The sequence below is a fragment of the Salvelinus alpinus genome, chromosome 33, assembly GCF_045679555.1.
Source record: "Salvelinus alpinus chromosome 33, SLU_Salpinus.1, whole genome shotgun sequence".
Lineage (NCBI taxonomy): Eukaryota > Metazoa > Chordata > Actinopteri > Salmoniformes > Salmonidae > Salvelinus > Salvelinus alpinus.
In genome coordinates, this window is record NC_092118.1 from 4,816,162 (window position 1) to 4,870,383 (window position 54,222).

Genomic DNA, 54,222 nt, shown 5'->3' on the forward strand with positions numbered 1-54,222 from the left:
TTAGCTAATTGATGCTTAGTTACTAATGCCATGTTTATGAGCATTGTTTGAGTGAAACACATTTTGTTGACACCAGTTTCAATCTATCAACGTCACTGACTGGCTACCGCTTTGCTAGCTAGCTAACGTTAGCTATCATATTTTTTTACAATTCATGTGATAGCTAGCTAGCTAACGCATGGTTTGCCTACACACTATTTAGGTGAATACAGTATGCTGCTGTCTATTAATGTCAATATGCATGTAAATATGCTCGTGCCACTGTTCAGTAGCATGTTAGCTAGCACAACAGCTAAAGTTGCAATAATATAAGCTGACTTGACATCAAACCAAAACTTCACTTTTGCAGATGGATACCTTTCCCCTACCCATGGTGTTGGAAGAGGCTGTATTGGAAGGAGGATGCATCAACACCCTGGAAAGATGTTTGTGGTGCACTCACTCATAACCCCTTTCTTGAGTGACAAATGAGTGTATCATCTTGAAGCTTGATAAGATGCATGTATTATTCTCATAAATGTAGCCCATACAATCTTTCTTTGTAACAATTAGATCTTTCATTGCTTTAAACTAGCTCATCTTGATCATGTATAGTTCCTTCTCTCCTTCTAGAAGCAATCAGTTACGAGGCAAAAAGACAGATTGAGGCCTTCTGAGGACAGAGAAATATGTGCTCATCTGGTAAAGGATCTTGCATATATAGCTTTGACATGTAAATTAACAATAATTAATTTTGGAAAAATAATATGAATTGCCATATTAGGCATAACTCAATTTGATGTTGCTTTTCCTACACCCAAGCCTTACACACCTGAGTCAGGAAAAATAGACAACTAGTAGACATCTGTCTCTAATGATGAAGTCTCCAGTCTAGATTTAATATCATAATTTGTTGATTAGTTTGAATCAATTGTGCTGAGGCTTGGCTGGAGATAAATCTTGTATAATTTGGCTCTCTAGGAACAGTTGTCCACACATGTAAAGGTAGATTTAGTAGGGCTATGTCCCAGCTTATGCTAGCTACATTGTTTGTTTATATAGCATTTATACAAGGCAGAAACATTGTTTCCTTCATGAGAAATATATAGAATGCCAGTTTCCGTGAGAAGCATAGCAACATCAAGGCAACTTTGTAACAGCTGACTATTTAGTACGTTTAGTATGTTTAGTTTTATTTGTGAGAAGCAAGTGAATTTAAAGTTATATGTGATTTGGTTTATGTAGATACAACATTTAAATGTTGTTAACCCAAAGTAACCAAAAAATTGATGTAATTTGCATATTCAAACTTTGCAGCAAACAGTAGAATGTTCGCCACAAGTTTCACAGAATTGTTTGCCCGAAGTTCACAACTCGCCGTAACAGTTTGCCACAAAACGAATTTGCATGTATGAGCTTGCCGCAAATTTGCCAGAAGCCTGTTTTTTTGGTAAGGGCAAAATACCTGTGTACATCATGGGTGTGAAGAATATATGCTATGTGAAATATTTCTTATCACATAACATCAAGTTGTCTATAATGGCCCTCTCTTCCATTTTTTCCCCCCTCTTAAACAGGGGTACATTCTGTGTAATCTCTCGTGGACAGACTACGTAAACATACATGGTACAGTAGATCTGTCATGATACAATGGGATGCGTGAGATAATGAGCAGCATTAGTTCCGGAGCTTTGGACAAATCACAATTTTGCGGATGATAGCATCTTTTGAATTTCGTAAGGGGAGGGGATTTTGGCCTATAGACTTGCCTGTTACTTTCAAAGAGAGTGGGTGGAGCTCTTCATTCTGGTTCCGATCCTTTTTCTATCTCTTCTCTTAACACATATGGACCCAGAACTTAATTGAGCATCTGACAAAGTACGTAATACTTTAGTTATGGGTTAAGCAAGATTACATTCCGTGCAGACCCAAAAATACTCAATATTGAGAGAATTTCAAAAATGTCTCTTCCTCTCATTTGGGTTGCTGATCCCTCGTTTAGAAGATAAAACTGAGGGAACATAGAGCTGAGGGAACATAGAGCTGAGGGAACATAGGACTGAGAGGAACATTGGGCTGATGGAATATAGGGCTGAGGGAACATGGGGCTGAGGGAACATGGGGCTGAGGGGACATGGGGCTGAGGGAACATGGGGCTGAGGTAACATGGGGCTGAGGTAACATGGGGCTGAGGGAACATGGAGCTGAGGTAACATAGAGCTGAGGGAACATAGGACTGAGAGGAACATTGGGCTGATGGAATATAGGGCTGAGGGAACATGGGGCTGAGGGAACATAGACATGGTCCCAGTATGTATGCATTAACATTTAGCTCTAACCAGAAGAACTGCCAACCCATTGCTGCTCATCATGATCCCCTGCTTGCTTCATGTTCTATCCCAGGTCTGACCCACTGCTAGTTTCTCCTAGATGCAGATCTAGAATCTTCTTCCCTCAATCCTAACCCCAATCCTAACCATTAATGAGGAAAATGCAAAAATGACCCTAAGATTAGCGTCTAGGTGCAACCACCTCTTTCTTTGTCTGGATGACATCACCAACAGTTTTTTTTTAATATTCTCTTTATTTCTTTTAACCGTCCACCGGGGGCTCCTTGACCTCATCCACAGGTCCTGCGTTGCTAGGTTCCTCAGGGCTCCACCAGTGTTTGAGGTGGGTGTTGAGCCGCTCCAGGATTTCGCCGGTGTGGTTGATGACTAGGGCCAACCAGGCCAGGCCGAAGAAGATCCAGGACGCCATGAGGATGCTGTACCACTCTGGATAGTACTTGTCGGGGTTACTGTCTATAGAACCGAGCAGAAAATGTGAACAAAATATTCAGCAACACTTGGAAGACAATATAGATTGACTTGACAGACACTTTGGGTTTATTATTAAAAACAAAAGTGTTTCAGCCTATAGACTTCACCAGGGTATAAGGGGAGAAGCAGCACAAACATGGCCTGACCACCGTGATAAGATAGCAATCGTAACCTTATTTGTGTGGTATTTGATAACAACTCTACTGAAGTCATTATCAGATAGGTTCTCTCATGTGATTAACCTGTTATGGCTGCAAGGGAAATTATTGAGTAGCCAGAAAAAAGGTGCCCATTTCAAACGGCCTCGTACTCAATTCTTGCTCGTACAATATGCATATTATTTATTACCTTTGGATATAAAACACCTTCTAGTTTCTAAAACAGGTTTAATTATTTCTCTAAGTGAAACATAACTCTTTTTACAGCCCATTTTCTGGAAAAAGTGAATTTTCCAAGAAGCTATGTCTCTCTTCAAGATACTCTCTATAAAAGGCCTTGGCACTTGGGACTGTACAAACACGTCACACATCTTCCCCTGGTTGTCATGCGGAAGTGAGAGAAAAAAGGACTTGATTATCTCTGTCAGGGACTGAAAGGAACCTCTTTGAGTGATAAGTGCGCACTTTATAATTTTTTCTGGGCGCGAAGTAGGAACTGGACCGCGCTCCTGGAAAACACTCGTTATAGGTGAATATGACCTCCAGCTTCGATTTTCTTTGATACATGTCACAAAATCATCCTAAAGTATGTTTTTTCAATATACTTTAATTATATTATTGAAATTTATTCTGGACTTTAGACGTGATGCGACGCAAGAATTTTGTCAAGACGGAGAGGTTAGCATGGCATGGCCAGTGTGTCATGCTAATTCAACAGGGACATCGTTCGTTCTAGGTCCAAATGAACACGGTTCTGAACAAAGGACCCTTTGGAGAACATTCTGATGGAAAATCAACAAAGATAAGGACCCAATTTGGGATGCTTTTTCATATATCTGTCGAACTGTGCTATCGCTAGCGTTTGACTAGAATCAATGCTGCTGTGTGCTAGCTATTGTAGTAAGCTAATATAACGATATATTGTGTTTTCGCTGTAAAACACTTCAGAAATCGGAAATATTGTCTGTATTCACAAGATCTTTCTCTTTCATTAGCTATCCACCATATATTTTTCTGAAATCTTTTCTGATGTGAAATTAGAAGTAGACGTTGGTGTCTGTTTTCTCTGGCTACTGCCGTGCGATTTCTTACTGTAGCTATGATGGTAGCAGTAATGTAAAACTGATTTATAGCTAAAATATGCATTTTTTTTGAACAAAACATAGATTTATTGTGTAACATGTTATAGGACTGTCATCTGAGGGAGTTTTTTCTAGGTTATTTAGGTTAGTTCTAGGTTAGTTAGGTTGGCTTTGCATGCTAGCTGCATGCTAGCTGCATGCTACCGGTGCTGTGAAAAATATGTCTCTCTTTTTGTATTTGGTGGTGAGCTAACATGAATATATGTGGTGTTTTCGCTGTAAAACATTTAAGCAAGTTAAAGTAAAACATTTTTTTTTGCCTAAATGTATTTAGGAATTACATAATAAAATGCTAGTTAAATAATAAATACCACATGTTTGTCTTTCAATTTCTTTAGGATTCTTTGAAACGAGCGTTTGAGTAAACATGTGTCAAAAACATATCAAACACGTGAAGAACATCATGCATTTTCATGCTTTCCACACTGTTATGAATGTAACAGCATGGTGCTTGCAACACAAGAGTGATGGGTTTGATGGGCAGCTCTTTATGGGCAGCTCAACTCTATCTACCACTAATACATAGGCTGTTGCCTATTAGAGAAGATGGTGTTAATTAGGGATAGCCCCCTTTTAAATATTCACCTAAATTACATACCCAAATCTAACTGCCTGTAGCTCAGGCCCTGAAGCAAGGATATGCATCATCCTGGTACTATTTGAAAGTAAACACTTTGAAGTTTGTGGAAATGTGAATTGAATGGAGAATATAGGAGAATATAACACAATAGATCTGGTAGAAGAAAATACCCACAAAAAAACAACCAGTGTTTTTTTACCACCATCTTTAAAATGCAAGAGAACGGTCACAGTTATAGCCATCACTCTGGTTGTAATTCTGATAGTGTCCACAAGATGGCAACAGTGTATGTGCAAAGTTTCAGATGGATAACTTGAAGTATGACTGAACCTCAAGACTTTTAGTGTGAAGTCCCCAGGTACATTTGGGCAAATCGTGAAGGAGACATTCACATTCATATTCCATTGTTCTGCAAGAATATCGTCAAATCTGTATACTTGGACTTTGATTTAGCTTTCCAAGTATTAGTAGCCATATTATAAGTTCAACATTTGCAAAACAACCAGTTTTCATAACTTATCATTTTTGTCCAAAATGAAAAGATTGTTAATATTTCTCTATGTTTCTCTAAAGTCCTCGGCCACTAGGAGCACCGCTTCTGGATGAGCATTTTCTTGTTTGTTGTTGAGCGCGGTCTTAGTGCCAGCATCGGTCTGTGGTGGTAAATAGACGGCTACGAATAACATAGATGAGAACTCTCTTGGTAGATAGTGTGGTCTTCAGCTTATCATAAAGTACTCTACCTCAGGCAAGCAATACCACGAGACTTCTTTAATATTAGACATCACGCACCAACTGTTCTTGACAAATAGACAGACACCCCCACCTCTCGTCTTACCAGACGTAGCTTCTCTGTTCTGCCTGTGCATTGAAAATCCCTCCAGCTCTATATTATCCGTGTCGTCGATCAGCCACAACTCGGTGAATCATAAGATATTACAGTTTTAAGTGTTCTGTTGGTAGGATACTCTTGATCGTAGGTCATCAATTTTATTTTCCAATGATTGCACGTTAGACAATGGAACGGATGGCAGTGGGAGTTTACTTGCTCGCCTACGAATTCTCAGAAGGCAGCCCGACCTCAGCCCCCTTTTTCTCCGTCTTTGGGCCTGTTCCCGGGAAAGCAGTGTATCCTTCTCGTCGGACTCATTAAATGAAAAAGCTTCTTCCAGTTCGAGGTGAGTAATCGCTCTTCTGGTGTCCAGAAGTTATTTTTGGTCATAAGAGCCGGTATCAGCAACATTATGAACAAAATAAGTAAAATAATAAGTTACAAACAACACAAAAAACTAACACAATAGCACAGTTTGTAAGCAGCATGTAAAACGTAAGCCATCCTCTTCAGCACCATGTATGTGTGGGTTACAAAGATGAGGTAGTCATTCAAAAATCATGTCCATGCAATTTTTTAACTCCTGATTTTATTTAAGGCTTGCCATAAAAGTGGTTGAATAGTTATTGACAAGACATTTCAGCCTTTCATTTCTAATTAATTTGTAAACATTTTTCGAAAAACATAATTTTGACATTATGGGGTATTGTCTGTAGGCCAGTGACGACAAATCTCCATTTAATCTATTTTAAATTCAGGCTTTAACAAAGCAAAATGTGTAAAAGGTCAAGGGGTGTGAATACTTTCTGAAGACACTGTATGCTTTTCCACCTTGCTAACTAGCTAGCTAGCATCTGAATGCAGATAAAGTTACCCAAAGTATCTAATGTTAGCTAACATTAACGTGAGCTGCTAGAGATTTTTTGTTGTTGCTAACGTTACCTACACTACATGACCAAAAGTATGTGGACACCTGCACATCGAGTATCTCATTCCAAAATCATGGGCATTAATATGGAGTTGGTTTCCCCTTTGCTGCTATAACAGCATTCACTATTCTGGGAAGCTTTCCACTAGATGTTAGAACCATACTGCAAGGACTTGCCTCCAATCAGCCACAAGAGCATTAGTGAGGTTGGGTACTGATGCTAGGCGATTAGGACTGGCTCACAGTCAGCGTTCCAATTCATCACAAAGGTGTTCGAAGGGGTTGAGGTCAGGGCTCTGTGCAGGCCAGTCAAGTTCTTCCATACCGATCTCAATAAACCGTTTCTGTATGGACCTCGCTTTGTGCACAGGGGCATTGCCATGTTGAAACAGGAAAGGGCCTTACCCAAACTGTTGCCACAAAATTGGATGTACAGAATCGTCTAGAATGTCATCTATGCTGTAGCGTTAAGATTTCCCTTCACTGGAACTAAGGGTCCTAGACCAAACCAGGAAAAAGAGCCCAGACCAATTTTCCTCCTCCACCAACCTTTACAGTTGGCACTATGCATTGGGGCATGTAGCATTCTCCTGGCATCCGCCAAACCCATATTCATCCATCAGAATTCCAGATGGTAAAGTGTGATTCATGACTCCATCCGATGCTTGCCATTACACATGGTGATCTTAGGCTTGTGTGTGGCTGTTGGGCCTTAGAAATCCATTCCATGAAGCTTGACTGGGGCAGCTCTATCAGGGCAGAAATTTGACAAACTGACTTTTGGGAAAGGTGGCGACCTATGACGGAGCCACGTTGAAAGTTACTGAGCTCTTCAGTAAGGCCATTTTACTGCTGTTGTTTGTCTATGGAGATTGCATGGCTGTGTGCTCGATTTTATACACCTGTCAGCAATGGGTTTGGCTGAAATAGCAGAATCCACCAATTTGAAGGTTTGTCCACATACTTATGTATATATAGTGTATATGCACACACACCAATCACCAGCAGTAGCTAGGTACTTTAATGTTTAGAAAATTATTTGGAGAAAAATGTGTACTTACAGTCCCCACTCTTGCTTGTCCTCAACCTTTTCAAAGTCGTTGCTGTGTGGCTTTTGTGTGGTCATGAGAGGAGCAAATGGCGCGAATGACCTGCTCACGTCTTTTTTCTCCCTGCACTTGTATGTCACAGAAGCAAAGCAAATGGCTTTTTAAATACTGAATTCAAATTGTAACAAAATTCAGTTATTCAATTGTGCAGTCATAAGATTGATTACAGGCTGTTTTCAGTGCTATTCTGTGTATGTCAGAACATCTGACAACCTAAATTTGTCAACAAAAATAAATATTTTGTGAATATTTTATTGTGGATATTTCCATGAAGCCACCATCATTTAATTTAATTTAGGCTACGTAATATATGATTCTTTTCGTGGATCTTCTGTTTCAATGAGTACATCAAGCTAGCGGTCAGGCTGATCTTCGGCTAAATCTGGACCAAAACAGACGAACTAAACATAGTTTGGGATTAGTATTTTTGGGTGAAATAGAAAGCTGAGTGGGAGTTACTTGTATGGTACCACTGCATTGGATGACTCCATCCCATAAAGACAACAGCAAAACATGTCTGTGATCTTACCCTGTTGTTACATGGTACCACCTTCCCACTTACAGGGTAGGAGGTAAGCGGGGTATAAAATTAAGTGGTGTCTGTTTCCAAATAGATACTGTGAACTGATTCAGGAATCTAGGCGTATGTCGTAAGTCACAACTTCACAGGAGAGCTGTTTGAACATAAAAAATGTTTTTTTATCTAAATGTATTTTTTGGCAGAAATGCCTTCTCAAACATGTGAACTTTCATGTGCCTTAATATCAAACTTGTATGCCATCTGTAAGTACGAATAAAATTGTTAAATTACGAGCCTAGTTGGTTTAGCCACTGAAAAAGAGAGCAACCATGATTGGCTGAGATAATGAGTGGGCTGGACATGCCGAGAGATGAGTTTGGATTGGTCTACCATATAGCAGGCGTCTGTCTATTGGAACTGGTCCGTATGTTTAGGTCATCGTGTCGAATGCGGCTTTAAAAATGTTTTTTATTGCGTAGTAAAACTGCAAAAACCTAATGTCAAGTTAGAGTGTACTGCTAGCTAGCTAACGTTAGCTGGCTGGCTTGCTAGCTAACTTTATGTGTATGCTCTCCAGTTTCTGGAGGACCCGAGTTTTGAAATCAGTGGAATTCAAGTATGATTCAGTAGCTAAGGAGATGGATAAAACACCAGTCTGGATTACATCATCAAACTAAGGCAACCATGCATGGCATCAGACAGGACAGGAGAAACGTCCAACCATGATGTATACTGGTAAGATTTACAGATATTACACGTTTCTAATTTTGACAGAAAGTTGTGTCATTTCAAGTGTACTGGCTGGGTCGCTAGCTAACGTTATGTGTATGATCTTATTCTTCGTATCTCAGACACATTTGCATGACTAGTTATAGCCATATAACCTGGTTGGTTAGCTACCTGCAGATTCATGCAGGGTAGTAACGTCATGAGTTGTGATTATTGTCCATTGTTTAGCTAGCTAGCTACATGTCTTAACAAAAGACTTCACTCTAATTTATTCAAAGTATTTTCATTTCAAGTTAATGTGTACTGTTAGCTAGCTAGCTAACGTTAGCTGGCTGGCTCGCTAACTAACGTTACGTCATGCCTTGGGATTCATTGTTTACCTAGCTAGCTATCTAGCTACGTTTCTTAACAAAAGACTCTCGTCTTAGTGTGCCAGAGCGCAGAATAACTAATGCATTTTTGAACGCTCAACACCCGTTGAATATGTCCGGTGTCAGTAAACGTCGGCAACAAAGCAAAATTAAATTGTTGCCAGCAGCACAGTTACAGTCACCAACGCTCTGGATAACATGAAAAAAGCCTAACCAGCTCTGCTATGGCGAGTAAAGTGGTCAGAGTGGGGTGTTCTCTCATTAGGTGTCTGAAAGTAGCTAGTCAATGTTAGCCAGTTAGCTTGGGTGCTTGACTGTAGTTGTGAGGTCAGAGCTTTCGGAACAACCCTACTTCTTGGCCAGAGAGTCCAGTGTGCGCTCTGAACGCGAAACCACAGGTCGAGTAATGTTCAGTGAGCTGTTCTCTCGCTCTTAGATGTCTGGGAGTAGCTGGAAAGTTAGTACAGAACAGTTGGATCAACCCTTAAAGAGATGGGTGGGGCTAAGGCTTAAGAGGGTGTGAACAATGCTGGATGGGTGTAGACAAAGGGCTCTCCAATAGTAGTACCAAAACATCGAAAGACGGTTTTCTCAAAAGTGAATTTACAAGTTGATCAACGTTCAAAGCAGAATTGCTTTCCCATTGTTTCCTCAAATACAGTGTATGATATTCCATGTTGTAGTTCTGAGTCTTATTTTATCCAATGTAAAAAAAGAAATTCAATGTTGCTACATAAGACCGAATCCTGGTGGTGAGTCACCTATGTAGTTACTTATGAAGTATTACCACATTTTATGACTCCATTCCATGAAGACAACAGCAAATCTGTCAATCTTACCCTTTTGTTACATGGTACCACCTTCACAATTACAGGGTAGATATGAGGTAAGAGGGAAGTAAAATTAAGCTGTTTCTAATTCCATGTAAATACAAGATACTTTCAAGTTTACTCCAGTACAATATGACTAAGGGATCCAGTTTGTAGAAATGTGGACATTTTTCACAATAAAGACACACAATTCAGAGTGAAGTTTATTGAATTTAAATCAACCAAACAAGCTTAGCTAAGTAAAAACACATTTGTATTTACAATCAAATCAAAGAGCTAGCAAAACAACAAACGTGAATTGCATTAATTTCTACATGAAAATGTATTTTACTTTAGCTACACTACCGGTCAAAGGTTTTAGAACACCTACTCCTTCAAGGGTTTTTCTTCATTTCAATATTTTCAACATTGTAGAAAAAAAGTGAAGACATCAACACTATGAAATAACACATACGGAATCATGTAGTAACCAAAAAAGTGTATATCAAAATATATTTGAGATTTGAGATTATTCAAATAGCCACCCTTTGCCTCCTCTGAACAGTTGATGTTGAGATGTGTCTGTTACTTGAACTCTGTAAAGCATTTACTCGGCTGCAATTTCTGAGGCTGGTAACTCTGATGAACTTATCCTGTAGCAGAGGTAACTCTGGGTCTTCCATTCCTGTGGCGGTCATCATGAGTGCCAGTTTCATCGTAGCGCTTGGTTATTGCAACTGCACTTGAAGAAACATTCAAAGTTCTTGAAATGTTCCTTATTGACTGATCTTCATGTCTTAAAGAAATGATGGACTGTCGTTTCTCTTTGCTTCTTTGAGCTGTTCTTGCCGAAATATGGAAATGGTATTTTACCAAATAGGGCTATCTTCTGTATACCCCCCCCCCCCTTGTCACAACACAACTGATAGGCTCAAACGCATTAAAACCTCTCTAGGGTAACCTCTCTAGGGTAAATATTAACTTCTTGTTAATCCAGCTGCTGTGTCAGATTTCAAAAGGCTTTACGGCGAAAGCATACCATGCAATTATCTGAGGACAGAGCCCCGCGGAAAAAAGCATACAAACATTTACCAGCCAAGTAGAGGAGTCACTGAAGTCAGAAATAGCGATAAAATTAATCACTTACCTTTGATGATCTTCATAAGGTTGCACTCACAAGACTCCCAGTTACACAGTAAATGTTCGTTTTGTTCAATAATCCAATGGCTCCAAGGCAGTCACAACAGGCAGACGAATACATACTAAAAGTACCAGTAAAGTTTGTCGAAACATGGCAAACAATGTTTATAATTAATCCTCAGGTTGTTTATTGTCTTTATAATCAATATTTCAACCGGACATAACCGTTTTCAATAGAAAGGAAAAATAACAAACGGGAGCGAGCCCAAATCAGGTCTGCATACTTCCTCTGACCAAAATGGCTTTTTACTTGTTGTTTTTCAAAATAAAAGCCTGAAACCATGTCTAAAGACTTGACATCCAGTGGAAGCCATAGGAACTGCAATCTGATTCCTAACCCATTGGATTCTCTATGGGCATTGAGTTGAAAAACAGCCACATGAAAATAATTTTTCTCAGGTTTTTGCCTGCCATATCAGTTCTGTTACACTCAGACATTATTTTAACAGTTTTGGAAACTTTAGAGTGTTTTCTATCCAAATCTAACAATTATATGCATATACTAGCTTCTGGGCCTGAGTGACAGGCAGTTTACTTTGGGCACGTTCTTCCTCCGGAGGTGGAAACATTGCCCCCTACCCAAGAGAGTTAAAGAAGGAAATACATTACATAAACTAACAAGGCACACCTGTTAATTGAAATGCATTCAAGGTGACCACCTTATGAAGCTTGTTGAGAGAACGCCAAGAGTGTACAAAGCTGTCATTAAGCCAAAGGGTGGCTATTTGAATTATCTTATTTCTTTAACTTCTTATGGCTGGGGGCAGTATTGAGTAGCTTGGATGAATAAGGTGCCCAGAGTAAACTGCCTGCTACTCAGGCCCAGAAGCTAAGATATGCATATTATTAGTAGATTTGGATAGAAAACTCTCTGAAGTTTCTAAAACTGTTTGAATGATATCTGTGAGTATAACAGAACTCATATGGCAGGCAAAAACCTGAGAAAATATCCATCTAGGAAGTGGGAAATCTGAGGTTTGTAGGTTTTCAACTCATTGCCTATCAAATATACAGTGTCTATGGGGTCATATTGCACTTCCTAAGGCTTCCACTAGATGTCAACAGTCTTTAGAACCTTGTTTGATGCTTCTACTGTGAAGGAGGGGAAGATGAGAGCTGATTTGAGTCAGGGGTCTGGCAGAGTGCCACGAGCTCACTCAGGTGCGCCCCCGTGAGAGTTAGCTGCGTTCCATTGCATTTCTACAGACAAAGGAATTCTCCAGTTGAAACATTATTGAAGATTTATGTTAAAAACATCCTAAAGATTGATTCTATACATCGTTTGACATGTTTCTATGAACTGTAATGGAATGTTTTGACTTTTCGTCTAGCCTGCGCGTCATGAATTTGGATTTTGGAACTAAACGCGCAAACAAAAACGAGGTATTTGGACATAAATTATGGACTTTATCGAACAAAACAAACATTTATTGTGGAACTGGGATTCCTGGGAGTGCATTCTGATGAAGATCATCAAAGGTAAGTGAATATTTATAATTGTCTCGACTTCCACCGAAGGTGGTTCCTCTCCCTGTTCGAGCGGCGCTCGGCGGTCGTCGTTGCCGGTCTACTAGCTGCCACCAATCCCTTTTCCTTTTCGTTTGGTTTTGTCTTTCTTGTTGTTCACCTGTGTCGAGTTTAGGTTAATTGTGGGGTATTTAATCTCGCCCTACCCTCTAGGTTTTGTGCGGGATTGTTTGTGTATCTGTCATTTGTTTGGGTTGCGTTTGGTTTGTTCTGTTGAACAGGTGTTTTTTCTGGACTGCGTTCCTGTTTTTTTGTGGATGCTGTTGTGGTCCTGTGCCTGTTCTTTATTGGACTTTAAACGCCCTTCCTGCAATTCTCACTCTCCTGCGCCTGACTCCACACCCACCTCTCCTAGGGAGAACCTGACAGAATCCCGCACCGAAATCATGGAGTCAGCAGGAGCGGACGCGCCCTCCCCGTCCATGGAGGAGCGTGTACTCCAGCTTACAGCCGTGCTACACCGTCTGGGGACGGCCATGGATCAAGTGATGGCGAGAATTGAGAGATGGGAGAGGAGCTGCCTCCCTACCCCGTCTTCAGCCACTCTCCAGCCTGCACCACCACCTTCTCCGGCGGCGTCCAGCCCCAGCGGGATTCGGCTCGCGCTCCCGAGGGAGTACGATGGGACAGCTGCAAGTGGTTCCTGCTCCAGCTGGAGCTTTACCTGGCGACCGTTCACCCAACTCCCTCGGTATGTGTTGATTTACTTTCCTGAGTTTTCCCCTCATTCCCAGCATAACGCGCTAGTAGATTCAGGCGCAGCGGGGAGTTTTATGGACCGCGGGTTGGCGCTTAAGTTAGGGATTCCCTTGGTTCAGACGGACCAACCCTTCACCGTGCACGCCCTAGATAGTCAACCATTAGGGTCAGGGCTGGTCAGGGAGGCCACGGTTCCACTGGAAATGGTGAGGCAGGGGGGTCATGAGGAGCGGATTAGTCTCTTCCTCATTGATTCTCCTGCGTTTCCAGTGGTGCTGGGGATTCCCTGGTTGGCTTATCACAATCCCAACATTTTGTGGAAACAGGGGGTTCTGAAGGGGTGGTCAGAGGAGTGCTCCGGTAGGTGTGTGCGACGACGGTGGAGAGTCCGGACCAAGTCTCCATCGTGCGCATTCCCCCCGAATATGCAGATTTGGCTATTGCTTTCTGTAAAAAGAGGGCGACCCAATTACCACCTCATCGACGAGGGGATTGTGCGATAAACCTCGAGGTGAACACCGCACTTCCTAGGAGTCACGTGTATCCTCTGTCACAGGAGGAGACGGTGGCTATGGAGACATATGTCACCTAATCTCTGGGACAGGGGTACATTCGGCCCTCCACGTCACCCGCCTCCTCGAGTTTCTTTTTGTGAAGAAGGAAGGAGGTCTGCGTCCGTGCATTGACTATAGAGGTCTAAATTCCATCACAGTGGGGTTCAGTTACCCGCTACCTCTCATCGCCACGGTGGTGGAGTCATTTCACGGAGCACGCTTCTTCACAAAACTGGATCTCAGGAGCGCGTATAACTTGGTGCATATCCGGGAGGGAGATGAGTGGAAGATCGCGGTTAGTAACACATCTGGCCATTATGAGTACCTCGTCATGCCGTATGGGTTGAAAAATGCTCCAGACGTTTTCCAATCCTTTTGTAGACGAGATTCTCAGGGACCTGCACGGGCAGGGTGTGGTGGTTTACATCGATGATGTAACATCCTTCATTTACATCATTCTGATCTATTCCGCCACACGCGCCGCGCATGTGTCTCTGGTGCGCAGGGTACTTGGGCGACTGTTGGAGCATGACCTGTACGTCAAGGCCGAGAAATGTGTGTTCTCCAAACAAGCCGTCTCTTTCCTGGGGTATCGCATTTCCACATCTGGGGTGGTGATGGAGTGTGACCGCATTGCGTCCGTGCGTAATGTTCCGACTCCGACCACGGTAAAGGAGGTGCAGCGGTTTTTAGGGTTTGCCAATTACTACCGGACGTTTATCCGGGGGTTTTGGCCAGGTGGCTGCTCCCATTACCTCACTGCTGAATGGGGGGCCGGTGCGTTTGCGGTGGTCCGCGGAGGCGAACAGAGCTTTTGGTCATCTGAAGGCGTTGTTCACCGATGCTCCTGTATTGGCGCATCCGGACCCCTCTTTGGCATTCATAGTTGTGGTGGACGCGTCCGAGGCTGGTGTTGGAGCAGTGCTATCACAGCGCTCGGGCACGCCGTGAAGCTTCGCCACTGCGCTTTCTTTTCGAGGAAGCTCAGTCCGGCAGAGTGAAACTATGATGTGGGGGACCGGGAGTTGCTGGCTGTGGTAAAAGCTCTGAAGGTGTGGTGACATTGGCTTGGGGGGGGCGCAACACTCTTTTCTCATCTGGACTGACCACCGTAATCTGGAGTACATCTGGGCGGCGGGGAGACTGAATCCTCGTCAGGCAAGGTGGGCGATGTTTTTCCACTAGATTTTAGTTTCACCATCTCATATAGACCAAGTTCCCGTAACGCTAAGGCCGACGCACTGTCCCGTCTCTATCGATCCCACCCCCATACTTCCGGCCTCTTGTCTGGTGGCACCGGTGGTATGGGAGGTGGACTCGGACATCGAGCAGGCGTCACGGTTAGACCCTACTCCACCAGAGTGTCCAGCTGGTCGAAGGTACGTCCCACTTGGTGTTCGCGATAGATTGATCAGGTGGGCCCACACGCTACCCTCCTCTGGTCATCCGGGGATTGATAGGACGGTGCGGGGTCTTAGGGGGAAGTACTGGTGGCCCACCTTGGCCAAGGACTTGAGGGTTTATGTATCCTCCTGTTGGGTGTGCGACCAGTGTAAGGCTCCGAGACACCTGCCTAGAGGGAAGTTTACAGCCCCTCCCCGTTCCACAGCGGCCTTGGTCACACCTGTCGGTTGTAGCTGGTCCACTGCAGGACATTGAGGTGCGGGAGGACCCTCCGCCTCCCCTGGATATCACCGGGGGCCCCGGCGTACACTGTAGGTTCCATCCTGGACTCTAGGCGTCGGGTGAGGGGCCTGCAGTACCTCGTGGAATGGGAGGGGTATGGTCCGGAGGAGAGGTGCTGGGTGTTGGTGGGGGACATCTTGGACCTCGGTCCCACTGACCCACTCTCCATGTGAGAGACGTAAACTCGGTCTCGACCTTTAAGTCTTTATTGAAAATGAATTTCTTATGTAGGTCCTATGATTGAGTGTAGTCTGGCCCAGGGGTGTGAAGGTGAACTGAAAGGCACTGGAGCGACGAACCGCCCTTGCTGTCTCTACCTGGCCGGTTCCCCTCTCTCCACTGGTATTCTCTGCCTCTAACCCTATTACGGGGGCTGAGTCACTGGCTTACTGGTGCTCTTCCATGCCGTCCCTAGGAGGGGTGTGTCACTTGAGTGTGTTGAGTCACTGATGTGATCTTCCTGTCCGGGTTAGCGCCCCCCCTCGGGTTCGTGCCGTGGGGGAGATCTTTGTGGGTTATACTCGGCCGTGTCTCTGGGTAGTAAGTTGGTGGTTGAAGATATCCCTCTAGTGGTGTGGGGGCTGTGCTTTGGCAAAGAGGTGGGGTTATATCCTGCCTGGGTGGCCCTTTCCGGGGTATCGTCGGACAGGGCCACAGTGTCTCCCGACCCCTCCCTCCTCCAGTATTTATGCTGCAATAGTTTGTGTCTGAGTATTTCTCCTGTCTTATCCGTTGTCCTGTGTGAATTTAACCTTTACTTAATATCCATTCCGGATCCGGGATCCTCCTCATCAAAAAAGCTGACTAGCATAGCCTAGCCTAGCCTAACGGGACAGGGTTATCATATAATATAATTTTCATGAAATCACAAGTCCAATACAGCAAATGAAAGATAAACATCTTGTGAATCCAGCCATCATTTCCGATTTTTTAAAAATGTTTTACAGAGAAAACACAATATGTATTTCTATTAGCTAACCACAATAGCCAAACACACAACCGCATATTTTCACCATGTTTCCACCGCATAGGTAGCTTTCGCAAAACCGACAAAATAGAGATATAATTAGTCACTAACCAAGAAACAACTTCATCAGATGACAGTCTTATAACATGTTATACAATACATTTATGTTTTGTTCGAAAAATGTGCATATTTGAGGTATAAATCATAGTTTTACATTGCAGCTACCATCACAAATAGCACCGAAGCAGCCAGAATAATTACAGAGAGCAACGTGAAATACATAAATACTCATCATAAAACATCTATGAAAAATACATGGTGTACAGCAAATGAAAGATAAACATCTTGTGAATCCAGCCAATATTTCCGATTTTTTAAGTGTTTTACAGCGAAAACACAATGTAGCATTATATTAGCTTACTACAATAGCCAACCACACAGCAGCATTGATTCATGCACGTTAGCGATAGCGAATAAACCAGCAAAAGATATACATTTTTTCACTAACCTTCTCAAAACTTCATCAGATGACAGTCCTATAACATCATATTACACAATACATATATGGTTTGTTCGAAAATGTGCATATTTAGCGGCACAAATCGTGGTTATACAATGAGAATAGTAGCCAAACTGCAAACAAAATGTCGGGAGAAATCTTGGGAGAGGCACCTAATCTAATCAATAACTAATCATAAACTTGACAAAAAAATACAGGTTGGACAGCAAATGAAAGATACATTAGTTCTTAATGCAACCGCTGTGTTAGATTTTTACAATTAACGTTACTACGACATACAGCGTGCGTTAAAGCGAGACCGAAATTAATGGCGGAATAATAGTTTAACTTTTTGGACAGAAATTACGAATTAACATCATAAATAGTTCTTACTATTTGATGAGCTTCCATCAGAATCTTGTACAAGTTGTCATTTGTCCAGAATAATCGTTGCTCGGTTGTAGAAGGTCGTCTTCAACTGTGGAATTAGCAGCAAACGTTAGCCATGTGGTGCAAACGTGTCCAACTCAGCATAATGCAGAACAAAGAAAATCCCAAAAATCGCAATATACTGATATAAACTGATATAACTCGGTTTAAAATAACTACATTATGATGTTTTTAACACGTATATCGAATAAAATCAGAGCCGGATATATCTAGCGCCTATAACAACAGCTTTTCAGGACGCAATCCTGAGGTCTGTCTCGCGTCATGACGAACGTAGAAAAGACTGCACACCCGGTTCCAAGAGCTCTTGTTCGGCCTCAGATCTACCTAGACACCCCATTCCAATTCTCACTGCTTACTGACATCTAGGGGAAGGCGTATGCAGTGCATGTAGACCCATAGATTACATGCAAATTAATAAACTGACCCTGGAACAGAGCCCCCGATTTCAGATTTCTCACTTACATAAATACTTGTGGTATGGCAAATGAAAGATACACTGGTTCTTAATGCAACCGCTGTGTTAGATTTTTAAAAATAACTTTACCATAACATACAGCTTGCGTTATTGTGAGACAGCACTCACCAACACGGCGGAGAATAGGAGTCAATATTTTACACAGAAATACGAAATAACATCATACATTTTTTCTTACTTTTGCTGAGCTTCCATCAGAATGTTGTACAAGGAGTCCTTGGTCCAGAATAAATCGTTGTTTGGTTTTAGAATGTCCATTTCTTCTGTCGAATTCACGCCACAATGCTAGCCAAGGTTACTAACATTCCCATCCTCTCTTGGCGCAAAGAACGGAAAACTCCAAAAGTCCAATAAACTTTGAATAAACTGATAAAACCTACTTTATGATGTTATTATCAAATGTATCAAATAAAATCAGAGCCGGAGATATTCGCCGTGTATACCGACCGTTTTTCAGAAGACAATGTGGAGCTCCTTCGCGCGCCTTGGAAAACTGACAAAATGGCTGACCTGTCACTCCAAAAGCTCTTGTTCGACCTCAGATCAAGCTAGACACCCCATTCCACCTTCCACTGCCTGTTGACATCTAGTGGAAGGCGTATGAAGTGCATGCATATCGATAAATATAAGGCAATTGAATAGGCAGGCCCTGAAACAGAGCCTCGTTTTCAGATTTTTCACTTCCTGTATGGAAGTTTGCTGCAAAATGAGTTCTGTTTTACTCACAGATATAATTCAAACAGTTTTAGAAACTTGAGAGTGTTTTCTATCCAATAATAATAACATACAGTATGCAATAATAATATGCATACTGTATGATCTAGAATAGAGTACGAGGCCGTTTAAATTGGGCACGATTTTTCCCAAAGTGAAAACAGCGCCCCCCTATTGACAAGAACTTTTAAGTATGCTCCCTCTCACTCTCTCTCTTTTCTCATAGGATCTGAGCCCTAGGACCATGCCTCAGAACCACCTCAGAGGATCTGAGCCCTAGGACCTTGCCTCAGAACCACCTTCACACCCCAAGCCTGATGACTCCTGGCTGTCTCCAGTCCACCTAGTCATGCTGCTGCTCCAGTTTCAACTTTTCTGCCTGCGGCTATGGAACCCTGACCTGTTCACCAGACGTGCTACCTTGTCCCGGACCTGCTGTTTTCGACTCTATTGCTCTACTGCATCTGCTGTCTCTAACTCTGAATGATCGGCTATGAAAAGACAACTGACATTTACTCCTGAGGTGCTGACCTGTTGCATCCTCTACAACCACTTGTGATTATTATTATTTGACCCTGCTGGTCATCTATGAACGTTTGAACATGGCCATGTACTGTTATAATCTCCACTTGGCACAGCCAGAAGAGGACTGACCACCCCTCAGAGCCTGGTCCCTCTCTAGGTTTTTTCCTAAGTTTCTGCCTTTCTAGGGAGTTTTTCCTAGCCACTGTGCTTCTACATTTGCATTGCTTTTGGGGGTTTTAGCCTGGGTTTCTGTATAGCACTTTGTGACATCGGCTGATGTAAAAAGGGCTTCATAAATATATTCCATTGATTGATTGACTGGGTCACGATGGTGGGTTATCTGTCCTGAAAATCGACACAACCTGCTCCATTCTTCCAATCCATTCCACTTTGTTTGGGATATGATGAGAAAAAACAGTTTGAACAGGCTGTACCTTAAAGCAGTCTTAAAGGACTGTTTGACCTGTGATGCTCTGATAGATTCGGGTTTGACAATTTCCATCATATCTGAAACTTTGCTGGATGAACTCAAAGGGGCAGTGGACCCAGCAAAATGTTGGTTGAAAACGGAATGTTGCGATACGAAACTTGTAGGTTTCACTCAAGCTACCTCGCCTCTAACCAAGCGTCTTCTACTTAACTTCACTAGGGTAGGGGGCAGCATTGGGAATTGTGGATGAAAGCGTGCCCAAATATGGCTACTCAGCCATAAAAGCTAGAATATGCATATAATTAGTAGTTATCTTATTACCTTGCACTAAGTTTAGTTTGGTTTCATATTAGGGCATGGAAACTGTAGAGCCACACCAATAGTTCAAAAATACAGACATGTACTCGCCTTAAGACAGGTTCATGCATGTAGGACCATAGCAACAGTCCTTGGCACTTTACAGAAATAACCAGACATGTAATCCTGCTAACTCCTCTGATCTCCTCTGTTCTAGAATGACCCAAGAGGTGTAACCATAGCAACAGTACATATTAGGCCATAACACAGTTACAGGAATAACCAGTCGTGTCCACACCCCAGACAGGTGCATGTCTAATGGTGTCTAATGACCCAGAGCACATATAGAGTGCACCCATCTTTCTAGCTCTTCTGCAATTAATAATTCAAACATGGTCTGGAAAATTCTCAATAGTATCTGTTTACCTACAGTGGTTCCTCCTTTAACTTCTTTGGGGTAGGGGGCAGTATTTTCACGTCCAGATGAAAAGCATGCCCAGAGTAAACGGCCTGCTACAAAGCCATAATAGCTAGATTAGTAGATTTGGATATAAAACACTCTGAAGTCTCTAAAACTGTTTGAATGATGTCTGTGAGCAGAACTCATATGGCAAGCGAAAACCTGAGAAAAAATCCAACTAGGAAGTGGGAAATCTGAGGTTTGTAGTTTTTCAACTCTTGGCCTATCAAATACACAGTGTCTATGGGGTCAAATTGCACTTCCTAAGGCTTCCACTAGATGTCAACAGTCTTTAGAACCTTGTTTGATGCTTCTACTGTGAGGTGGGGGCGAATGAGTCAGAGTTCTGCCAGAGAGCCACGAGCCACTCAGTCTCGCGTGTTCACGTGAGAGCGAACGCTGTTCCATTGCAATTCTACAGACAAAGGAATTCTCCGGTTGGAACATTATTGAAGATTTATGTTAAAAACATCCTAAAGATTGATTCTATACATCGTTTGACATGTTTCTACGGACTGTAATATAACTTTTTGGACTTTTATTCTGTACTTTCCGCTGTACTTGCACGCGCGTCGTGAGTTTAGATTGTGTACTGAACGCGGGAACAACAAGGAGGAATTTGGACATAAATTATGGACATTATCGAACAAAACAAACATTTATTGTGGAACTGTCACGTCCTGACCATAGTTCTTATGTGTTTTGCTTGTTTAGTGTTGGTCAGGACGTGATCTGGGTGGGAATTCTATGTTGTGTGTCTAGTTTGTCTGTTTCTATGTTCAGCCTAATATGGTTCTCAATCAGAGGCAGCTGTCTATCGTTGTCCCTGATTGAGAATCATATATAGGTGGCTTGTTTTGTGTTGGGGATTTGTGGGTGGTTGTTTCCTGTGTCAGTGTTTGTGCCACACGGGACTGTGACGGTTAGTACGTTTGTTGTTTTGTATTTTGTCTAGTTTTCTTGTCATTAAATCATGGAAACTTACCACGCTGTACATTGGTCCTCTGATCCTTCTCGCCTCTCCTCGTCCGAGGAGGAGGAAAAGCTAGACTGCCGTTACAGGAACTGGGATTCCTGGGAGTGCATTTTGATGAAGATCATCAAAGGTAAGTGAATATTTTTAATGCAATTCTGATGTCTGTTGACTCCAACATGGCGGATATTTTTTTGGCGTGATCTGTCGTCTGAGCGCCGTACTCAGATTATTGCATGGTTTGCTTGTTCCGTAATTTTTTTTTGAAATCTGACACAGTGGTTGCATTAAGGAGAAGTGGATCTAAAATTCCATGCATAACAGTTGTATCTTTTAGCAATGTTTATTATGAGTATTTCTGTAAATTGATGTGGCTCTCTGCAAAATCACCGGATGTTTTGGAACGACTGAACATAACGCGCCAATGTAAACTCAGATTTTTGGATATAAATATGAACTTTACCAAACAAAACATACATGTATTGTGTAACATGAAGTCCTATGAGTGTCATCTGATGAAGATCATCAAAGGTTAGTGATTAATTTTATCTATATTTCTGCTTTTTGTGACTCCTCTCTTTGGCTGGAAAAATGGCTGTGTTTTTCTGTGACTTGGTTCTGACCTAACATAATCGTTTGTTTTGCTTTTGTCGTAAAGCCTTTTTGAAATCGGACACGGTGGCTGGATTTACAACAAGTGTATCTTTAAAATGGTGTAAAATACATGTATGTTTGAGGAATTTTTATTGTGGGATTTCTGTTTTGAATTTGGCACCCTGCAGTTTCACTGCCTGTTGACGAGGTGGGACGCTATCGTCCCACATACCCTAGTGAGGGTAAACTCAACTTCGAAAGCGTGTCACTGATCCACCCTGTGTACGTGACTAGCATTGACACCGAATGGATGATGATTGGGATAGATTTAACTTCTCATAGCTTAGGGGCAGTATTTCGACGTCTGGATGAGAAGCGTGCCCATCTGCATATAATTAGTAGATTTGGATAGAAAACACTCTAAAGTTTCCAAAACTGTTAAAATAATGTCTGTGAGTATAACATAACTGATATGGCAGGCAAAAACCTGAGGAAAATCCATCAGGAAGTGGGATTTTTTTATGTGGGTAGTTTTCAATTGAATGCCTATAGAGTGTCTAATGGGTTAGGACCTATATTTCAGTTCCTATGGCTTCCACTAGATGTCAACAGTCTTTAGACATTGTTTCAGGCTTGTTTTCTGAAAAATTAAGAGGAATGAGACCTTTTTGTCAGGGGACTGGGGAAGAATGCATAGCTGGTTTGCATGCGTGACCGAGTGCGCGCCCTTCGTTGTTTTTCCTTTCTATTGAATACGCTATTGTCCGGTTGAAATATTATCGATTATTCATACAAATGATTTGCACTTTTCCTACTAAAGTACGTTCATCACTAGGAGACAGAACGCGTCTCCTTCCTGAGCAGTATGACGGCTGTGTGGTCCCATGGTGTTTATACTTGCATACTATTGAACTTGGTACCTTCAGGCGTTTGGAAATTGCTCCGAAGGATGAACCAGACTTGTGGTGGTAATTTTTTTTTTTACTGAGGTCTTGGCTGATTTCCTTTTGATTTTCCCATGATGTCAAGCAAAGAGGTACTGCGTTTGAAGGTAGACCTTGAAATACATCTACAGGTACGACTCCAATTGACTCAAACGATGTCAATTAGCCTATCAGAAGCTTCTAAAGCCATGACATCATTTTAGGGAATTTTCCAAGCTGTTTATTAAAGACACAGTCAACTTAGTGTATGTAAACTTCTGACCCACTGGAATTGTGATACAGTGAAATAATCTGTCTGGAAACAATTGTTGGAAAAATTACTTGTGTCATGCACAAAATAGATGTCCTAACAGACTTGCCAAAACTATAGTTTGTGGAATGGTTGAAAAACAAGTTTTAATGACTCCAACCTAAGTGTATATAAACTTCCGACTTCAACTGTATGTTCATCATTCAGTTGATCATAACTAAGGTGAGTTTTCCTCTTTACTTTTTCAAGGCCAAATGGCTGTTTCCTTGTCTCCTCAGTCCTCTGGCGCCTGCCTCCGCTGTGTTGTTCTCAACACTAGTTTTAAATCAACATAGTCAACTGTTTTCTATATATCTGTATTTTTTTTTCAGGTTAGGGCTCATTTGATTTCTATGATGTCGGACCAGGCCTGGGCTCGGGCTTTAGCTCACAGGGGTCGGACAGGGTTAGAATTTTCAGTTCTGATGAGAACTCTAAATTGCATTCGGGTCTCCTGTGCAATCCGGCAGTGTCAATTATGTGTGTGCTTTGAATTTATGGTGACTTTGTGAGTAAATACGCTGTCTAAAGGCTTCCATGTGACAACCTGTTTGGATAATGTGCAATCAATAAAAAAAAATCCTATCTGCTGCTGCGCATATTGTGTATTTTGTGAAATTCCATTAGCCCAACATTGGAGGAAAATGTTGTAATTTCTCAGGTCTTGTCATCAATGTTTTTTGGGAAATGTGAAGAGTGGTCCTGGGACAGTCCCGGGATCCTGGTTACCGGTATTAATCCCTAATGGTGACAACCTGAAGTGTGATAAAAAAAAAACGACCTAGTGACCCCTCTCTCATTAAACCTTAAACAAGTAAGTATTCATACATTAACCAAAAGTTAAATGAAACTATTGTTGACTTTATTCTGCAATTATCAAGTGTAATAGAAATAAGATAAATGGTTTAGAGCAATAACGTTTCAATGACTTTGTTGTAAATACCCTTCTCAGTTCAATACAATAACCCCATGTTCAATTGGCTTTTCAAATGCAAGGAAATACCCTTATTTCCATTCTATCAAAACTCCAAAATCAGACCTTTTTAAAGTGGAATTCAGCAGTAGAGACAAAGCGTTTTCCCCACTCGTTTCAGTAAAAAGCTGAGGGATGAGTCTGGAGAAATGTAATCACTCTCAAATTCATAGACAGACCTATGGATGCAAGGACTGACCATCCATGATAAATAAATGATAATGTAGCCTGTGTTCCTTGGTGTTTCTTAGGTACTACTTTGAAAGAGACTGGTATGACTATGTATTTAGATAGTAGTAAGCTGTTTCTTACTTTTACTTACTTTTAGGACAAACATTTATTACTTTATGATTACATTTTGTGACTATGTTCCTTGGTGTTTCTTATATATTATATTAAAATAGTGACGTGAGTAGGTATTTACATAGTTATTCGCTGACACTTAGTTGGATTTACCGTCTTACATACCTATATAATAAAAAAATACTTTGTATTTACTAATTAAGTATGTAGTACTTACTTGCTTGGTACATTTAAGAATACATTTTTACTACAAATGTAGATTTTGTTGCTATGTATTTACCTAGTAAATACATAGTAATTAACGGCTGTAAAATGAAGGGTTACCCCGGAACTGCCCGTACGGCCAGTCTGTTTCTGGAGCTTCCATGTTCCTACATATTGAGTTGTGTACCTGCGACGTAGTCTCCAAAGCCAATGGTGCTGAGTGAAATGAAGCAATAGTAGATTGCCTGTGAGTAGCTCCAGCCCTCTTGCTGTTTGAACACCACCATGGGCATCACAAAGAAGAGTGCTGTTCCAGAGACGTAGGACAACAGGTGGATCATGAACCTGGTTAACTTCTAATGGAGACAGAAAGAAGGGAAGACAGAGTCAATATCTCAAATGGCCTATTCCCTATATACTGTAAGAAACTCCTTTTGGTCAATGTAGGGGAATTGGGTGCTATTTCAGATTCGCACATATTTTAGGAGAAACGGGTAACAAATGACAAGTTGGACGGTCTCTGGTACTTGCTAACTGATTTATGAATACTGCATACAGACAGAGTTAAAAGAATATGAAGTCATTATATTCTGGGGCCCCCCCAAAAAGTAATCAATTCAATTTGCTTTATTGGCATGACGTAACAATGTACATATTGCCAAAGCTTATTCTGGATATGTACAATATGGAAAAAATGAGAATCAAAATTGTCAACGGTACAACAGTAACAACAATAACCAAGGGTCAAAATAACCATACATTGAACAATAACAATAAGCATACAGTAGAGTACATGTGCAGGTTGATTGGTCTGTCAGACACTGTCCCTCAACTTAACAGGCAGCAATGAAGTGCGCTGCCAACCCACAGCTCTCTGCGTCCTCCCCCAACAGGACGGGTAGCCTACTCTCATCAGAGAGGTCTTTGAAACCTTTTAATAAGGGTTTCAAATTTGGGGAAATGACACTCTCTAATTGTTTTATATTTTTCACATTTTGTCAGAAAATGCAGCTCCGTCTCAGGTTCTGCTGTTGTGCAGCGGTTGCACAGCCTTTCCTCTACAGGGAGCCAGGTTTTCCTGTGTCTACCCTTCTCAATGGCAAGGCTGTACTCACTGAGCCTGTACTTTGTAGGTTTTTCGAAGGTTTTGATCAGTAACAATGGTCAAATAGTTAGCCATGGTGTACTGTCGATTTAGGGCCAGATAGCACTGCAATTTGCTTTGTGTTTATGTTTCCCAATAAGCAATGTCGTTTTGTTTTGACTGTGTTGTAATTTGGTTTATTCTGATTGATTGGATGTTCTGGTCCTGAGGCTTCAGTGTGTTAGTAGAACAGGTTTGTGAACTCAGCCCCAGGACCAGCTGGATGAGGGGACTCTTTTCTTTGCTCAGCTCTTGGCATTGCAGGGCTTGGTAATGATATGAGACGGGGTTACTATTTTAGATGTTTCCAAAACTTAATTGCTCTTTTTTTAGTTTTTATTATTAATGGATATTGGCCTAATTCTGCCCTGCATGCATTGTTTGTAGTTTCCCTCTGGACATGTAGGAGAATCTTACAGAACTCTGCATGCAGGGTTTCAATGGGGTGTTTGTCCCATTTGATGAAATCTTGTTTTGCAAATGGACCCCACACCTCGCTGCCATAAAGTGCAATTGGGTCAATGACATATTCAATTAGTTTTAGACAAATTTTAATAGGTATTAGGTATATTTAAATTTGAATTAGCTTTTTAATGGCGTAGAATGCCCTGCATGCTTTCTCTCTCAGTTCATTCACTGCCTCATTAAGGTGTCCAGTTGAGCTTATTTTTATACCTAAGTAATTGTATTGTGTGCAGTACTCTATATATTTTGTACCAATTGAGAACTTTAGTCTAATTCCCTGAGATCTGGATCTTCACTGGAAAATCATTATTTTAGTATTTTTGGGGTTTACTGCCAGGGCCCAGGTCTGGCAGTACTGCTCTAGCAGGTCCAGGCTCTGTTGTAGGCCATGTGCTGTGGGTGACAGCAGGCATTGGTCATCTGTGAAGAGTAGGCATTTCACTTCCGAATTGTAGAGACTAACACCAGGGGCTGAGGATATTTCTAGAATAGTGGCCAATTCGTTGATGTAAATATTGAAGAGTGCAGGGCTCAGATTGCAACCCTGACGAAGGCCCCGCCCCTGGTTAAAGAATTCTGTTATTTTCTTGCCAATTTTAATGCTGCACGTATTGCTAGTATACATTGATTTAAATATGTCAAATGTTTTAGCCCTTATACCAATTTCAATAACTTTTTGGAAGTCGATAAAGCAAGTGTATATGTTGGTATTATTTTGGTGGACATATTTATCTATCAGGGTGTGTAGGGTGTAAATATGATCAGTTGTGCGATGTTTTGGGATAAATCCAATTTGGCTTTTCCTCAAGACATTGTGCTTATTAAGGAAGTTTAGAACTCTTACATTTATAATAGTACAGAAAACTTTCCCCAGGTTACTGTTCACACAAATGCCTCTGTAATTGTTAGGGTCAAATTTGTCTCCGTTCTTAAAGATTGGGGTTATGAGTCCTTGATTCCAGATGTTAGGGAAATAACCTACACTTAGGATCAAATTAAACAGTTTTAATATAGCCAATTGAAATTTTGCACTAGTGAGTTTGAGCATCTCATTTAGGATGCCATCAGGTCCGCATGCTTTTTTAAATTTGAGAGCCTGAATTTTCTTATAGAGCTCCTGGTCAGTAATTGGGGAGTCCAATGGATTTTGATTGACCTTTATAGCTTTTTCTAATCCATTCAACTTCTCATGAATTTGGCGTTGTTCTGTATTTGTGTCAATTTGAACAGTGTTGTAGAGTGTTTTAAAATGGGTTGTCCATATGTCACCATTTTGTATCGCTAATTCCTCTTGTTTAGATTTTTTTAGTTTTTTCCAATTTTGCCAGAAGTTGTTTGTGTTTATGGACTCCTCAATTAGTGTCAGCTGCTTGCTGTTGTACTGTGCTTTTTTGGTTCTGAGTGTAAGTTTATAGAGTTTTAAAGTCTCACAGTAATGAAGGCGTAATTCACCATTATTTGGGTCTCTGTGCTTTTGGTTGGATAGTGTTCTAAGTTTTTTCCTTATAATTTTACAATCTGCATCAAACCAGGTGTCATCTGTAATCTTTTTCGTTTTTATCAATTTCAATTGTGCTTCTTTTGCCGTTTGCCTGAATATATAGTTGATGTTTTCTACTGCTAGATTGATGCCTTCTTTACTGTGAGTGAATGTGGTATCCAGAAAGTTATCTAAGAGTGTTTGGATATTTTGGTTCCAGGTTGCTTTCTGGTATTCTTCTGTGCTGTTTTGGGCACATCTGTATGAATTTCTGATGTTGTACAGCTTACTGGGCTGTGAATGTGTGGTTGTTTCCATGTCTGTTCTTTTGAGGAACAATGTAATTTGGATGTGATCAGACAGAGGTGTTAGTGGCTTGACAGTGAATGAGCTGAGAGAGAACGGGTCAATGTCTGTGATCATATAGTCTACTGTACTGTGGCCAAGAGGTGAGCAGTAGGTGAATCTCCCCAAAGAGTCCCCCCCGTAACCTACCATTGACAAAGTACAGACCCAGGCTTCTACAGAGCTGCAAAAGATCCCTTCCGTTTTTGTTGATTAAATTACGAGCCTAGTTGGTTTAGCCACAGAATAAACCAGCAGCCTTCCCACTAGCCATGATTGGCTGATATAATGAGTGGGCTGGACATGCCCGAAAGATGAGTTTGAATTGGTCTGCCACGTAGCACGCCTCTGTCTATTTGAGCTGGTCAGTATGTGTAGATAAAGTTGTCTTAACAAGGTTTAAAAAATATATATATATACAGTGGGGAGAACAACTATTTGATACACTGCCGATTTTGCAGGTTTTCCTACTTACAAATCATATAGAGGTCTGTAATTTTTATCATAGGTACACTTCAACTGTGAGAGACGGAATCTAAAACAAAAATCCAGAAAATCACATTTGGTCAGAATGAGCTGTTCTCTCATTTGTGTCTTGAAGTAGCTAGCAAGCTAGCTAACGTTACCCAGTTAGCTTGGGTGCTTGACTTCTGTTGTTAGGTCAGAATGCTCAGATCAACCCTTAAAGAGATGGGTGGGGCTAAAGCTTAAGAGGGTGTGAACAATTCTGAATGGGTCTAGACAAAGAAGAGCCTCTCCAGTAGGTACCCAAACATTCAAGGGCCATTTTATCAACTTTCAAAGCATAATTACTTTCCCATTGGATTACCCTTTTAGTGTCATATTTTGGTAGTTAACTATTTTCTGTGTTCTCATATACCCAATATGTAACCCCAAAATGGTAGAGGGAACACACTCCTTTTCAGTCTGTGGCTACCAGATGCACATTTTTATAATTTCTGTGAACGTTACTTAAACTGAGTTTACTTTGCAATTTAAATCCAGAACTCTGGTGGGTAATGCTTTATAATACAGCCTGGTTAAAGCTGACCTTACCTGATATTTACATGGTATTAACTAAGGCCTCAATTCAATCATTTCGAGCGTTAAACAGCATTGGTAGACATCTTCATAGCGAATGTTTTGGCATTGTTGGAAGTGTAACTGCGGTATGAGCTGACAAATAGGTGAGCGGCGGCTCTTGTGTGTCACAAACCACTCCCTTACTTTTTATCCGTACCGTGTTAGAAGCTCAAACAGCGATAGAAAGTTTAGGCTAAAGCATGTTTACTGCCTATCAGTCTAATTGAGGTGTTGCGACGATAGAACATCACACATTTGAGTGTTTGAACTTGTAAAGTGGCTGCATGAACTTCTGATGCAACTGGATGGAATTTGTCGGATTATAAAGTCAGGTGGTTTTGTTGCATCCAATGGCATGTTGGCGATAAGCTAACACAAGGAGCCGCTTGTGGATTTCATAGTTCTTACGCAGTTCCACTTCCGACACCGCCGAAACAACAGCATTGCGGGTGTCGGCTAGTGTACATCTGATAGAATCTAGCCCTAAGTAACACTGTCGTAAACAATTGATACTTCCTGGTACTTACCTCAAAGAATACAACACAGCTGGTAACCTGGTAAATACGAGGCTGTAAAATAAAGAGTTACCATCTCAGAGTCTATAGGTAGAGCACTTACCCTGTGATTGGTCTTTCCCTGGATGAAATCGCAGGCGTTCCTCTCTATGGCCAGCATGTACTTGCCTACTCTGTTCAGCACCACCATGTTCAGAGGGATCCCAAACAGAGCGAAGAACACACAGAAGATCTGACCCGCCGTTGTACTGGGGCTCATGTTGCCATAGCCTAGAACAGGGAGAACAAATGGGCTCAACCATTGGGAATTATTTGGTCTGTGTGTTTCTATGATGAACACACAATGAGAACAACAATTGTAATATTCAATTATAATACAGGCAGAAGCACATAGCACAGGAATATCCTGGCTATGATGAATGTGAGGCATAAATAAAGACAAGGCATGAAGAACTTGCAGACGCTACATGATGAGGTACATTTGTAATTTGGGGTCAACTATTTTTCTAATATTAGGTACATTTCTAACTGGGGTGAACTACTGCTTTAAAATTAGTTAGATTTGTAATTTGGGTGAACTTTCCCTTTAAAATGTATGTGATGTTGTCTCCGGCTAGAGCAGCCTACTACTTTTAATTATCTAATAAATTAAATCAATAATTTATCATTTGGGGTACTATCCCTTTAAGATGAGGTACATTAGTAATTTGGGTGAACTATCCATTTAAGATGTCAGATACATTTTTAATTTGGGTGAACTGTCCCTTTAAAACTCACCTATAGTGGTGACCACAGTGGCAGCAAACACAGCAGAGCTAGTGAACTTCCAGAAGCTGTCCATGGTCTGGTTCCCTTTCAGACTAAGCCCAACCTTGGAAGAATCTCGAATTACCTAGAACAATACATATGGACATACGAGAGAATTTCATAACCACTATGGGTGGGATTTAATTCCTAGTGCAGCTCACTGGACAGCTGACAACGTGACTTTTAAAGGCATCATCCCTGACGTTTGTGGAGATTGCATTCTCGGTAAACTCTGTAGAGCTCAATCGGAAATCACTTTTTAAATGTCAAGTATGCTATAATGTGATTCTAACGAGGATCGGATTGAATCCCAGCCTATATAAACAGTACCAGTCAAAAGTTTGGACACACCTACTCATTCAAGGGTTTTTCTTTATTTGTACTAGTTTTTACATTGTAGAATAATAGTGAGGACATCAAAACTATGAAATAACACATATGGAATCACGCAGTAACCAAAAAAGTATATTTGATGTTTTAGATTATTCAAAGTAGCCTGCCATTGCCTTGATGACAGCTTTGCAAAATCTTGGCATTCACTCAACCAGCTTCACCTGGAAGGCTTTCCAACAGTCTTGAAAGAGTTCTCACATATGCTGAGCACTTGTTGGCTGCTTTTCCTTCACTCTGCGGTCCAACTCATCCCAAACCATCTCAATTGGGTTGAGGTCAGGCTATTGTGGAGGCCAGATCATCTGCTGCAGCACTCCATAACTTACCTTCTTGGTCAAATAGCCCTTACACAGCCTTGAGGTGTGTTGGGTCATTGTCCTGTTGAAAAACAAATCATAGTCCCACTAAGCACAAACCAGATGGGATAGCGTATATTGCTGCAGAATGCGTTGGTAGCCATGCTGGTTAAGTGTGCCTTGAATTCTAAATAAATCCCTGACTGTCACCAGCAAAGCACACCCACACCATCACACCTCCTCCTCCATGCTTCACAATGGGAACCACACATACGGAGATTATCCGTTCACCTACTCTGCGTTTCACAAAGACACAGCGTTTGGAACCAAAAATCTCAAATTTGAACTCATCAGACCAAAGGACAGATTTCCACCGGTCTAATGTCCATTGCTCGTGTTTCTTGGCCCAAGCAAGTCTCTACTTATTATTTCTGTCCTTTAGTAGTGGTTTCTTTGCAGCAATTTGACCATGAAGGCCTGATTCAAGCAGTCTCCTGTGAACAGTTGATGTTGAAATGTCTGTTTTTTAATGTTTTTTATTTCACCTTTGTTTAACCAGGTAGGCCAGTTGAGAACAAGTTCTCATTTACAACTGCGACCTGGCCAAGATAAAGCAAAGCAGTGCGACACAAACAACAACACAGAATTACACATGGAATAAACAAACGTACAGTCAATAACACAATAGAAAACAAGTCTATATACAGTGTGTGCAAATGGCGTGAGGAGGTAAGGCAATAAATAGGCCATAGTAGCGAAGTAATTACAATTTAGCAAATTAACACTGGAGTGATAGATGTGCAGATGATGATGTGCAAGTAGAAATACAGGTGTGCAAAAGAGCAAAAAGTAAATAAAACAATATGGGGATGAGGTAGGTAGATTGGATGGGCTGTGTACAGCTGCAGCTATCGGTTAGCTGCTCAGATAGCTGATGTTTAAAGTTAGTGAGGGAGATATAAGTCTCCAATTTCAGCGATATTTACAATTCGTTCCAGTCATTGGCAGCAGAGAACTGGAAGGAAAGGCGGCCAAAGGAGGTGTTGGCTTTAGGGATGACCAGTGAGATATACCTGCTGGAGCGTGTGCTACAGGTGGGTGTTATTATCGTGACCAGTGAGCTGAGATAAGGCGGATCTTTACCTAGCAAAGACTTATAGATGACCTGGAGCCAATGGGTCTGGCGACGAATACTGTTACTTGAACTCTGAAGCATTTATTTGGGCTGCAATTTCTGAGGCTGGTAACTCTAATGAACTTATCCTTTGCAGCAGAGGTAACTCTGGGTGATCCTTTCCTGTGGCGGTCCTCATGTGAACCAGTTTCATCATAGCGCTTCATGGTTTTTGCGACTGCACTTGAAGACACTTTCAAAGTGTCTTAAAGTAATGATGGACTGTCATTTCGCTTTGCTTATTTGAGCTGTTCTTGCCATAATATGGACTTATTTGGTCTTTTACCAACTAACTTTTAACAAAGCACACCTGTTAATTAAATGCATTCCAGGTGACTACCTCATGAAGCTGGTTGAGAGAATGCCAATAGTGTGCAAAGCTGTCATCAAGGAAAATGGTGGCTACTTTCAAGAATCTCAAGTATAAAATATAATTGAATTTGTTTAACCCTTTTTTTGTTTACTAGATGATACCATATGTGTTATTCCATAGTTGTGATGTCTTCACTATTATTCCACATTGTAGAAAATAGTAAAAATAAAGAAAAAACATATTTCAGATATGTTCAAGTTCTATGCCTCCAGGGGCAAATGGAAGTAGGGGGAAAGTGGGAGTAAAGTATTTTGTCTACTTACCAAAGTCTAAGGCACTAGGTCAACTAGTGTAAACAGTCTCCCCTTTACAGAGCAAACACATCCTGCTTAGGTAAGAAAAGCTAGAATCTAACCCTGCAATCTAGTGGTCAACTTTCAAGGCCCATACTCGAGACTGCCACGCTAACCCCCGTTGTAAGTCAAGGTTGTATAACAGTTTGCTTACTTGGTGGACAGACTGTAACCACCGTTTCATCTCTTTACGGTCGCTTGTGCTCATTCTGGGCTTTTAGGTCAATGGACCACAGTTGTCAAGAAGATGATGTACATTAGACCTGAAAATCCCTTGCAGTGAGGTATGTCTCAGAGCTGTGTCAGAATGAAGATGTTGACACAGCCTATTACATAAACGTCTTCGCAGGGAGCATCACAAATTTGACAGTTACTCCACATATACCGTACACACATACAGTGGTGTATATTCATGGAGGCCAAGGAAAGCCAGGCTTACCCATAGATGTTACCAAGAAGAAAAAAAAATTCCTTCAATTTGCAAGAAGCTGAATGTATGACATTATTGCTGCCTGTAGCATTGAATTCAATAGTAAGGGAAGCCAGGGAGCATTTAGCCTCCCTTGATAATAGAAGCAATAAAATAAGAGCCAATCAGCTTTGAGCTAAACTGAGTGAGATCAACTGTGAATGGTCCTGACGCATCAAAATAAAGTGTCAAGAGAAGCCAGTTTGGATTTGTCTTCACATCAAAAGCAAAACGTCATTGACAAGAAAAACGTAAATTGTTGTGTTGTTGTCCTCTGGTGGCAAGCTAGGTAGCTAAAATTGTCCCTTCACTAAATTAGCCCTGGATGGAGATAGGGATTTGGACTTGTGGTTTACCTTAATTCAACATACTGGCCAATGATTATAACGGTGATTCTGATCCAACCATAAATTCATACATTGTGCCCCTGGCCTGAGAGGATGGATGTTCAATATGTACCTAGATGTAGTAGGCTAATGTTAACTAGCCGGCACATCGTTGCCCATGAAAGGAAGTTAGGCTAGCGAGCCATCATTTTAACCAGGTAACCTAGGACAACAAAACTAAAAGTGTGTACTGTATGACAGTCATAGACCGTTTTGGTCACATGAAAGAGAGGAGGATGGCATTAGTGTTCCTCTACAAGTAGGGTGAGTCAACATGTTTTTTTCTACCTGCACGCACACAAACACTCACATTTATATTTAGCTTACGTTGATTGGACGCAATTGTTTTTTGGTATTAGATTAAACGTAGGTGATGATGTTAAAGTTGAAATAGTGCTGGAATAGTGGAAGCAGCTCCTGTTTTCTTTGAGACTTGCGGTAACTCTTCATGGTTCTAAATCAACAGTTATTTAGTAGTCTGAACATTTCGGAAACATGAACTTGTTTGACCATGCTGTAGGTTATGTTTGTACAGTTTGTTACATACAATATGCTTTGTGGATATTACTGGACAGATGATGCCCTCCTGTTTTGTGATGAAACAAGCATTTTTATTCTGCCACTGTGTGACTGTTGTCTTCTTGTTGTCTAGACCTTCGGCCTATACAGTGCCTTCGGGAAGTATTCAGACCTTGACTTTTTACACATTTTGTTACGTTACAGCCTTATTCTAAAATAGATTAAATATAAAAATGTTAGAGCAAAAACCAAGCCATGAGGTCGAAAGAATTGTTCGTAGAGCGCCGAGACAGGATTGTGTTAAGGGACAGATCTGGGGAAGGGTACCAAAAAATGTCTGCAGCATTGTAGGTCCCCAAAAACACAGTGGCCTCCATCATTCTTAAGTGGAAGAAGTTTGGAACCACCAAGACTCTTCCTAGAGCTGGCCTCCTGGTCAGACTGAGCAATCGGGGGAGAAGGGCCTTGGTCAAGGAGGTGACTAAGAACCCGATGGTCACTCTGACAGAGCTCTAGAGTTCCTCTGTGGAGATGGGAGAACCTTCCAGAAAGACAACCATCTCTGCAGCACTCCATCAATCAGGCCTTTATGGTAGGGTGGCCAGACAGAAGCCACTCCTCACTAAAATAATCTCAGACCATGAAAAACAAGTTTCTCTGGTCTGATTAAAACAAGATTGAACTCTTTGGCCTGAATGCCAAGCGTCAAATCTGGAGGAAACCTAGCACCATCCCTACGGTGAAGCATGATGGTGTAAGAATCATGCTGTGGGGATGTTTTTCATCAGCAGGGACTGAGAGACTATCAGGTTTAATGCAAAGATGAATAGAGCAAAGTACAAAGAGATCCTTGATGAAAACCTGCTCCAGACCTCTCAGGACCTCATACTAGGGCGAAGGTTCACCTTCCAACAGGACAACGACCCTAAGCACACAGCCAAGACAACACAGGAAAGGCTTCGGGACAAGTCTCTGAATGTCCTTGAGTGGCCCAGCCAGAGCCCAGACTTAAACCTGATCGAACATCTGGAGAGACCTGAAAATATCTGTGCAGCAACGCTCTCCATCCAACCTGAAAGAGCTTGAGACTATCTGCAGAGACGAACGGGAGAAACTCCCCAAATACAGGTATGCCAGCTTGTAGCGTCCTACCCAAAAAGAATGTAGGCTATAATCGCTACCAAAGGTGCTTCAGCAAAGTACTGAGTAAAGGGTCTGAATACTTATGTAAATGTAATATCTTTTTTTTTATTTTTTATAAATTAGCAAAATGTCTAAGAACCTGTTTTTGCTTCGTCATTATGGGGTATTGTGGGTAGATTGATGAGGAAATAAAAAATATATATCATTTAGTTTAAGTCTGTAACCTAACAAAATGTGGAAAAAGTCAAGGGGTCTGAATACTTTCCGAAGGCACTGTATATCACGGTGGCATATGAACTAACAGGTTATCGAGCAAACAATGCAATTATCACAACACATAGGTTGTAATATGACTTCCCTATTGATTTTACCTACGCACCGCTACTGCACACATATCTGCCACTGCTTGAACCCGCTGCCAGAGGACTGCAGACTGACATACCTGTCCACAGATGCCCAACATCAATCCCCTTAAAACTACCCGCCACTTTACATAAATGCACAAAAGTTGAATAAAAAATGATAATTCAAGAACATTTTGTAACCTTCTATAAAGTTTGAGAGAGTTCTTCCATCACAAAATGGATTACTTGGGAACACCCAGGCGAACTTTGGAACAACTTAAATAAATCTTAACACGGACCATGTAGGTCAAGGGATGACACTCAGGCAAAGCAGTGCATTGTTAAAAGTACCTCAATTTGCATGGGAAAGGATTGCCTCCTTGCCTTTTAAACATCAGTCAACAATCCAGCAGTGAGTCAGCACCTCTTGACAGACTAGTATTATCCTCAATTTAACTTGTAAATGGCCCAGTAGCTAGGTTTCCATCCAATTGGCAACAGATTCTCATGTGAATATTGAATATTCTAAAATCTGCACAAAAACACTATGCACATTTTTCCACCAGAGATTCAGATTCAATTTTGACTTGTTGCGGATAAAAGGCTGTGCGTGATGACGTAGTGCACATAAAAATATTTTCAACTCTATTGATGGTTTTCTCACAGACAAAAAGTTGTGATGTATAGCGAGTGTGCCCACTCTGGCATTAGCAAGTATCTTCCAGCCAACAGCTTGCAGACACAGTGCGGATAGGATAGCCAATATGATGCGATTACGATGGACAAAATAGCAAGATTATTTTTATTTGTCAAACGGCAGCCAAGCATCGGTCATCATGTCACCAGAATAAGACCTTCGATATTTATTGGAAAGGAGCATCAATCAATCTCATCACATTTCACTTTCACCACCCTGTAAAGTTCATCATAAGTTACTTAATTTGTAGTCTAATAAACACCAAGTTCAATACGATGGTTATTTATATCAATATTGCAATTTCCACCGACATTTCTCACATCATTAATTTTACTGACACAAAAAGATCCCATCTTGTCTATCGTAATTTGTTTTGTCGACATTTGGCAGTATGTAGAAATGTAAATAAGGTGTCTTAGTGTGGCTGACTGGGTAACACTGCCACAACTCTACTCTGCTTTCATTAGTCATTTATTATCTGCCTCTCATAATGTGCCTAGTCTGTCTCCCCTTTATGTCTGTCTCCCCTTTATGTCTATAAATAAATAAATAATAATATTAACAAAAGGAATAATTTAAAAAGAAATGCAATATGGAAAAAGGCTACATCAAAAAAATCTTAATTGGAGGTTGAATATTCTCCCAAACACATCTGCCATTAACTCTAAAGTCGTGTTTACACCTTATGCTAACATATGGTTTTTGTGATCTGATCAAGGTGATCCAATTACTATGTGATCAAGTTTTGTCACATTTGCACATGGTACTAAAATGTCTCTCTTATCCGTCCACTCTGTCAAATAAAATTGTATTTGTCACATACTTCGTAGACAACAGTTGTATACTCTGGTCCACATTGTGACCAGATTTTCTGGTCCCTTCCTGCATTCAAATTTCTTGACAGATATTCTTTCAAATGAATATGTATTTATTTATTTTAAGACATATTGATGCCATACATCAATTTTGCCCCCTGTCAATGATTTTAGAGGTCAAGATAATTATGCTTTAAATGGTCTCAATCTCAATCAGATCACAATACGTTTTTTAACTGTCTAAAAACTTGTGCACAATCAGAATGTGGAGAAGATCAGGACAAAGGACACATGTTAGCACCAACTCGCTCTCACACTGACTCACCTGAGCCATAGCATCCAGGGCCTCTTGGTTCAGACAGGGGTATGTGTCTAGTAGTGATCTCTTCACCTCAAGTAAACGGGCTATATCCTGCCGGACCAGACCTCCTTCCAGCTTCCAGAAGATCAGTCCTCCGATCAACACATAGGCCACGTACAGTACCGCCAACATCAGGATAGAGGGGATGCGAGACAGGCTAAACCCACTGAGACAAGCCATGTTGACACCAAGGGCTTGGGGCTGCCTCAGACTTTTGACAGGATTCTTCTACCTCAGCGAACAAACTTAAAAGACAAGTGGTGAGAATCAAGGCTCTCCCTTCCCCTTCCATGCGTTGCAGGCAAATTAATCCCCACCCGCACGCACTCACTCCTGTTTCAACCTCCCAAGGTTTAGCATGCAAATCTGACCAGGTAGACAGACGCAGAGTGAGGGAAATAGAGAGAGAAGAGATGTAGGGATATACAGGGGAATGTGTTGCAGGTTAGGGGAAAGGAGGCTCAATAGTAAAAAGGTCAAGACACGGATCCCAGAAAAATGACCCTATTGGCTCCACGTGGTTGGCACACAGTTATTTTTGTGCAACCAATACTGAGAGTGTCGTTCCAGTTGAAGTGTTCTGTTGTGTGATGCTCACATATAAAATTTAAAAAAACACCTACTCATTCAAGGGTATTTCTTTATTTTTACTATTTTCTACATTGTAGAATAATAATGAGGACATCAAAACTATGAAATAAAACATATGTAATCATGTAGTAACCTAAAAAAGTGTGAAACAACTAATATAAATGTTATATTTGAGATTCTTCAAAGTAGCCAACCTTTGACTTGATGACAGACAACTTTGCACACTCTTGGCATTCTCTCAACCAGCTTCAACTGGAAGGCTTTTCCAACAGTCTTGAAGGAGTTCCCACATATGCTGAGCACTTGTTGGCTGCTTTTCCTTCACTCTACGGTCCAACCCATCCCAAACCATCTCAATTGGGTTGAGGTCAGGTGATTGTGGAGGCCAGGTCATCTAATGCAGCCCTCCATCACTCTCCTTCTTGGTCAAATATCATTTACACAGCCTGGAGGTGTGTTGGGTCATTGACCTGTTGAAAAACAAATGGTAGACCCACTAAGCGCAAACCAGATGGGTTGGCGTACAGCTGCAGAACGCTGTGGTAGCCATGCTGGTTAAGTGTGTCTTGAATTCTAAATAAGTCACTGACAGTGTCACCAGCAAAGCACCTCCACACATTCACACTTCCTTCATGCATCACGGTGGGGACCACACATGCGGAGATCATCCGTTCACCTACTCTGCATCTCACAAAGACAATTTCATATTTGGACTCATCAGACCAAAGGACAGATTTCCACCGGTCTAATGTCCATTCCTTGTGTTTCTTGACCCAAGCAAGTCTCTACTTATTATTATTAGTGTCCTTTAGTTGTGGTTTCTTTGCAGCAATTCAACCATGAAGGCCTGATTCACGTAGTTTCCTCTGAACAGTTGATGATGAGATGTGCCTGTTACTTGAACTCTGAAGCATTTATTTGGGCAGCAATTTGTGAGGCTGGTAACTCTAATTAACTTACCCTCTGCAGCAGAGGTAACTCTGGGTGATCCTTTCCTGTGGCGGTCCTCATGAGAGCCAGTTTCATCATAGCGCTTGATGGTTTTTGCGACTACACTTGAAAAAACTTTCAAAGTTTTCAAATGTTCTGGATTGACTGACCTTCTTGTCTTAAAGTAATGATGGACTGTCATTTCTCTTTGCTTATTTGAGCTGTTCTTGCCATAATAAGGACTTGGTCTTTTACTAAATAGGGCCATCTTCTGTATACCACCCCTACCATGTCACAACACACCCGATTGACTCAAACTCATTAAGAAGGAAAGAAATTCAACAAATTAACTTTGAACAAGGCACACGTGTTAATTGAAATGCATTCCAGGTGACTACCTCATGAAGCTGGTTGAGAGAATGTCAAGTGTTTGCAACGCTGACATCAAGGCAAAGGGTGGCTAATTTGAAGAATCTCAAATATAAAATATATTTTGATTTGTTTAACACTTTTCTGGTTACTGCGTGATTCCATAAGTGCTATTTCATAGTTTTGATGTCTTCACTATTATTCTACAATGTAGAAAGAACAAAGAAAAACCCTGGAATAAGTAGGTGTGTTCAAACTTTTTAATGGTACTGGCAGTTAACCCACTGTTCCTAGGCCGTCATTGAAAATAAGAATTTGTTCTTAACTGACTTGCCTAGTTAAATAAAGGTAATATATATACTGTATATATATATATATATGTTTTCTGTTCTTGGGAATATGACTCACACAATTGATTAGACCAGTCACATATTTATTATGCATTTTATTTACATTTTTTATTAATCAGTTACCCAATCAAGGCAGGGCCCCACTTTTACCTACGTGTGCCCCCTAACTCCTCTCCTCCTCCCATCTGATGATTAGCAGAGCATCACCAGCACAATCTTAGAACAAAGGGTTCCAAATGGGTTATTTTGGGGGGAATAGGGTTCTACCAAGAACTGTTTCGATCAGAATAACCTTTTTTGGAAATCAAGGGTTCTTTGTAAGGCAAAGGGTTCTACCTAGAACATTTATCATCTTAAGAATAGTTTTTTGAAGAAAGGTTTCTTTGAGGATTCTTTGGAAGACAAGAAGTATTCATTGGAAGTCAAGAAGGTGTTCTACACCAGAACAATATATAATATTTCCCAGCATGCTCTGTTGCAGGGCGAATCTCAGAATTGTTTGTTTTATTGTAATATATGTGTTTTTGCATGAACATTGCTTGGTTGATACGTCTTCTAAACTAATCCAATCTGTTAGTAATTGGATTTATTGCAACCGTTACTGAGATGGTTGTTCCAGTTTAGATGATTGAGGTAGTCTCAGTATTCAATCTTTCCTACACTGGCATTTATTCTGAATGCAGGTTGCAGGCGATTAACAATTCCACTTGTTGGATATCCTAACTCTGGCTGAGTTCCAATAGAAATTAGTTCTAGGATTCTAGGAAGAACCCTCCAAGGATAAAAGGGTTATTGGTAGAACTGTTCAGATGGTTCTAGGAAGAACCTTTAGATGATACAATGGTTCTTGGTTGAACCATATACAGGAGGTTCTTTGAAAAACCCTACATAGATGGTTCTGGATCGAACACTCTGCAAAGGGTTCTACACAGCACCAAAAAGGGTTCACCTATGGGGACAAACCAAAGAACCCTGTATGTTTCTACTTAGCACCTTTTTTTCTAAGTGTGACATGGTAAAATTGGACCCAGGTGCAGAGAAGAGACCAGACGAGGAATCAGTGGTTAAGGATAAACATAATACTTTACTGAGAAACGGTAGCCGCAGGATCACAGTACACTTGAAAAAACAACAAACACTATGTCATGCCTGCTCCCGCTCCCCCTCTCTGGTGCTCGAGGGCGCCAGGCGGCCCATCATTAAGCACACCTGTCACCATCGTTACGTGCATCAGCGCTTATTTGGGCTCACCTGGACTCCATCACTTATTGATTGTCTCCCCTATATCTGTCTATTCCTCAGTTTCATCCCCGTGTCAGCATTAATGTTGTTTTGTTTCCCCTGTCCAGACGCTGTCCTTGTTTTGTTTCATGTCGGTTATTTAGTAAATATTCACTCCTTATACTTGCTTCTTGTCTCTCAGCGTCTGTCCTTACACACTAAATCTCGACAACTCACTCAGGAAATGAACGCACACAGTAAACAATGTAAGCTTCTGCAAAGGACAACAGAAAACACACCTCTTAACAGGGAAATCATAATTTGTAAATAGGACACACCTGAGTGCCATTCATGTCTCTAGGACAGTCTCTGCCGCCCTCTGGTGACAGGTGGAACCATGGCAGTACCCCCCCTCTTCTTGGAGCGGCTCCAGCTGCGGAGCCAGGGCAACCACCATATAGTTGGTTGAAGTCCCGAACAGGTCCCGGATCCAGGATGTCCCGGGCTGGTACCGACGCCCGCTCCTCGGGGCCATAGCCCTCCCAGTCTACTAGGTACTGCAGGGTGCCTCGGACCTGATGATCCTCCAACAGACGCCGGACAGTGTAGGCTGGACAACCATCAACAAGTCGAGGGGGAGGAGGGGCAGGTGTGGGGGGAGAGAAGGGACTGGTCCTTCCCAGCTTGAGACGGGAGACATGGAAGGATGGACAGACCATCATAGACCTGGGAAGCTGGAGACGATAGGTGACCGGGTTGATGCGACTCAGGATTTTGAATGGTCCTATGTAACATGGAGCGAGCTTCCGTGAGTCCACCTTCAAGGGAAGGTGGGGGGGCGAACCCGAACTGACACTCAAATGGCAACAGTCCAGTGCACGAGTTCGGCAGTTGTTGTGAGTATACTCTGCCCAGACGAGGAACTTGCTTCAGTTGGAGCTTGCTCCAACTCTCCCAAATATCATAATGAGTAAATATAACACACCTGAGTGTCGTTAATGTCTCTAGGACGGTCTCTGCCGCCCTCTGGTGACAGGTGAAACCATGACAAAGAGTGCAGGCTGTCTACACTCATTGAGAGCGAAATCCTGAATCATCCTGTCATTGTCAGTTGCAGAAAAAAAAAATATATATTTCCTTGTTTATTTATTTGTATATTTCAGCCCCAGTAAGCCCTTGCATTAACCTTCCTGTTCAAGTGAGCACAGCACAACAAGGTGAGTCCAAACATTTATTGTATGCTGCTGCATAAATTATGTAATATGCCAGGGAGATATGTATACTGTAGCTAAGAAAATAATACTAAGTGTAGTAAACTGTTAGTAGCCCATGTGCCCCACCCTAATAATTTGGTTCCTTTCCCCCTCATAACTTAGCCTACTGTTTTGACTTGGTAGTGCACATGTAGCCTAGCCTTTGCACATGTAGCCTAGAGAAATGTCATCATTGAATATTGTAAGAACTCTCATTTCTGCTTACAGTATAAGCCCCCTTTATTTATCCTACAGTTCTGACTTGGTGTACAGAAAGAATACCGTAAGAACGGCCCATATTCTGAATTCTGTCATTGTACATTTCAAAAGTGCTGAACAAAGTTACATTTATTACGTCCATCTTAACTCGCTCATTATCGTCTTAATCAAAATTATGGATTGCCTCTTATCCGCTCATCGTTCCCTTATGCCATAGTTTTACATCTCAAATGTCAGTAGAAACCACATTTGTTTAAGCAATTCAGCCATATCAGCTATGTTTTTAAATAAGGCAGTAAATGAGGCTGAATGAACTGTTTCGCTGACATACAAGGTTCCGCTGATAGCCAGGTGTAGCGGTAGTAAGGATTCACTCCATGGTGCTGAAAAGAAAGCTCTGCTGTTGAGAAAGCTTTATCCTCTCTAGAGTGTGTGGGATGCTAGCGTCCCACCTGGCCAACATCCGGTGAAATTGCAGAGCGCTAAATTCAAAATACAGAAATACACATAATAAGCATTCATAAAATGTACAAGTGTTATACATCGGCTTAAATATGAACTTCTTGTTAATCCAGACGCCGTGTCAGATTTCAAATGCTTTCGCTTTATGGCGAAAGCAAACCATGCGATTATCTGAGGACAGCGCCCCGCGGAAAAAAGCATAAAAACATTTATCAGCCAAGTAGAGGAGTCACTAAAGTCAGAAATAGTGATAAAATTAATCACTTACCTTTGATGATCTTCATATGGTTGCACTCACAAGACTCCCAGTTACACAGTAAATGTTTGTTTTGTTCAATAAAGTCCCTCTTTATGTCCCAAAAACTCAGTTTTGTTGGCGCGTTTTGTTCAGTAATCCAATGGCTCCAAGGCAGTCACAACAGGCAGACGAATACATACTAAAAGTACCAGTAAAGTTCGTCGAAACATGTCGAACAATGTTTATAATTAATCCTCAGGATGTTTATTGTCTTTATAATCAATAATATTTCAACCGGACAATACCGTTTTCAATAGAATGGAAAAATAACAAACAGTGTGCTCCCATGGGAGCGTGCCCAAATCAGGTCTGCATACTTCCTCTGTCCTTTGACCAAAATGGCTTTTTACTCGTCGTTTTTCAAAATAAAAGCCTGAAACCATGTCTAAAGACTGCTGACATCTAGTGGAAGCCATAGGAACTGCAATCTGATTCCTAACCCATTGGATTCTCTATAGGCATTGAGTTGGAAAACAGCCACATGAAAATAATTCCACTTCCTGGATGGATTATTCTCAGGTTTTCGCCTGCCATATCAGTTCTGTTTTACTCAGACATTATTTTAACAGTTTTGGAAACTTTAGAGTGTTTTTTATCTGAATCTACCAATTATATGCATATCCTAGCTTCTGGGCCTGAGTAACATGCAGTTTACTTTGGGCACGCTTTTCATCCGGAGGTGAAAATACTGCCCCCTACCCAAGAGAGGTTATGTAGGTCCTAACAGTTTGTGGGCACCATTTGTCACCGTTATAGTGCAATTAATATATTGTTTAGTGTTGTGTAGTGGCTTTGACTCACCAAGATTGACATGCTAAAATCCACCACTGAGTAGGCCTATTACTTGTGTGTTATAAACAATTTATACATTTTAAAAAGCATTGATTAAACCACAATTACTGATAATCATATTTGCCATTGAATGTACTTGCTACTGGCCTGTCTAAGAAACAGATTAATGCTTTGGATCTAAAGCAACCAGGGCTATTAGCTACACATGAGGACACCGAGGTCCGAACCGCTGTAATTTTATCAAATGTAAAGCATTTTTGGGGGGGGGAGTCAGTCGGAGGGTCAACTTACTGTTGAGAGTTAGAATAGTAGAATACACAAGGTGCAATTTCAAAACTTGGTTGCAGCGGTTTTAATATTTTTATATGTCACTTACTGACAGTCACTCAATTAGCCCCAGTAAAAAAAATGGTATTGTTAATAAGGCTAGGTGTCCTGCTAGCGGGACAATTTCCGGTGAAACTGGAGGGCGCGCAATTCAAATAATCATAAACATTTAGGTACATACAAGTGTCTTATATAGGTTAAAAGATTACATTCTTGTTAATCTAACTGCACTGTCCGATTTACAGTAGGCATTACAGCGAAAGCATGCCATTCGAGTGTTTGAGGACGGTGCACCACATCAACAAAAAAAGATCCGCCGGCACAGGTTTCATAAATTCACAAATAGCGATTAAATATTCACTTACTTTTTGAAAATCTTCCTCTGATTTGTCATCCAAAGCGTCCCAGCTACAACATGTAGTGTCGTTTTGTTAGATAAAATCCTTCTTTATATCCCAAAAAGTCTGTTTAGTTGGCGCCATCAATTTGAGTAATCCACTCATTCAACATGCAGAAAAAGGAATCCAAAAAGCTACCTTTAAACTTTGTTAAAACAAGTCAAAATACGTTTCTATTTAATCTTCAGATGCCCTAAAATGTAATTAAACTATAACATTTAATACGGAAAGAAGTATGTTCAATAGGAAAACGATATTAGCAGGTGCGTGTCCTCTTCCTCGCGTGCGCATACATGCATTTCCAAGTCTGTGTCCCTGTATCAAAACTCATTATTCTTCCTCGTTTTGGAAGAAACAAGCCTGAAACCTTGAACAAAGACTACTGACACCCAGTGGAAGCCATAGGAATTGCATTTTTCTAAATCATTTCCATTGGAAGAGCAACAAAAAAAAATCCAGTTGGTTTTTCTTTGGATTTTCTCCTACCATATCTATTGTGTTATAGTCTCCTACATTATTTTAACATTTCTACAAACGTCAGGGTGTTTTATGTCCAATGGTACAAATGTTATGCATATCCTGGCTTCAGGGCCTGAGCAACAGGCACTTTACTTTGGGAACGTCAGTCAGGCGGAAATTGAGAAAAATAGACCTTCGCCTGAAGAAGTTTTAAAGTATTCTAGCAAGCGATCTAAACTTGGCTGAATTAACGACCGGGCACATGCCTATGGGCCCTGACCTCCGGGAGCCCCATTGATTTTGTTAGTCACTCTCACTCAGGTATCATATTAACCTGGCATAAGGCATGCCTACTTACAAGGCCTTAACCAGCAATGCAGTTATAATAAAATAGAGTTAAGAAAATATTTACTAAATAAACTAAAGTAAAAAATACAATATCGAGGCTATATATCCCATGATGTTTTAACCTTGAAAATAAACAGAAATAGAAATATAACAGAAAGTACGTGGAAATCGAAAGAAAATAAAAGAAGTGGAAATAGTCAAGGAGAACACAATTATACATTTTTTCATCTGATTGAGACCTGCACAAATCTCTCCATGTGCAGTCCATCCAAACAGGTGCAGTTTGCCAAGAAGTGCAGCTTCTCTAGCTGGAAGTGGTTGTGGCCCTCTGCTTCTTTCTCCAGCATCTGGAAAATGGTGGCTCCCACCATCTGGTACATGAAGTGGGCCAGAGCCAGGAGTGCCATCCAACTCAACTGGAACCTCACCATGAACACCCAAGCTTGGCTGGACAGATATCAAATCAAATTTTATCTGTCACATGTGCCGAATACAACACGTGTAGACCTTACAGTGAAATGCTTACTAACAAGCCCTTAAACAACAATGCAGTTTTAAGAAAATACAAAAACAGTAAGAGATAAGAATAACAAATAATTAAAGAGCAGCAGTAAATAAGAAAAGCAGGGCTATATACAGTGGGTACCGGTACAGAGTCAACGTGCGGGGGCATCGGTGTTGAGGTAATGGAGGTAATATGTACATGTAGGTAGAGTTATTAAAATGTCTATTAATAGATAATAACAGAGAGTAGCGGCAGCGTAGAAGGGGGGGGGCAATGCAAATAGTCTGGGTAGCCATTTGATTAGCTATTCAGGAGTCTTATGGCTTGGGGGTAGAATCTGTTTAGAAGCCTCTTGGACCTAGACTTAGTGCTCCGGTACCGCTTGCCGTACGGTAGCAGAGAGAACAGGCTATGACTAGGGTAGCTGGAGTCTTTGACAATTTTTAGGGCTTTCCTTTGACACCGCCTGGTATAGAGGTCCTTGATGGCAGGAAGCTTGGCCCCGGTGATGTATTGGGCTGTACGCACTACCCTCTGTAGTGCCTTGCGGTCAGAGGCCGAGCAGTTGCCATACCAGGCAGGATGCTCTCGATGGTGCAGCTGTAAAACCTTTTGAGGATCTGAGGACCCATGCCAAATCTTTTCAGTCACCTGAGGGGGAATAGGCTTTGTCGTGCCCTCTTCGCAACTGTCTTGGTGTGCTTGGACCATGTTAGTTTGTTGGTGATGTGGACACCAAGGAATTTGAAGCTCTCAACCTGCTCCACTACAGCCCTGTTGATGAGAATGGGGAGGTTCTCTGTCTTTTTTTCCCTGTAGTCCACAATCATCTCCTTTGTTTTGATCACGTTGAGGGAGAGGTTGTTGTCCTTGCACCACACAGACAGGTCCCTGACCTCCTCCTTATAGGCTTTCTCATCATTGTCGGTGATCAAACACTGTTGTGTTATCAGCAAACTTAATGATGGTATTGGAGTCATGCCTGGCCGTACAGTCATGAGTGAACAGGGAGTACAGGAGAGGACTGAGCTCGCACCCCTGAGGGGTCCCCGTGTTGAGGATAAGCATGGCGGATGTGTTGTTACCTACCCTTACCACCTGGGGGCGGCCCGTCAGGAAGTCCAGGATCCAGCTGCAGAGGGAGGAAAGAAATAAAAGCTGAAATAAATAATTATCTCTACTATTATTCTGACATATCACATTCTTTAAAATAAAGTGGTGATCCTAACTGACCTAAGACAGGTAATGTTTACTAGGATTAAATGTCAGGAATTGTGTTAAACTGAGTTTAAATGTATTTGGCTAAGGTGTATGTAATCTTCTGACTTCAACTTTAGGTGTTCCTTTTGTCCAGGTGCGAAAGGGAGGTATGGAGTGCAATAGACATTGCATCTTCTGTGGATCTGATGGTGCAGTATGCAAATTGGAGTGGGTCTTGGGTTTCTGAGATAATGGTGTTGATGTGAGCCATGACCAACTTTTCAAAGCATTTCATGGCTACACACGTGAGTGCTACGGGTCGGTAGTCATTTAGGCAGGTTACCTTAGTGTTCTTGGGCACAGGTACTATGGTGGTCTGCTTGAAACATGTTGGTATTACAGACTCAGTCAGGGAGAGGTTGAAAATGTGAGTGAAGACACTTGCCAGTTGGTCAGCGTATGCTCGGAGTACACATCCTTGTAATCCGTTTGCCCTGCGGCCTTGTGAATGTAGACCTGTTTAACTTCTCTAGGGTAGGGGGCAGCATTTTCACGTTTGGATGAAAAGCATGCCCAAATTAAACTGCCAGCTACTCATCCGCGGAAAATAAAATATGCATATTATTAGTAGATTTGGATAGAAAACACTCTGAAGTTTATAAAACTGTTTGAATCATGTCTGTGAGTATAACAACTTATTTAGCAGGCAAAACCCCGAGGACAAACCATTCAGATTTTTTTTTTGAGGTCACTCTCTTTTCAATGTTTATTCTTTGGGATACCAGATTTCTAAGCGACTTGCTTGCCATTCCTACGGCTTCCACTGGATGTCAACAGTCTAGAGAAATTGGTTGAGGTTATTCCTTTGTGTAATGAAGAAATACGGCCATCTTGAAGTCGAGTCACTCTAGGTGTCCTGTGAGATCGAAGTGCGTGAGCAGAAGGCATGCTACGGTTGGTTTTAATCCTGTATTGAACACAGATCATCCCGTCTTCAATTTTATTGATTATTAACGTTAACAAATACCTAAAGTTGTATTACAAAAGTAGTTTGAAATTTTTTGGCAAAGTTTACAGTTAACCTTTGAGATATTTTGTCGTCACGTTTGAGCAAGTTGGAACCTGTGTTTTTCTGGATCAAACGCGCCAAATAAATGGACATTTTGGATATATATCGACGGAATTAATCGAACAAAAGGACCATTTGTGATGTTTATGGGACATATTGGAGTGCCAACAACAGAAGCTCGTCAAAGGTAAGGCATGAATTATATTTTTATTTCTGCGTTTTGTGTCGTGCCTGCAGGGTTGGAATATGCTTATCTCTCTTGGTTTACAATGGTGCTCTCCTCATAAAATAGCATCGTATGCTTTCGCCGAAAAGCCTATTTGAATTCTGACATGTTGGCTGGATTCACAACCAGTGTAGCTTTAATTTGGTATCTTTCATGTGTGATTTAATGAAAGTTTGATTTTATAGTAATTTTCATAGTAATTAATTTGAATATGGCGCTCTGCATTTTCTCAGGCTTTTTGCCAAGTGAGACAGTAGCGTCCCGCCTAAACTTAGATTTTTTATATAAATATGAACTTCACTGAACAAAACATACATGTATTGCGTAACATGAAGTCCTATGAGTGTCATCTGATGAAGATCATCAAAGGTTAGTGATTAATGTTATCTCTATTTCTGCTTTTTGTTACTGCTCTCTTTGGCTGGAAAAATGACTGTCTTTTTCTGTGACTTGGCTCATACCTAATATAATCGTTTGGTGTGCTTTCGTCGTAAAACCTTTTTGAAATCGGACACTTTGGCTGGATTTACAACAAGTGTAGCTTTAAAATGGTGTAAAATACTTGTATGTTTGAGGAATTTAAATTATGGGATTTCTGTTGTTTTTAATTTGGCGCATTACATTAATATTGTAACTTTATTGTAACATTTGAACTTGTACTTTAGTGCAATATTCATTGTAACATTGTCATTGTGACATTTTAGTGCAACATTCACTAACAACTGTATAGCAGTCGTGTGATTCATTCCCACTGAACATAAAGGTAACATTTAGGATAGAGGTAGCCTGTATAATATGCATTCAAGTAGAGGCCTACACTGAACAAAATAAAATTATGTATATATATATATATATATACAGTGGGGAGAACAAGTATTTGATACACTGCCGATTTTGCAGGTTTTCCTACTTACAAAGCATGTAGAGGTCTGTAATTTTTATCATAGGTACACTTCAACTATGAGAGACGGAATCTAAAACAAAAATCCAGAAAATCACATTGTATGATTTTTAAGTAATTAATTTGCATTTTATTGCATGACATAAGTATTTGATACATCAGAAAAGCAGAACTTAATATTTGGTACAGAAACCTTTGTTTGCAATTACAGAGATCATACGTTTCCTGTAGTTCTTGACTAGGTTTGCACACACTGCAGCAGGGATTTTGGCCCACTCCTCCCTACAGATCTTCTCCAGATCCTTCAGGTTTCGGGGCTGTCGCTGGGCAATACGGACGTTCAGCTCCCTCCAAAGATTTTCTATTGGGTTCAGGTCTGGAGACTGGCTAGGCCACTCCAGGACCTTGAGATGCTTCTTACGGAGCCACTCCTTAGTTGCCATGGCTGTGTGCTTCGTGTCGTTGTCATGCTGGAAGACCCAGCCACGACCCATCTTCAATGCTCTTACTGAGGGAAGGAGGTTGTTGGCCAAGATCTCGCGATACATGGCCCCATCCATCCTCCCCTCAATACGGTGCAGTCGTCCTGTCCCCTTTGCAGAAAAGCATCCCCAAAGAATGATGTTTCCACCTCCGTGCTTCACGGTTGGGATGGTGTTCTTGGGGTTGTACTCATCCTTCTTCTTCCTCCAAACACGGCGAGTGGAGTTTAGACCAAAAAGCTCTATTTTTGTCTCATCAGACCACATGACCTCCTCCCATTCCTCCTCTGGATCATCCAGATGGTCATTGGCAAACTTCAGACGGGCCTGGACATGCGCTGGCTTGAGCAGGGGGACCTTATGTGCGCTGCAGGATTTTAATCCATGACGGCGTAGTGTGTTACTAATGGTTTTCTTTGAGACTGTGGTCCCAGCTCTCTTCAGGTCATTGACCAGGTCCTGCCATGTAGTTCTGGGCTGATCCCTCACCTTCCTCATGATCATTGATGCCCCACGAAGTGAGATCTTGCATGGAGCCCCAGACCGAGGGTGATTGACCGTCATCTTGAACTTCTTCCATTTTCTAATAATTGCGCCAACAGTTGTTGCCTTCTCACCAAGCTGCTTGCCTATTGTCCTGTAGCACATCCCAGCCTTGTGCAGGTCTACAATTTTATCCCTGATGTCCTTACACAGCTCTCTGGTCTTGGCCATTGTGGAGAGGTTGGAGTCTGTTTGATTGAGTGTGTGGACAGGTGTCTTTTATACAGGTAACAAGTTCAAACAGGTGCAGTTAATACAGGTAATGAGTGGAGAACAGGAGGGCGTCTTAAAGAAAAACTAACAGGTCTGTGAGAGCCGGAATTCTTACTGGTTGGTAGGTGATCAAATACTTATGTCATGCAATAAAATGCTAATTAATTACTTAAAAATCATACAATGTGATAATCAGGATTTTTGTTTTAGATTCCGTCTCTCACAGTTTAAGTGTACCTATGATAAAAATTACAGACCTCTACATGCTTTGTAAGTAGGAAAACCTGCAAAATCGGCAGTGTATCAAATACTTGTTCTCCCCACTGTATATGTGCCACTGCACATTGAGTGCTTATATATACAGTCGTATGAAAAAGTTTGGGCACCCCTCTGAGGCTGCATAATAATTTACTCTGTCGTCACAGAAAATGATCACAGTGGCATGCCATTCATTTTCTAATAAAAGCTGAGCACTGGGGTATTGTCCAGACAAACATTTTTAGTGTAGCAATATTAAGTTGTATGAATTTAAATCAGATGTGAAAAATAGGCTATGCAAAAATGTGGGCACCCTTGTCATTCTGTTGATTTGAATACCTGTAACTACTTAGCACTGATTAATTGGAACACACAATTGGTTTGGTGAGCTCATTAAGCCTTGAACTTCATAGACAAGTGCATCCAATCATGAGAAAAGGTATTTAAGGTGGCCAATTGCAAGTTGTTGTTCTCTTTGACTCTCCTCTGAAGAGTGGCAACATGGGGGCCTCAAAACAACTCTCAAATGACCTGAAAACAAAGATTGTTCAACATTATGGTTTAGAGGAAGGCTACAAAAAGCTATCGGAGAGATTTAAGCTGTCAGTGTCCACTGTGAGGAACATAGTGAGGAAATGGAAGACCACAGGCACAGTTCTTGTTAAGGCCAGAAATGGCAGGCCAAGTAAAATATCGGAGAGGCAAAGGCGAAGGATGGTGAGAACGGTCAAAAACAGCCCACAGACCACCTCCAAAGACCTACAACATCATCTTGCTGCAGATGGTGTCACTGTGCATCGTTCAACAATTCAGCGCACTTTGCACAAGGAGGAGGTGTATGGGAGAGTGATACGGAAGAAGCCTTTTCTGCACACACGCCACAAACAGAGTCGCTTGAGGTATGCAAACGCACATTTGGACAAGCCAGCTTCATTTTGGAATAAGGTGCTGTGGACTGATGAAACAAAGATTGAGTTATTTGGTCATAACAAGGGACGTTATGCATGGCGGCAAAAGAACACAGCGTTCCAAGAAAAACACTTGCTACCCACAGTAAAATTTGGTGGGGGTTCCATCATGCTGTGGGGCTGTGTGGCCAGTGCCGGTACTGGGAATCTTGTTAAAGTTGAGGGTCGCATGGATTCCACTCAATATCAGCAGATTCTTGGGAATAATGTAGAAGAATCAGTCACAAAGTTGAAGTTACGCCGGCGCTGGATATTTCAACAAGACAACGACCCAAAACACTGCTCAAAATCTACCCGGGCATTTATGCAGAGGAACAAGTACAATGTTCTGGAATGGCCATCCCAGTCCCCTGAATATCATTGAGAATCTGTGGGATGATTTGAGGCGGGCTGTCCATGCTCGGCAACCATCAAACCTAACTGAACTGGAGATGTTTTGTAAGGAGGAATGGTCCAAAATACCTTCATCCAGAATCCAGACACTCATTAGAGGCTATGGGAAGCATCTAGAGGCTGTTATTTTAGCAAAAGGAGGCTCTAACAAATATTTGTTGTGATTTTTCTATTGGGGTGCCCAAATTTATGCACCTGTCTAATTTTGTTTTGATGCATATTGCACATTTTCTGTTAATCCAATAAACCTAATTTCACTACTGAAATATTACTGTGTCCATCAGTTATTTGATAGATCAAAATTAAATTGCTGATCCAAACACCCAATTATTTATAAATGGAAATCTTGGATATTGTCAGGGGTGCCCAAACTTTTTCATACGACTGTATATCATAGAGGTAGGCTTCAGAACCAAGTGCAAGATTAGTTTGTGCATCACTATTTTGAACTGTGATCAGTCAGACCTACTGTCATACAATATGTCTTGAATCAATTGATCCTCTTTTCCATAAACATTTCAGTCATTTTGATTGCCTTTTTTGTCGACTTTTCTTTTCTTCCTAGAGTCCAATGTACTGCTTCTCCTCACCCTTTATCGACTTTTCTATTTTTCTTTTGTCTTTTTCAGCCCTTTTTCATTCACTCTTATCTCCTTTTCTACTGTCCATGGTATATCTTGAAGCACTCAATGTGCAGTGGCGCTTTGCATTTCTCACATGCATAGGTAGTGCGTTTGTCACAATGACGACATCTCTGGAACCGGTGCATCGTGTTGATTGGCCAGTGAGAAGCTTTGTCATATCTTGCCTGATCTTCAACAGTAGCAGCCAGTAAAGATCTCCTTCTGTGGCTCAGTGGTTTCGTGCCAAACTTTTGCATATTTGGGTTGTATACTATGTGTTTTGGAATCACATCGGTGGCAGGACTCTTCGATCATTTGAACACTCAATCTTTATTTTTGACCACCTGCAGCTTTTCCCTTGGCTCTTCTGGCTGACCCCTATGGCTTGTAGAGGCCCTTGGCTCTTCTGACTGGACCCTCTGGCGGGTAGAGGCCCTTGGCTTTTCATTATCAACAATGGAGGGGGGTGGGGGAGGTTGTGTATGGGGGGGGTAGGTCATCATCACTGATAACGTTGTTCCTGTCATGATCTGTTTGCATAGGTTCAGCATATGCATTCATAGCCAGGCTGGCAAATGGCCTGTTCATAGTCCATATCTGACCCATCGCTATCACAGTCACTGAGAACAGCATCTTTCTCATTTTGAGGGATAACTGCAATGTTGCATGCCTTGTCTGGGCAGTCACCTAGATCCAACATATCCAGAACTTGACTCAAAGTGAAACTAAAAGAAAGAACAGAGTAGAAAGTTACGTAAAACCAGAACTATGTGTGTATATAACTGTGTATACCTAGATGCACTGTGTTATCCCGCCGGTCACTATTGTTGCCGTCAACATGTTTACTCATTCTATGACCACACTGAACAAAGTTGAGTAATTGCAAATTGATTTTTCAATACTAGACACATTAAAGATGATGTGTACCAAAAATCTTTGTCCTATCTTTATGTTAACATACTTTACTAACCTTTTGT

General features: G+C 41.3%; 1 protein-coding gene across 1 annotated transcript; it reads right to left on the reverse strand.

Annotated features, from left to right (window-relative positions):
* Positions 1-2,571: 2,571 nt before the first annotated feature.
* Positions 2,572-46,271, reverse strand: kcnk17 (potassium channel, subfamily K, member 17). The gene is made up of 7 exons (XM_071380963.1): positions 46,104-46,271; positions 41,647-42,126; positions 37,812-38,075; positions 30,555-30,669; positions 29,881-30,047; positions 24,933-25,101; positions 2,572-2,783 (listed from the first exon to the last, which is right to left on the reverse strand). The coding sequence occupies exons 1-7, from the start codon at positions 46,269-46,271 to the stop codon at positions 2,572-2,574; spliced, it is 1,575 nt and encodes a 524-aa protein (XP_071237064.1).
* Positions 46,272-54,222: the final 7,951 nt, after the last annotated feature.

What these genes read in the sequence shown, in the direction of transcription:
- kcnk17 (XM_071380963.1), bottom strand. Translation starts at nt 46,271, where the DNA reads ATGGCACTCCTGGCTCTGGCCCACTTCATGTACCAGATGGTGGGAGCC. An exon ending in AGGGAAAGACCAATCACAGG is followed by an intron (nt 25,102 to 29,880) that starts GTAAGTGCTCTA and finishes TGTCTCCATTAG; the next exon opens with AAGTTAACCAGGTTCATGAT. An exon ending in CTTTGGAGACTACGTCGCAG is followed by an intron (nt 2,784 to 24,932) that starts GTACACAACTCA and finishes TCGGTTCTATAG; the next exon opens with ACAGTAACCCCGACAAGTAC.